The following is a 72,089-nucleotide window of genomic DNA, read 5'->3' on the forward strand; positions in this document are numbered from 1 at the left end:
GGTGGGCAGGGGAAGCTCATTCCTCAATGGCAGTTAATCCCACCTCTGATGTATTAGAGGTCCGTGTATGCTCTTCTCCTATTTTGTAATGTTTAATGGACTTTCGAGATTAAATACTGTTCGTTATCTCCACATATTTCATTTAGAAGTTATGAATGAATCCTTCTCAATATAAAAACATGTAGTCTGATAAAGGAAAATTTGTAACCAAGGAAATTCCAATAGGTTGTTGGAAGAATTGGTTTCCAAGGACTACAGAGACAATTAGTAACACTCCAGCACACTTTAGGTATCAACTGAAAAAGTATCTGTCTAAAGAATCGGAATGATTTTTACAAATTTGTACTGACTTGTCACAGGATATGGCAATTTCCCACATTTTTTTTTTTTACTGAAGAAGCAGTTGTTGTTCACATCAGAAAGTCTGGTGTTTATTTTTTTGCGAGGAAACATTGCATTAATGTTGAGATTCCATGCGTTTTGATGCTGTTGATATTAAAAACAAAACATGTTTTAAATCTAAGTACTTTGAGAACTGACGTATGATTTACACTACTTTTTTTTCATTTTGAAACAAGGGATGTCTAAAGTTTCTGCTACAATCCTTCATCTTTAGGTTATAGTCTGGCATACTTTCGAGAGAATGGTATATTGGGCGTCCTGAATTTGGAACATTTCGAAATACAAATGTAAGTGCTTTGAGAAAGTTATTTTTAGTTGTATGAACACCACAAGTAGTTGTAATTGAAAAATTTGGGTGCACTAGTTAGGGACTAGCTATAGGAGAATGCAGTGTGTTGACATCAACTTGAAATATGGTGGAATGCAGGAATTTATTAAAATGTTTCTTAAGCTTTTTTGCCTTTGTTGGCCAACATTAGATTGAGTTTAAGAAAACGACGGAGTGACACAGAATCATTATCTGTCGAAACACATTCTATGATCGCAACATTTATAATAACCGAAATTAACATGTATTTCCTCACTCCTTCATGACACCTGATCCCACTTCTGATGTTTCAGAGGTCTGTATTTGCTCTGCTCCTGAGTTGTATTGTTTTAATGGACTTATTAGCTTGAATACTGTTCGTTATTTCCTTATTTCATTCTTGTGTTCATTAGGTTCCAAAAAGGATTTTCTTTAGCTTCTACGAATAGTCATCTAAAAGCTTTAACGGAACAGGTAAAGAGTAATTTTTTTTTATCCAAGACAGCACTATTTTCGAGCTTGTTTATTATTAAGTAGATACTTGATATGCTACACACGTTTAAATGACGCCGTGAACCTTGTTAACATGATGAGTGTTTTTCTTTTCATTAATATTCATCCCTTTCTTGCCATATGAAATAAGAGTAAATTATGTTAATTAATCTGCCGTGTATAAATATCTCTGAGGTGCAAAGATGTAAGAAAAGTGTTGAGTTTGAATCTTTAATTTACCTTTTATTGCTGATCTTTTAATATGAACTACCGCATATCACAATTAGTTTGCACTTTTATGTTACAAGTAATTCAGAACTTGACTATGGTCCTGTTAGTTAGCAATATTCTCTCTCTCTCTCTCTCTCTCTCTCTCTCTCTCTCTCTCTCTCTCTCTCTCTCTCTGTTATCCGTAGAATCACCTGTTCCCTTGAATTATACCATGTACGACACTGAAAATACTTTTTACACCCTACAGTCCGATTGCGCTATTGCATACTAGTATCTGAGAGCTCTATTGCACCATGGTGTCTGAAAACTTTATTGCACCCTACTGTCAGTTAACTCTTTTCCATTCTACTGTCTGAGAGATTTTTTGCACCCTATTGTTAAATAACTGTATAGGGTTGTTATAATGACCATGTTAGCAAATATTACCTATCATTGGGCCATATTTGCCCGACATTTTTCATACCAAACTTTAAGCCTTTGCTTTTATACTTAATCTGGCTTCGGAATATGCCGTTTACCTTATGAGTACATAGGACTCGAGGCAGATGTGATCGGTCGACAAGGTATGCTTACTCCTCCTAGGCACCTGATCCCACCTCTGGAATTTCCGGGGATCCCTGTTTTATTCCCTAGAAACAGATTTGTATTATTTGTAGGTGTTTTGAGATCGATCATTGTCCATTATCTTCACCTTTCTCCTAACAAGGTTTGCATATTTTAAGTAGTATGAAGAAAGTATATCAATATGGGGAAACTAAAATCATTGAGTACACCTTTCCGTAGACGAAAAGAATACTGGATTAGGAAACTAGGCACAAAATTTCCATATGGAAGCAATGACAATGTCGATAGTATTTGGAATCTTTCAAGTCCCCAGTGTAACAATGTAAAAGTGATGGGACTTTTTAACAATACTCAGAGACGTAAGCGTAGTCATGGACATCGGCCATACAATAAACCTAGTATACACGATGTTTCTTTTGATTCACTACTACCTTATGTAAATAAACAGTTAGGTCTCCACCACATTCGCACCAAACTTTACTCTGTCCCTTTGAAAGTTCTATATGGTTTATTTGAAAAAGTCAAGGAAAGTCCATATTTGGATTTTTCGACACCAGAATACAGTCTTGGACCTGTGATTATGGATGTTGCAAATCATAGGCTTTTATACCGCCAAGTTTTACGAACACTGCTCAAACAACCCGTTTGTTCCTTAAACTTCAGTTTGCAAACAAAAGAATTGACGCAGTTAATATTAGTAATATTCTTAATCACAAAAGGGTCCAGTCTTGTATTCCACCATATTATCATCTGATACATAATCCTCCTACGTTTTCATGTTCGTCTTCACCCTACAACTATAGTCCTGCTGGACACGTCATTACTGTTGATGTAAAGATAGTTGATAATGAGGACCTTAAATCCCTTATTTTCAAAGGGCCAAAATTTAGGGAACCCCGTTCTTTCAACTGGCGTCAAAATTTTACAAATATTATGAATTCTGTGGAAGATTACGCCAGGCGATGGGCCAAACAAGAAAAAGAAGACCTTGACACTTTGTCAGAATGGATCAAGAGCATCAGATGGATGTTGGAATCTCGCATTAAGCGATTGAGGGGCTGTATGAAAACTATTTATCCTTCTGTCTTTAATAATTCAGAAGTGAAAAGGAAATTAGATAGATTACACAGTCAATCAGTATGTAGTGGTCCCAGCTGACAAAGCTGGTAACAACATAGTCTTTGTTTGTAAGGCTCATTATTTGAATTGTATTTTAGAAACTAGGATTTAATTCTACGGGTGGAAATCTAACTTACACCCATACCTCCCTTTCTAATGAGGAAGTTCTTCAAAATCATATGTCCGTTTTAGATAATTTTAATATTCCCAACAATCAAAATGAATTTGAATTACCATAACTTTACTGGATTCCTAAACTTCATAAAAATCCTTACAAACAAAGATACATAGCGGGTCCCAGTAAATATTCTACCAAGTCTCTTTCTTTACTCCTCACTACAATATTTACAGTGGTGAAGGAGAAACTTCAGAAGTACTGTTCAACAATATATTCGAGTGAATCAGATGTGGATACTTAAACACTCCAAAGAACTTTTGAAAAATTTGAAATCACAAAATTTTACTTAAATCAATAGTATCAAAACGTACGACTTTTCAACACTTTATACAACCATTCACGATAAATTGAAGTCCAGGCTTTTTGACATCAAAGACAGCTGCGTTTTCAATAACAATGGAACTCGTAAATATACATACCTTGTCAATGGTCATTTACAAAATTATTTTGTTAAAGCTGAACACGCTTCATAAAAAGAATGAGTCCGCCATATTCGATTGGACTCGAGCTATATCTGAATGCCCCTATATATAGAGCTGCTCACTTGGTCACTGTTCAGTGTAATCAATCGTCACCGGTGTAGACGGACGTATGCTATACAGCACTTGGTAGCGACAAAAAATAACTGTGTGCTTCTTCTAATGCAGGAGAGTAAGATACCAAAGACACTTACAACAGTTGCACAGGTCAGTGCAGTATACAAACAAACACAAATACACGTACATGTAACTGCAATAAAATGTAAACAAAGGGAATGCAAAATGACCAGCACGAAGACGGGTCGCCATTCCACGCCGATACCAGTGACAATAAAGCAGTCAGGTGTAACGAATGCAGACAGTATACCCTGGTGCTGATATCTTAGATAGTAATATCGAAAATGGCGTATGCCTATTTACGAGTCGTGTTCAGCTTTAAAAAGCACTCTGATTGTACACACAAGTACTCTGAAGTTGATATTAAAAAGATGCTTGAGTTTCTGATTGACAATATTTTTGTAGATTTTGGAGATCAAGTCTTCCAACAATCTGTTGGAATTTCCATGGGTACCAATTGCGCCCCCTTATTAGCAGACCTATTTTTGTATTCATATGAAGCAGAATTTATTCAAAAACTTCTACATGAGAGGAAGAAAACACTTGCTGTGGCCTTCATCTCGACATTTCGATATATTGACGACATATTATCAATTAACAATAGTTACTTTCATTCATATGTCGACTCAATGTATCCAAGTGAGCTTGAGATAAAAGATACCACAGATTCTGATACATTTGTTTCATATTTAGACAATTTACTAGAAAAAGACGTTAATGGTAACCTAACAACAAAGCTTTATGATAAACGTGATGACTTCAACTGTTCAATCGTCAACTTCCCTTACTTATGTAGCAATATACCCTCATCACCTGCATATGGGGTTTATGTCTCTCAGTTGATTCGATACGCAAGAGCATGCTGTATGTATGAACAATTTCTAAAACAAAGCAAGCTATTGACAAACAAATTGACGAAACAAGGATATCAACAGTCTCGTTCGAAGTCGTGTTTTTTCGGTCGATATAATGACTGTCAGCAAATACAACCTATCATTGAGTAAAATGCTGACTGACGTTATTCATACTAATTGTGAAGCCATTATTGCTACACTGAACTGTCTACGGATTTTTCCGTTTTTTTTCGAATATGAGAAGGAGCACACGGCGGGTGTGACCGGTCGGCAGGGGATGCTCACTCCTCCAAGGCACCTGATCCCACCTCCGTCCGTGTTTGCTGTGCTCCAAATTTGTATCGTTTCGTTGGACTTTCGAGATTGAATACTGTTTGTTATCTTCATATTTCATTAAATCCTACAGGAAGTTGTTATTGGTTTTTGAAGAAACATCACGGGGGTGGCTTCATTTACACAGATATATCCATCTGACATCTGGTCATGAACGATTTTATTTAACATGTAAGACTCAATTGACCTTTTTTTTGAAACAAATTAAAATACCTGATGGATTATTAAACCAAAAATAGGTCTATAGAATTAAAGGTTTTGATGTATAATGTACTATTAAGCAACAAAGTGCGTATTATGCTTATGAAGGTGAGAATTTTCAAAGGATAATGACTGAGCAATTCAATTGTGTTTACCCTGTAAATCTCTTTCTAAATTATTAATCTTTCAGTATCTTCATTCATTAAAAGTATACATCTGTTGTAATTCTTTTTCATGACAATCTTGCAAAAATCGATAAATTATTTTGTAGGAGTGTTCGATGATTTTATTGATCTATTATCTTAAAAAAGACTATAAGAAAGATGAATTCTGTTTCATAAATTTCATAATTTTTGAATTCTACAACACATTTAAACACAAAATACAAACACTGCACATAAATTTCACATAATAATTAGTTTTTTTTCTAGCTATTCCACCACAAATTTTACATAATAATCAGTAGATTATACCACATGACGTCTGACAATTTTTGGCACTACGATCCATCACACAGAACAAAGCACGGTTGTCGTAATCAGAAAACTTCAGTACAACCATCAATAATCACCGGAACAGATTCTAGTTTTTTGCAGTCAATAATCAAAGATGGCGGTACTTCCGTCTTTTTAAACATGCCATCGTCTTCAGTGATATTTTCGTAACTTCTGTTTAAAACATTATTGTTACTTTCGAGACTTCTCACGTCTGCACCTCTGTTATTTACGATAATCTCGTAAGGGTTTTCAGAGTTTATTGATGAGCGCCGACTGGCACTTATGACGGTTTCGTAGTGCATAAGTTGTGGTTCTGAAGCACTCTGATAATCCACACCTTCTTCAGAGGCTCCAGTATGGCTAGATTTACTTTCGATTTTTTCTATGCCAATCTCTTTTGTCCTGTGGAAATATAGGTAGAAGGTCGTTGCAATAAAAATACACAAAAGTAACGACTCTACTCCGATAATAATGTAAAGATTGATTTCATCTAGTTTCACTTTACACGGAATTATGGTGCTCCCCTCCTTCTCTGTTGGAATATATGGTTCCTCCCAGGATGAATTCTGCACACTGTCTCCAGGGATAGTTTGCGTAAAGTTCTGGTGCATTTTAAGTACTTTTGTTTTCCAGAATATTTAAGGTCCACCTTTTTCAAAAAGAATCTCATCACACGATTTAGAAAGTTGCAGTGTTTGATAAAACTACAATTAAGTCCATCATTTCACCTTCATTGTGCCGAGTTCTTTTCTCTAATCTGAAAGCACAATGGAGCAATTTTCTAATTAAAGCTAAAAAAAAATGGAAAGAAGTTATAGTACGTGGGCTACAGGCAGTGACACAACATTGAAATATATGGCTATTACACAATAAGCAGAGGTGAACAGGGACACAAACCACAGGCTGGCAGGAGCGCTTCATCAGTCACAGCGAAACACCTGAGGAAGACCATGTATCAAGCAACAAAATGATCATTGTTCTCTTACTTAATTAAAACTCCTGTATCAGGGTATTTAAAATCAAGTTGTGACCATCATGTAGATATAAATTAAATATACTGTTGGCTAGTCTTTCAGTGAACATTGCTTATACTGCATGTTCAAGATAGAATGGAATGTTTACTTGTTATATCTATCATCCGGGCACTAGTATGTGTATGAATATCATGCGTGGATGTGTAAGCCCCCCCCCCCCTTCTCTTGGTTGTCAGAAATATAAAAAATTAAAGGGTAAAGTAACCATAAAACATACAATGACCTTAAACCCTCCATTGAAAGAGGTTTTTATTTATGTTTATTTTTCATGGAATTTCTTTTTTGGTTTTGTTTTTCGCTTTTGGCATTTTTGTGCTTTCAACTAATTAATGGGTCTGAAATTCTTTTGAGTTGGTGGGACCCCCCCCCCCCATCCCCTCCCCCCCAACTTGGAAAAATACTTGGATCCGTGCATGCATATCAAAGATACATTCGATCAAAGCAGCTATACTTGTACATACTTTTCTCCATAATGAACAGAAAAAACATTTCAGCATAGAATAAATCCAGGGAATTTAGTACACGTTGTTGACATATTCAATTTACATCTTTTATTGAGAAAACTCTCTAAATCTTGTATCATGAATTTCCGAAAATGAGTGTCAAAAATAATGCTTGATCAGATTTCTAGATGAATTGAGATAAATGTTTACTTGTTTGATCAATGTACAAGCTGCCTGTGGTATTATGAATGATAATCATTTCCTGTTTATCACTTATTCATCATGCACGTGCACTGTATTTTGCTTTCAATATGATTCTCTCGTCCTTCCAGTAACAAACGGTACATTGGATGAAAAGAGAATCATAAGAACATTGCCCAGTTTCTGAACTAGATGATAGATTATCAAAAAAGAGTCTAAATTTGGATATGTATGGAACATATGATATTTTATGTCACCTTTATTGAAAATGTTTAACTAATCTTTGGAAAAAACTTATTAGTCAAGGTATGGCCTAAGGTATGGACGCACTTAAATTGATTTTTCCAAGCATATTGTGGTCAAGAGACACAGATTTTCCTTAAAGAAACATTGTGATAATATGCAGAAAAAAACAAACAAACAAACAAAATAAATAAATAAATGTACCAATACTGATTCAGCATTATTTTTGAGTTATTACAACTTTGATTTCAATCCTGGAAGAGATCTGGTGTTTAACAAAAATGATTATAATTCCACAGAACATTAAAAACAGTCGTGGTAAAACAAATTTCTTAATTGTCAGAAATGCAAGTCACAGTAAGAGGCTTTGTGAATGTAAAAGTATACCAAAAAAAGAAGCCATTGAAAATGTATCTTACTATAGTTAAATGTACTTCCGGTAGAGGATACTTCCGGTAACATTGTATTTATATATAAAATTTTTATATATACACTTGTATAAGAGTGGCCAAAATAGAACTCTGATTCCAGATTGTATTTTTACATTTATTTTCGCATAAATAATTAAAATAAAACGGTGTTTTTAAGTTAAATCTCTTACAACATTGAAACAGTTGGCAAGCTTTGGCTTTAATTCTTACAACAAACCAGAAAAAGAATATTATATATGTATGCATGTAATATCTTTATAGTGTTCTTAAAGCATAATTAAATACTCCGAACAACAGAATAAAAAACAATTTAGACAAGAAAAGATTCTGCATGGTTAAAATACTTTTGGCTGTCCTCTGACATAAAGAGTATGTCAATACCGTACACAGATATCCCTGACCTATAGATCTGTTACTGGAGACCTGACAGGTTTACAGCTGATCTTTATTAATAATAAACCTCTACAGTAAGTCAAAAGGATATATTACAACCAAGAGGACCTAGAAACTAGAATTTTATATAGAACTTTGAAGTTTTAATCTTATAAAAACAATTTAAGGAAAAAAATAATAAAACATACTTACGAACTGTGCAAGATGGGGCAATAAATTTGGTTTTGGGACAACTATACCTGTTTCGTTGAAGATTTCACGTGACAAAACCACCATAAATCACAGCAATTAATTCAAAAGCAATTCGTCTTCTTTTCCCAGTGCATATTGAATGATAATTTTATGCGCTAGTAGGTTAATTTTAATATTTAAAATCGCGCCTTTGTTTTTTCGTCTTTCCTTAACCAACTTATTATATGGCATAATTTAATTCAAGGTGGGTTTCAGATAAACTCTGAGTATTAATTAATTAATTAAGACTTTTATGTTTAATAAGTCTGGGCCCGTTAAATGTGTTAATAAGGTATATTGACAGATTCATAACTCGGTCACACCTGTTCGGCAGAGGATGACCTATCAAATTCATCAAATACAGAAAGGAGAGGTAGCACAATCAACACGTTATCTTTCAAACCTTTTCTAAAGCAACTTTCACACTCTGAGTTTGATGTGGAAAAGGGCGACTTTCCCGGTGGAGATAACGAATGGTATTCGAGCCCAAAAGTCCATTTAACATTACAAAATAGGAGCAGAGCAAACACGGACCTCTCAGACATCAGAGGTGGGATCAGATGCCATAGGGCAGTGAGCATCCCCTGTCGACCGGTCACACCCGCCATGTGCTCCTTGTCATGATCGGGAAATAATGGAAAAAACTGCCGACAATTCAGTGTGTAAATAATTGCCTAACAATTAATATGAAAAAAGTCAGTCAGCATTTGACCTAATGATAGATTTTATTGGCTGACAATGTCATTGTATCGACCATAGAACTTACGAAATGATGACTTTAAAAGAGACTACTGATATTCTTGTTTCATCACCTTGTTTGTCAATAATTTACCTCGTTTCAGAAAAAGTTCATACGTAGAGCATGCTCTGGCGTATCGAATCACCTGAGAGATATAAACCCCGTATGCAGGTAATCAGGGTATATTAATTGCTGCATAAGTATTGGAAATTGACGATTGAAAATTTAAAGTCATCACGTTTAATATAAAGCTCTTTTTGTTAGATTACCATTAACGTCTTTTTCTAATAAAATATCCAAATATGAAACAGATGTGTCAGACTCTGTGGTATCTTTTATCTCAAGCCTACCGGGATATATCGTGTCGACATTAGAATGGAAATAACCACTGTTAATTGACAATACGTCGTCGATATTATATAAATATTGCATGTAGTTGAGTGTAACATTGAAATTTTTCACCCCTAGAAAACTATTTTCAACCGAGGCGCAGCCGAGGTTGATAATGGTTTTCGAGGGCAGGGTGAAAATTTTAATGTTACCCTCAACTACATGCAATATTTATTATTTTATACTGAATGTTTTCTACAAATACATATAACAGTGAGTCTTGTGCGCATAAATTCTGCGCAGGCAATACTTTTTCGAATATCACCCGTTGTCAAGCAATGTTGACCAATACTATGCTGAAGGGCGTGGCTTCATCATTCAGCGGGTAATAGTGTTTTTTAACAAATGTTTCTCGACGAATCAGATTCAACTAATTTACATGAAAGTATAATATAACTAAATGTCGACTTGAAGGCCACAGCAGGTTTTTTCATCTTTTCACGAAAAAGATTTTGAACAAATTCTTTTCATATGAATACAAAATAGGTCTGCTAATTACGAGGCGCAATTGGTACTCATGGGAATTCCAATATATTGTTGGAAGACCTGGTATCCAAAAATCACATAGATATTGTCAATCAGAAACTCGAGCATCTTTTTAATGTCAACTTCAGAGTACTTGTGTGTACAATCAGATTGTTTTATAACAAAGTAATTTTACAAATGACCAATGACAAGGTAAGTAAATTTACGAATTCCATTTTTATTGAAAAAGCATCTGTCAACGATGTCAGAAAGTCTGGACTTTAATTTATCATGAGGAATAGTTGTACATAAAGTTGAAAAGTCATAACTTTTTATGTTGTTGACTTTGGTAAAATTTTGTGATTTCAAATGTTCCAAAAGTTCCTTGGAATTTTTAAGTATCCACATCTGATTTACACCACTTCTCGAATATATTGTTGCACAGTACTCTTGAAGTTCTCCTTCACTACTGTTAATATCTTACGGAGGAGTAAAGAATGAAGCTTGGTAGAACATTTACTGGAACCCGTTATGTATCTTTGTTTGTAAGGATTTTTATGAAGTTTCGGAATTCAAAATAGATATGGTAATTCAAATTCATTTTGGTTGTTGGGAATATTAAAAATATTCAAAACTGACATATGATTCTGAAGAATTTCTTCCTTAGAAAGGAAGCTATGGGTATAAGTTGGATTACCACCGGTAAAATTAAATCCTAGTTATACAATTTATATAATGAGCCTTACAAACAAAGACAATGTTGTTACCTGCTTTGTCAGCAGGGACCAGAACGTACTGATCGTGTTATCTACCTGATTCTTTCTTCACTTCTGAATTATTGAATACAGAAGGATAAATGGTTTTCATGCCGTCCTTCAGTCGTTTAATGCGAGATTTTAACATATATCTAATACATTTAATCCATTCTGACAAAGTGTCAAGGTCTTCTTTTTCATGTCTGACCCAACGCCTGGTGTAATCCTCTACAGAATCCATAATATGTATAACATTACGAGGCCAGTTAAAGGATCGGGTTCCCTATATTTAGGACCTTTTAAAATTAGTGATCTAAGGTCCTCATTATTAACTATATTTACGTCACCAGTAATAACGTGTCCAGCAGGACTATAGTTATAGGGTGAAGAAGAACATGAACATGAAGGAGGATTATTTCATATTATCCATATAAATATGAATAATCATGACACTGTTGTTCTTGAGAAGATTTTTAAATTTTTTCCTTAATATTCACATGTAAATTTTAATCTATTGTGGCCAAACATAGCCCCTAGAAGCATTATTTGAACAAAATTGAATCTACCCTACCTGAGGGTGCTTTAATATAGATATGACTTATCGTATTCACTCCATTACTTTTATACCAACATGAAAAACAACAACATGCTATGCATGACAGCCAGCCGAGCGTGCGCGCTGGACGCCGTATTTTATTGACAGTCTCCACAAAACAATAAATCAATATATACATACAGTACATTGTATGAGAAATAAAACCATCAAATTTGCAAAAATTGCTGCATATATTTTAATTATATAATTTGAAAATTTTGAAAAGCATCAGGGCCGGCCAGGAAAAACTAGAGATAAAATAATTTTAAAAACTCTAGAAACCTGTGTCCGTTGCCAAGTGCCGCTGGATGCAAAAATTATTGCGACGGACCTCACAACCTACATGTACACCTAATAAAAAAAAAAATTTCCTTATATCTACAAATTATGAAAACTTTGATGTTGCTCGCTTAAATCGGCGGCTAGAAGTGACCAACCTTTAAAACCAGTTCTCTATTGCACATCTAAATCAATTTCTATTGGTCACTCTCTGACCAATCCACACTACATGTGTATAAACATCTTGTCATTAATACAACATTTTCCCGCTATACTATCGAAACGCGGGAAAATATCAAAGTTTGATCTCCTTTTTGTGACTTTGGCCTACTCGCAAGGGGCATGTTTGAACAAATGAATTATGGACATAACGAACAGTATTCAAGCACTTAGTCATTTTAAACAATACAACTCAGGAGAAGAGCAATTAAACACGGACCACCAAAAACATCAGAGGCGGGATCAGGTGACATGGAGGAGTAACCATCCCCTGGCCACACCTCATTTGACCTAATGATGGATTGTATTTGCCGATAAGGTCATTGTATCGACCACAGAACTTACAAAATGATGAATTCAAACAAGAGACTGTTGATATCCTTGTTTCATCAACTTGTTGGTTAATAGCTTGCCTCGTTTTTAAAGTTGATCGTACGTAGAACATGCAAAACCTTAGTAGAGGTTCAAGAAAGACCCTCTGGTAGCAAGCAACCTTTGTTCCTAATATGATCTTTTTTATCTCTAAAATTCAACGCTAAATTAACAATTCTTAACCCTGTGACCTTGATCATGTCCAAATGTGCAGGGTTCAAGGTCATTACATATCCCTGATAACAAATAACTTTTATAACTAAGCATGAGCCTTTAAAAGTTTATTTCAAAGCAATGACCAGACATCTGATCTATTGATCTTTGCTACTTTAGTTACAAGGTTAAATGAACTTGTTGGCATAAGCAACTATTGTACTAAGAAATAGGTAATATTTCATAAATTAGATTTATTAATCTGAAAATGCTTAGTGCCTTATTTATATAGACTAGTTTTACATAAAATAAAATTCTGAAGAGTTCATAAAAATTACATATACATGCATTAATCAATGATTTTCTAGAAAAATAATGTACAATTTGATTAAAAAAAATGTTAACAGGGTGACAGACAAACATCTATACAGAAATATGGGCAAATAAACAGGTTGCTTTCAATTTACCCCAAAGTTAACTTATAGGGGGTATAACAGAATTATAAATAGCAGTAAATATGTACATGAATAAAGAAATAGATATATTCTAAAACAGAGGCGAGTTCTTCACAACTATGTCAGACTAGTAAGCTCCTTAAAAACAATTTTAACACATACTCAGTAATCTATGTGTATATTTTAAAGAAAACTAAATCAAAACATTCTTCACACATTCAAAATATAATAAACAAAAAAAAGAAAAACCCATTTCATCACAAATAAAATTAACAGTACAAATTTAAGACCAGAGTAGAGTTATGCATAATAAAGATGAATTCCTTCTTATCTACATTGCTCTCATAAGGTTTTCAATCTGAAATACAATATAAATTTCCTACTCTTAATCCGCCAATATAAAAGTAAATCATCATATTACAACTTTGTGATTAGCAGTAGGTTTATATTATGTCATCTTCTACAAAAAATTGTAAATATTAATCAAAATGAAATCCAATCTGAGATGAAGACGTTTTTGTTTAAATTTGACATATTGTTACATCTTTCATTGTTCACACTAAAAATCTCCTACCAATAAAAACTGTAAAGATTTGTGACCTGTCATTTAAAGTACCATTATATAAAGTCATACACAATTTACCTTACAATGTACTCTACCTGTTGATTATTTTTCATAAAACTCATACTGCAATAAGATGTTCTTAGAAAAAAATCAGTACACATTATCATGATTTTGAATAAATATCAAATGATGAAAATCCTTGTGTTATTTAAAGAAAATTATACAAAAAAGTAGGGATGTCAACGAATATTCGAACATTCGAATATTCATTCGATGAGTTGATATTCGAATATGAATTTAAGATTCGAATATTCGGTGTTTTTCAGATCTCATAAAAAGAAGTACTGTGATTAATAAATTTTTATTACAACAGTGCTGGGATTCTCCCTGTTTAATTTACTAGCGATCAATTTCCATCTATACTCTCTAATCTTATAGACCTACTAAAATGTTTTGATTAAGGTGTTAAAAATTTATACAATAAATAAATGCTTTATGTATAATACAAAACGTACATTCATAGTTTTTATTAGTTAAATACGATCGGATCTAGAATCGAGGACAACAAAATTAAAACCTTCTTTAAATGTCTTAAAGACGTGAAAAGTATACCTACTTATCAAAACAACTTTAAATGATCATTGAATGAATGTCCGATAGAATCAGTCTAATTCATATTGTAAAGGGCTCAGTTTCAGAATAAATGTGTAAATTACTTGATTATCTCGGGTTGTACGTTATCCTGAATTTTATATTCATTATAAAAGTAAAATTAAATATTTAAATGTAAAATTCTAGAGCATTATTTATGATAACAAAGTAACACTAAAAGTCATTATTCCTGTGAACAACACACACAAAAAAAAAAAAATAAAATACACATCTTCACATTACCCAGTTTGACTGATCCTCTCTCGTTAACAATAAATAAACAAACTCTGATACAGAATGAGCAGAACTTTCAAGTAGTCAAGTCACGTGGAAAATTTTCTAACACAAATAAGGCATGTATAAAATTATCAAATTGCCTAATGAAAATAGTGAATTGACATGAATTACAAAAGAAATAATTGAGATCAAGGAGTTAAATGCCCCCTCCAGTGAACAAATAAATAATTTTTGAGAGGCTTAAATTACAGTTGAACTTTGGTATCTCAAACACGGATTTCTTGAATACCATGGATATATGTCAAAGCTATTTGGTAGTCCCAAGCATTTTTTCTTTAAGTATTTTACCCCTAATATATCGAACCTCGGATATCTTGAAGTTTTTCCTTGGTCCGTTGAGTTCAAGATATCAAGGTTCCACTATATTATACCATTTCACTATTATACTTGTACTGATGAGTAAAACTTGATTGTGTAAACGTAGAGGCTCATTGACTTCAAGATATCAAGGTTCGACTATATTATACCATTCTCCATTATACCTATACTGATGAGTTATACTTTGATTGTTTAAATGTTCAGGTTCCACATTCCTCTGTTCACTCATTTACAATTTTTTTTAAACACTCATGATTTTCCAAAAGAAATCTTAAAATATAATGACACAAATTTTCAGCATTCATTGTGGCAAAACATTTGAAAGAAATGGCCTTTTAACAATCAAATATTTTCCAAAAGAAAACCTATAAAAATATGATTACAAAATTTACACACAAAATTTCAATTTACACACAAATTTCAAAATTAACCAGAAATCTTTAGAAAGGTATCTTATTGATTTATCCCAGGAAGAGTTATATCTCTTATCAAAGGGTTATTTTCAAACTAATCATGTATAATTATTTTTTTCTCATCTTTGTCTTGACCTATTTCACAAGTAGAGGGTATAAATATTCTTTCTCTGTTAACTTTTAAAATCCTTATAGAATTTATTCAACAAAATATGCTTTGACAATAAAAAAATTTCCTACAGGCTAGCTTCAGTGTTTATGGTAGCCGAACAACCTTTATAATCAAACACATAAAACTGATTTAACTACTTTAATATAAAAAATAATTGTAAACTCGAAAAACAAAAACAAAACAAAAAAAAAAAATTTAGCACCTTTTTCATTTTTTCTGACTCATTACGAAAGACTAATTCTTAACCAAATTGACATTGTTATTGAATTTGACAGAACTATATTGTATTTCAGCATAGATAAAATTAAAAATGTATTCAAGAGTGATGCCCCTTTTGTTGAACTCTTTTAGCACCCTCAGTCTTAGAGGCCCTTAATCTGAAGGATACTGATAATTGTTGTTGAGGGTAGTTTACTAGTCTGACCACTTTTGTCATAACAGCATCAGGCCTCTGTCTTTGTCTTCTCTGGGCCCCTTGTTTGGGACTCGAGGGAATGTAAGTCCATCACCACACGGTGTATGGGTAGAAGGGAAAAGAACATTCTTCAAAAATGTCCTACAACAAATACACATAACAATTACAGATTGCTAATGTCCTAATACATACATGTATCAACACAACTGGAGATCTTTAACTGAAGTAAAGACATTGTTACATCATTGATTAAAGTACATGTAACAATGTTACAATGTACAAGTACAGGTGTGAGCTGCATTGCTTCCTAAATTAGAAAATACTTTACCTCCCCTTTCCAAGTCCAAAAAATATCTGCCAGTTTTTGAAAAATCCATAATGGTAAGGGTTGGTATACACCTGTATAAAGGAAACAAAAATAAGAATTAAAACTGTATCCAAATACAGCTTAGATTTTTTTTATTGATCATTCCTACAGTTAAACTTTCAACTGGTATCTTGAACACTGATATCTCAAACACCATGGATATGTTGAAGTGATGTGGTTATTCTTTAAAGCGACAGTACGGCTGCAAAACGTGTGCTTTTTCATTCAAATTTACCCAATATATCATTAAGAAATCAAGTATAAAGTTGATGTAAGCAGTTTGAGAAACAAAAATATTCTCTTCCATACAAAATTAACGTAATTAGAATCTTTCGGAAAATCAAGGGTCGTACAAACTGGAGCAATCTTAGATCTGTTTATTTGTACCACGTGAATTCTAAAACAGCACGTGCCTACACTGTAGAGTTTGCAATTATAATGAATATGAGATAAAAGCAATTGTCAAAAGCAAATTATCATAAATTTCTGATGAAATAATCTAAAATAATAATCGTAAAGTTTTTAGTCTGTTTTCAGGCGAATTTAAAAGAATTAAAAGTACAAATGTTGACGTTTTGTGTATTGGGGTCCGAGAAAGGAAAAACCACCAAGTCATACGTTATCGCGGCATATGTCAAACAAAATATTTTTCTGCACAGTTAAAAAAATTAGCACTTCAAATGGCAACAATGTTTATAAGTCATACATGTAGGTGTATTCTTATGTTGAGTTTACACTATTTTTTTTTTCCTTTGAAAGCGATGGAAAAATGAGAAATGGTAACAAGTATCAACAAACCTGTCGAGTAGAACCTTTGAGAGCCCTGCGTGAGTGTCACCGAGTTACCGTTTCTTCCTTATCCAAGGATTATATTAATCCCCAAACTAAATTATAGTCAGGAAAGTTGCTTTTTCAAGCTCTATTTTCAGTTTCTTTTTCTTTTTGGTCGACTTTGTCAATGTAGCAGGCCTACCGGGCTTCCCCTCTCTTACCATGCTGTTTTGTTTATGAAAACTATGCATGCGTGCATGGCATGGAATGTGGAACCCCGAACACGTTGCGATGTATATATTTACGTCCCATAAATAGCTATTAATTCTAATGAAATAATCAAAATTATTTAATTGTGAAAGTTGTAATTTTCTGAAAGTTTATATATTTATGAGTAGTAAACAAATTCCAAATCTTGTAGGAAAATTTTATCAAGTTAGTTTTTTGATGAGATGCGCCATACTGTCACTTTAAATATTTTACTATTCAACTCTTTTACCACTGATATCTACAACACTTGGATATCTCCGGGTTTTTTTCTTGGTCCTATTGAGTTGGAGATAAGGCAGTTTGACTGTATTTTTACTATCTTATTCCTTTTTCTTTTATCTTACCAGTCTCATTAAATTTTATTCAGTGATTAGTGAGAAAGTGACTTAGGCATTAGTATGTATTATGCCAAAGTTACTTATATTGATCAGATTTGGCTATAACTACTTCCTGTGTAACATTCCTATCCTATATACTTCCTGTTTATCCTTACCAGTCCTAACTTTTTCAGTCTGCTAACTTCCTTCCTGTTGATGTACACTTCTATATTTGTCTCCCCCAGACTGATCATTCTGACATGCCAGCACACTAACAGTAACAAAGCGATCACCACCGCAGAGCAGAGAACAAACTCATACACCACGGCAGTGTGGTAATGCTGATTCCTCATGTCAACTTCTAGATCCACCCCTGGCTGGTGCTGCCCTTTGTGATTCTGGTTTAAAGAGGAGTTAACTGGTACCGCTGCTATACCTCCCAGGAATGGTTTCTGTGGAGGACAAAAAAAATACTCATTTTTAATCAAAAGTTGTTCAAAATGGTAAAATGAGGGATGATGCATAAAGTTGTAAGACATGCATCATGACACAGCAAAGCTGATTTTGAAATATTTATCTTATATGTTAAGCTGTGTGCATCTTTTTATTGTTATTGCATTCAACATACTGTACTTACATTACATGTATCTTGAAAATATTTTCTACAGCATGTGAATTAAAGGATCTTCTTTTCTTATTATTACTGGGGAGAGGGATGTTGTTTTCTACTCACATTATGGTCTCCATAAATAATGTCGTAAGCCATATTGAGTGGATACAGAACAGCAGGGAAGGGATAGTACTGAAACAAATAAAACAAAAAGACAATGTAATAGAATTGTACAAAATTGTAGGCATTAACAATCTATAGCTAATAATTTGCTGGTCTACATTTTTGCAGCAAATAATTGTAATGTAGTAATTTTCCAAAACCATTACCTTGTCACCATAAAAATGCTGTTTGAACAAGTCGACTCCTGTCACACAAACATAGATGGTCCCTGACAACATAAAAACACAGAACTGGAAGAAGTAGCGATGGTTGTAGAACCCGACACAATTGTTTATCCAAGCTTTCAGGTTGTTAGGGATAACATGGTGTATAGTTTAAGATTTGAGCTACTTTTGTAAAATCCCACACATGTACATGTAAATAGGTGTTTAGAAAAAAATTCCAGAATCAAAAGTATTCAGTATACCAACAACTTTCTGTAACAATTTTTATTAGTGATTTGTCAGTTTGATATCAATCTGAAACAGTAAGTAATAATATTTGTGACTGAGGAAATATTCTTCATAAATACAAAATAAATAATTTACAGTGAGAAAACACAGGCACTTGTTTTGTATACAGGGCATAACTACTAATTTTTCCCACGATGTACCTAACTCAATTTCAGGCACCCCCACTTCTAGCCAGTATTTTATCAATTTATCAATCATTAACCTACTTCAATAAGACATAGCTCACTTCTAGAGACATTTATTGTTCCAGACATCCTTGATCAAGTCTCTTTAACTCATTAACTTCATGACATTTTAAGACTATAGACGGGATACAAGAGCTTCCGGTTACTGGTACAGTGTAGGATAAAACCAGAGACTTCAGAATGAAATCGGAAGTAAATCTTGCAAAACTTTTATAATTCCAAAATTCATAAAAATTTTCACAACACAAACATGTCTACATTCACAGTATTTCATATGTCTTAACAGAGAATTCAAGCACTGATAGTGTCCTACAAGTTTGCTTTGACACGTATACCTTCATTCAATTAACTTTGTTCAGATCTAAATTAAACTATGAAATGTAGAATGTTTTATGTATCTGGCTTGTTACCATTCAAACTGACTGTGCACTTTAGATTAATGAATCAGATTATCTTTCTGCATATGAAAGGATACGGCAATGGTGGTCCATTTTTAGTACACACTTGTCACAAATACTGCAGTGATGGGCTCGTGGAGGCTTGGGGGATATACATTTCTTACATATAGAAACCGTTTCTGGAATCTCCTAAAAAAGAAAAGACTTAAATTATTTTTCATTTGGAAAAGTCTCTTTATATTAAATGGTTTCATGTTATAGATTATTTCTTGTAAAGATACAGTTGAACTTCAGTATCTCAAACACTGATATCTGGTATACCATGAATATGTGTTTTCTATACAAATTTCATTGCATACTGAATCATTTTTTTTCCAACACAGAAGTAAAATTTTTGGATTGGGAAGACATTCCCTGTGTCATTTAACTACTTAAAATAAGACATGCTAGAAATACCTACTCTTGGTGGATGTCCCGGGTCTGTGAAGACAGCCATTACATAATTAAACACAATATTCACAAGGAGCCAATGTCCAAAAATTAGATGGAATACGGTTTTACTGAGACTTTGTTGGTAGACGTGGGGCAGGAGGCAGATGTAGAAGATGACGACCACAGACGTAGTCAGACACACAACCAGTATCATAAAAATCTACAACAATTACAACACTTAATGAGTTACTGTACTTACTGTATTTGCTTAAATATAATAATTGTTGTTTTATGTACTTGATGCATTACTATTCTGCTGCTTTTCTTTATGTTATTATAAGCTATATATACTGTAAATGTACTTATTATGTTAGTGATATTGACATATCAGCATCTCCCACACAATCATTAAGGCATTAACTTGAGAACATCATCGAACATAATTAAATTAGAAACACAAAATTAATTACTGCAATAAATACTTCCTGTTTTCTGAATAGGTTCCAATAAGTAAATGCACAAAAATTTCCTACAAAATTCATAAATCTTACCCTCCCCAAGAAACATAGCTACTAAATAAAAATTTATTTAGAATCCTCTTACTGGTCCAAAGTATTTGGAAAATTTATCCACTGTCCAAAACATTGGCTCTGCTGCTGTTTCCAGCCCGACCATGTACGAGGTGAACTCATTATAGAACAGAGTCTGACGTAGAAGGATAAGCCAGGAAACCAGAGCTTTACATCTGGAAATCAGTCGCTGAGGAAACTCAGTCGCTCTCCAACGAACTCGTGCCATTTCCTGGAGAACACAGACTTAGCACACAAGACGGCTCTGGTTCCTCCTCTTTTTCATTCCGTCTACAAAATATGCAGATAAACAGTGTTTTCATGATCCAAAATCAGAACTAAATGTAGGCAGTTCCCCCCTTGGAAATGTGGTAATTTTTCTCTTATATATACAATATGCATATTTTCCCCATATTAAGCATATGCATATTTTCCCAACCATTTTAAAGATTTCAATGTAAAAATCTTCAGTCTGAAAATGGATAAATAGGCTGATTTTAAAATACAGGTGAAAAACAGGTGAACCCATGGAAAACAAAATTATTTTCATGTTGTGAATACAGTTTTAAGTTTTAATGATTTCAACTGTTTAAGGATATTCCCTTTTCTGTGAGCCTTTATTTTCCAAACTTAACCATTTTAAAAAATATGGGTAAAAAACACCAAATAAAGAAATCAATATCATTTTACTCTCATTCTGGTCATTTTGAAAACAATACAATACGAACTTCCCACTTTACATCCTATCTACATGTAGATTAATAACATTCCAAATTCTCTAAGACAAGAAGTGCTGCAATATGTCCTGGTATATGTAAAAGCTAATTATTTCCTGCATTAGGGTACTGAAAGATGCATTTCCATCAACCCTATGGCAATGCCAAGTATAGTTAAACAGGTTGGGAACAATCGCCCAAATGGGATATATTAACCCGTCTAGGATATAATATCCCAAATGGGATATAAATTTACAGTGCAAAAAAAAGAAAAATTTTTTTGGCTATAAATATCATAAATCTGCATCAAAATACATTAAAAGGAATAACTTTTGGCAAGCAAGTTTTTCTGCAACCCTACGGGTTGTTAGATTGATCCCCAAGAAGTTTACCAACTTCCGAGGGATCAATCTCTTAAACAGTGGTCATACAGAAAAACTTGTTAACCAAAAGTTATTTCTTTATAAGTATCTTAATGCGGATTTATGATAAATAAAGCCAAGATAAAAATTTTCATTTTTTGCATTGTAAATTTATATCCCATTTGAAAATTGAATCCTGAGCATTCTGCTTTACATTATGGATAAATACTTTGAATTCCTAGATACTTCTCTTTTTTTTTGTTTCTTTGTTTAACAGTGATGCAAAAGAATGACCTCTTCTTACACAGTCTTCTGTTGCTGGTTGTTGTTGTTTTAGGTAGCGCGATTTATTCGATAAATAAACAATGAAACAGCACCTTTAAACAACTATCCACAGCTTTTCCAGTTGTCCAAAATATATGTTTCCAGGCTTGCCCCTTTTTTTTTTGATATATGACGTTCCAGGAAAATAACCACGTGCATGTTATCAGTCTAGACGAACTCCAAAAACAGCGTTTCCGGAAGTAAGAAATTGAGACTGAAAAAGACTCCGAAAATAGAGTCCGCGCATGCGCGCACTCACAAAAAATGGCGATTTTTCGGCAAAAATGATGGGTCTACAAAAACTGTCCGTGCAAAGTTTTGGAAAGTATGGCAATTATACCAGTACTCAGAAACGCTAAATAAAAGACTTTGGAAGAGATCGTATTTGTCAGATTTTTGATTTTATTTGCAAAAAAGGAGATATTTACTTTCAAAGTTAACGTTTCATGTCAGATCAATTACAGAGAAAATGATACGTTTTGAGGAGTAAATATGCAAATAATAGGGATATATATGCAAAATGGGACAATATATGTTGTAACTGTTAAAAACCTGACTGAATTTTGCACATAAATTAGCATTCCGGTTTGTAATTTGTGTACGACATCTGAATTGAACGCTTAAGTTTTTACCATCGTTATTTACCGATTTTTTTTATCACATACGAACAGATATTATTATGAAAACATTTTTAAACCTATTATCTGTTAATATGAAGACTTTAAAAACCACTCTTCTAGATATTAAGGGCACAACATGTCTTCTAAAAATGAACTTGTTAATATCTCTGCTCCGTGGTGAAAAATGCGCATTTTCTGATTAAAATAAATACAAGTTGGGTGTCTTCAAAAACAAATAAAAGCACCCTTATTGTAGGATCGACATAGAATTTAAATCAAGGACACAATAAATTAAATAAGAAAATATTTCTTACCGGCAGTATTGAATTCGATGTCGTATATCCAATTCACTATTATGCAAGAGTTTGAAGCGATAAATAAGTCAATATTCACAAAATAATTTAATAAATGCGATTATCCATTCAACAAAAAATAAAATGAAGTAATAATGCACTAAATACACCATTATGCAGCCGTATATTTGGAGAAAGCGAACGACAATCCATCGTTTGTTTACATCGGACGCCATTTTGTCGCAATGCATGATGGAGCCAAAGACTTCATTTTCGGAGTTCACGCTGTTTTTGGAGTTCGTCTAGACTGGTTATGAAATGTAGGTTTTTCCTTGGCAAGGTTGATGTGCAACCGAGAAATCTTTTAACATGCACTTTATTTAAACATTTTTTTACGAAGACAAAAACAATAAGCATATTTAAATAGTAAATACACCACCTGTATCTAATTAATGTTGTCTAAACTTTTGAGCTTGAAGACCACGGTCTCCACCTCCTCCAGGCATTACCATTAGTAATGTTTTTGTTGCGACTACTCGATTCACCTTCTATACCGAAGAGCTCTAAATTGAAATTTTAAACAATTCGGGACAATAGTGTTTCGCATTAGAGATTCTTCTCCGCCAAAAGATTTTAGACATACACTGTATATTTATTACATTCAAAATATTGAAAATACTGTAATTTATCCATCGAATACATATTCTCACAGATGTGTTAATTTCACAATGAAAGTAACAAATTCGCGGCAAAAGTTTGCTTTTTTTTTCGAAAGCGTATATGTGTAGACTTGCAAGATGTTACAAAAATAATCAAAAATATTTACAAAAATATTATTCCTCAATTTAGACTGAGATATATGCTCAAAAGAGTAATTCGCCAGAAAGCTTAGTAGCTTTTGGGAACCTAACAAAGAGAAATAATTTACAAAAACTTTGGGACGGGGTAATAATCTAAGAATCTATTTGTCATGGCGTCAGACAGTACATGTACAAAGTTTCGCCAAGGCTTGTTGGTCAGGTAGTTCAATAGAATTCTTGAGATAATTTGATCTTGGAAACACGCTAAACATCCAAACAAGCCAGAGCATAGGAGCTGAAGTCATTATTATCACATTATACAATACAATAAAATAATACAATATTTTAACTTAACCTATGATTATGGTATTTTTGGCAGCTGAATAGGAAATGAAATTCATCTTCAATCGATCCCCTGTATTGCAAATATTACAAAATCTTTCATCTGTGGGTATAGACAAATGTCTTCCTTCTTCTATGACTAGATTATATGTGCACTCAGTCTCAACCTGCTAATAATTGATATCTCTGTTCTCTACTTTAATTTATCAGTGTATCTACAGCGTTTAAAATTATCAAAAACAATTTGGTAAAATTTTAGTTTTGGTGAATTTTGAATCTTTGCATATTCTTCATGTAAGCATTGATCTGATATTCTTTGCTTTATGCTTCCCAGTAGTGATTTTATTGAATTTTCTTTTTTAGTAATGAATGAAAATTTTTACAAAATTCTTACTTGTTGAAAATTGAAAAAAAAAAATTTAGTCCAAGAGTTTGTTTGGACTGTTGCTTTATAGATTTTAAATGCTTAAGTATTCTTGGAAGTAATAAGATGGTTCCAAAATTTTATACATGAAAAATGTATTCTTGTCCACAGCTAGGGTTGTCTACCTAAATCTGCTCTGCAAAGAGCATGTAGTAGTTTTACAATGTACTAAAATTTCCTGAATAAACTTTATGTGAAATTTTTCAATCATAAAATCATATAAATACCCCAGATCTCACAGCAATAAAGAAGAACTGGTGTTACAATCGATTCAAAAAGTTTTTCCAAAAGTTTACATGGATTATCCAAACCATTGGTTTTCTTAATTATAAGATAGGCTTTTCTGGGCTTTTCCATAAGTACTGATATAGCATTCAGATTTCCATTACATTTTAAAGTTAATCCAAGATAACAAAACTTTGATACTTTCTGAAGGACACTTCCATTATATGTAAACTCATTGATACAAAATTTACCATTTGAGTTAAAAATAAGGACTTTACACTTCTCAGCATTAACCTGTAGTTTCCAGTTAGAACAATATGTTTCGAGAATGTTCAAACAATTCTGTAACCCAACCTTACTTTCAGATAATAAAACAATATTATCAGCATATAATAAACAATTTACAGAGATTTCACCAATTTGAACAATTCACAATTGAACAGGATCACAATTGCTTGTTTTAAGTTCATCAACAATACCATTAATAAAAATGTTGAAGGGAGATGGGCTTAAGATATCGCCTTGCTTAACACCATATTCAGATGTGAATGCTTTATATTGAGTCCATTAGCAAACTTTATATTGGTTTTCGTACTCTCATACATAGAAAATATGATATTGAACATATTGGTGTGTATAATGGATTTCAGGAATTTATAATAAAGTCCAGCCCTCCATATAGTGTCAAATGCTTTACTTAGATCGATAAAAGTTTGCATAAACTTTTTGCTTTTTTGTTTTTATAATATTCCGATATAGTCTTGATTGTAAAAATATGATCTGATGTTCTGCTTTTTTCTTTGAAACCAATTTGATTTTCACTAATTAGTGATGCATCCTTGATCAAATCTAGGAATCTGAAATGAATAATCCTATTAAAAAGTTTTCCTAAATTTGATATGATGAAAAAAATATACCTCTGTAATTACAAGGATCAAGTTTATTACCAGATTTATGTAAGAGTACGAGAATACTTTCATTCCGTAGAGTAGGAAATTACCCTGAGTTTAAAATAAAGTTGAAAAGATTATAAATGTAGTGGCTTCAGTAATACACTACCTCCATTTTTTAACATTTCATCTGAAATAAGATCCATGGATGTACTTTTACCTTGTTTGAGATTTTTTATGGCATTCATTATTTCTTGAGTTGTGATTGGGGGACTAACATCATTCTCTAGTTTCTGTTTTAAAACATTAAACTTATATGTAATGAGTTTGTAGAAATCATCCTGATTGCTATTCGCAGTATTCAGTGTTTTGAAATACAATGTGCTGAAAAAATATTTCACAGGGAAGATCAGGAGAGGTGTCATGCATATTCTGCATTTTATCTAGTTTGTGCAACATTTTCCAAAATGATTTGGGATTGTATCATGGTTGTTGTTAATTTCACGACAATTTTTTCGTTTGTATGATTTTTCTTCATATTTGCACATTACATTCATATACATTATAGCATACACAACATTTGGCCATTCTTGAATTCATTATTCATGTCCAGCAAAACAGAGAGTCTGAAGCTGGTAAGATCAACATTTGTCGATTATCTTTATCAGATTAACCAGTGGATGTTTATCTTGAATGCATACTAAGTCTCTCTAACTTCATGAACAAAGGAACCGGGGGGGGGGGCACGGGAGCCGTGCCCCCAATAATTTTACCGATATATAGAATACTAGAGAATACCTATTATATATCTATTATATGCACGTGCCCCCTCAATAAATTTTTTGATTGTCAAGGAGTTTTTTGTTGTTAATAGTGCCCCCCCCCCCACAACTGAAAATATATGGCTGTACCCCCCAAACTGAAATTGCTTCCTACGGGCCTGACCTTTAGTAATTTTATAAATCAACACATATTCATAACTTGCAGACGTTTGATTTATTCATAGTTTAAAAAATATCTTAAATCGTGCCAACGTCCTAAATTCGAAAAGGAACTTCTCTTTTGCCGTATCTTTGTTCTCCTTATATACTTATAGATGTTATCATTCAGAATTCATTGAAATTCTTTCAGCCGTTCCGAAGCAAAAGCTAAAATTTTTTAAAACAAATTACGACCGACGACGGCGGACGAAAACTGATAGCAATAGCTAGGTCACGTGAGCGACACATGTGACTTAAAATAATCATTATATTCTTGTATAAACATCTGATTCCATTTATTCAAGTCCTGTAATAACAATTTGTTACGCCAACGAGATGCTTCAGTATATACAGAGTGTACTTAAAGTTGTATATATTTTTTTAATGTTGCCACAAATTTATGAAACTGTATTAGGCTCATACAAACAATTGAGCATTATATCACTTTCATAATCATCATTATAACCATCAACTTCATCCTATAAATTTTCTGAAATACGTATCCAATATATAGCGAGGAGTAGAAAAAATTCTATCAACACTGCAAGAGACTTGTATCATACCATTTTCATAATTTTTATTCTTGTTGCTTTGCAAAAGATCTATAAAAGTTTTTTTTTTCCTTTTATACTTTACATTTATTGCAAATTTAAAACCCATTCTGACCTCCAGGAAAAGCATAATATTATGAAAAGTATGTATATCTTTAAATGCACGTTTAATAAACAGGAGTATAGCATTTCAAAGGTTGCATTATAATAATTTTTTGTTATTCCTATTCAAAAATTTTGTTATTCTGTTTTTAAAACATATCATTCCTATTCGATACAATGTGATTCCTATTCGATAATTTATCATTCTTATTCGATAAATGTAATTTTTATTCGAAAACATGCATGTGATTCCTAGTCGATAATTTGTTATTCCTCTTTGAAATCATGTGATTCCTATTCGATAATTTTGTCAATCTTATTCGATAATTAAATGATTTATATTTGATAAACATGTTATTCCTATAAAAAACATATTATTATCATTCCCATAAGAAAACATAAAATTCCTATCCTTATTGAATATGATACTCAATTCCGCCCCAAAACTGGGATTGAACTCTCGAGCTGCGGAATCTGTCTCCTACCAGTTCAGGAACAGCACACTAGACCGCTCGGCTATGTAGGCAAGTCTAAAACTTGCTTTCGATGCCGATGTAATTCTCTCGGCGCCGTCCTACACTTCATGGTCATGAAGATTGGAATTGAGATACAGCTATGTGGACATAGTTTTATTAGAGGATCTTTATTGATATATACATTTAGTGTAATAAAATTAACATTATTTCATAGCACATTTAATTTACAAAAATTCTTAAACTAACACATCAGCCCCAAGTGAAGACATTTTAATATAGAAAGCACAGAGCAATTCACTTTATAAGGATACTTATTCCCACCCCAACTCTCTCTCTCTCTCTCTCTCTCTCTCTATGATAAATAACATATATACAATAATTCCTCCATTTAAATGTTTTTCCTCATATCTTCAGTTGTATATATATTCATGTTTTTTACATTTTACTGCACGTCAATTAATCATTAAATTCCAAGTGGCTCTTGACAATTCTTCCTGTATCTAAAATGCACAATAAAAAGGGGGCCATTACATTAGACACATCCGACAAACATGGCGGACAGTAAAGCGACAAAATATCCATTGGGCTCGCCGCAAGAGCATATTGAAATGTGTGAATTTCACGAATTGCCTATTGATATGATATGTGAGGACTGTGATAAATTTATTTGTGCTGAGTGTGCCAAAACAGATCATAGAAATCATGATTGGAAAACTCTTCCAACTGCAGCTAGCCTAAGGAGGAGGGGTCTGCTTAACTTTATGAAGAAAATCAAGGAAGAAGATTTTTCTGGGATTGACGAGAAGATAGTGAAGATGTCAAAACAAGTCATAGGAAATAAAAAACTTTGTGACTGTGAGATTAAAAAACTACAGAAGCATTATGATGAGATAATGGCCAGACTGACAGTTATAAAAAAACACCATGAACAAACATTGAGAGGTAATTTAGTTAAAATTAATGATCAACTGAACCATGTGAAATCTGAGTTAGAAAAGAAGAAACGAAGAATTATTGACACTGTGGAATTCTTGGAGGAGAGCAACAGCACCATGTCAGATTACAGCTTGATTGACAACCACAGAGAACTGACAAAAATGCTGTCTGAATTGGAGGTTCCTATAAAAAATTATGAATATTCAGTGACGTACACAAGAGGTGAGATAAACGAGGACTTAATTGAGTCTTTGGTTGGAAGAATTACTTTAGATTTAGATTGCATTGATGTGACTCAGATTAACTCATTTCAATATGGAGATAATATAATAGTTGTGTTAGAGACAGTCAGTGAAGAGGAATGTTACATAAGAGAATTTAAATCAAAATATATAGAAAAGGTCAACAATCAAGGTGCCAAAAGAGGAAAAATTAGTCTCACTCCTAATGACATGTGTGCGACTGATATCGGTGAAGTTTATTTCAGTGACTTAAGTAATAAGACCATCGGCCGTCTGTCACCATAAGGATCCATATCTAGAGTTGTCAGGACGGAACCAATGCTACCAGGAACAATCTGTCAGTCAGTGGACGGTGGACTGCTGGTCACCTTGAGAGACAACAAATCAGAGCATTACAATTTGGACTCGTACAGCAGACGTATCGTGAGACACATCACAGTGACAGAGGATGTCATCCGTGAGTATGAGTACCAGGAGGACGGTCAGACCAGACTGTTTACATTACCAGTCAGAGTCACACAGAACAGTAACAGTGATATCTGTGTTGTGAACTATACTAGTCCCTCTACAGGTGATCTAGTAATTATGTCTTCTTCTGGTCGTATGAAGTCTGTTTACTGTGGACAGAACCTAACAAAGAACTTTTATCCAACTGATGTAGTGTGTGACTCCCTCTGTAACATCCTTATTACAGACCTAGGTAACAAACAGATCCATCTGCTGAGTCCTGATGGGGAGTTCTTCAAGTTCTTGCTAAAAGAGAATGAAGTGAACCGTACTTGCAGACTAACAATGTACAAGTCTACACTGTGGGTGGGATACAATGAAGGCTTTGTCAAAGTGTTCAAATGTAAAATGTAATTATACATAAATTTTGATTGAATTCACTCATACGAAATAAATATATCAAATATTATAATAACAGTAACCTGATCCGAATAGCCTTTTCACATCGAGCTGACAGGGGCGGGTCATCAGATCAAAAGAGATTTAAAGCTTCCTTTGGGGGAGCACAGTTGTATCCTTTGTATACATGTTTAACTTAGATCTCTTCAAATCATTTGAGGCGTCACGGTGGTCTAGTGGAACGGCATTTGATTCGTGATCGGGAGGCCCGAGTTTGATTCTCGTTCGCCGCATCGCATCAAACCTAAGACGTTTACATAGGTTAGTGACTGTTCCTTCGCCAAGCACCCGCAATTAGAAGTGAAGTCATGGGTCTTTCGGATGAGACCTTAAAAACTGAGGTCCCTTGTCACGGTAGGCGTTGGCACGACAAAAAACTCTTACAGGTCAATGGCACTGAGTGCCGAGTGTAGGTCTGAATTTGAAGCCCCTCACCGGTATATGGTGACGTCTCTATATGAGTGAAGAATTCTCGAATAAAAACAATATACAATGAATTAATACATACAATCAAACTTTTGATACAAGGTGGGAGGTTAAAAGTCAGATGCACTCTGTCTTAACAGTGACATCACATTTTTCATAAATTCATAATAGAGTCTTAGACCACATTTTAATAATTTGTTTTTCACGACCTTTGACTTTTTTCTAAAGTGTGGGTGGATGGGTCGAAAAATCAATTGATTTTAAAGAACATATTTACGTAAGAATTTTTAATCCCCCCCTCCCCGAAAAAAGAAAATGGAAAAACATCTTTAAAAAAATCCTTGTGTTCAACAATGTTGAGATCTCATTGATATTTATCTTGGTTATCCTAAAAAATATTATGGTTTGGTCAGATTCATTGAACTTATTCCAATGAACTGCTTAATTGTTTGAACCCAAGACCCTCCGATCACGGTGCGATCGCTCCACAGATCGAGTTACCCTGAGGTTGACATATGAATGGAAGTAACTATTGATAATTGATAAAACACAGTCGATATATCAAGGCCATAACAAGTGTTATCTTCTCGTGTAGAAGTTTCTTAATTTCTGCTTCATGGAATAAAAAAGGAGGTCGGGTAATGAAGGAGCACCATTGCTTCCCATCGAAATTCCTACAGTATGTCGGAAAACCCGGTCTCCGAAGACTACAAAGATGTTGTCAATGAGGATACTTAACTCTTCACAATTACAAGTCTGACGTAAAAGTAGGTCATACAAAAATCTTAAGAGATTCTGCCAAATATTTTGCAGTTTATTTCATTTTTTTTTTTTTGTCAATAATTGTGGAAAAATAATACACATGCTTGAATATAATTTACAAATGCTAAGTCATGATAAAAGTTTTGTTTGATTATCAAAGTATTTAAGTAATAAATATTTGAAATTTTGACTTACTTCTGCTCTTCCTTTATTGTCTTGAGGCCTATTTAAGTGGAACTGTAGATCTGTGAGAAAAATGTATATAACTGATCTGTTGGAGCTGTGGGTCTCTTATTAGTTTATTGAGACCTCTTATCCAAACACATCAGAAGTGGGATCAGGTGCTATGGAGGAGTAAGCATCCCCTGTCGACGGATCACAGTCGCTTTGGGTAGGAACCAAGTTTCGACTCCATAAAATGGTTATGCCATTTATCGACGGATTGGCAACTGCAAGGTCACAGAAAAGGTATTGCCTTTAGTGACTTTTATAGGGGAGCTTTGGGTCTCTGGGTTAATATAACTGACCTATTGGGTGTGTGTGGGTTTGGAGCTGTGAGCTCAGGCTAAATTTAACAAACCTGTTTGGGGAGTACAGGTCTCTGAGTTAGCGGGCATGTTTAAAAGGCTATATCCAGATATTCCGACTGGACGAAATGTGAAATACAATATGACGTCACAGTAATATATTTGAACTGGGCTTACAAGCTTATGATTTCAATATATGAATAGACATTTAAATGCATTTCTCATAGGATGAGCATATATAAATCGTTTATATACATGCACAAATAGCTCCAAATATTCCCAAATAAAAGATTATATTTTTTATAATTATACTATACTAATATCCTAAAAAGGAGATTTTCGGTGAAATCTGGCTCATTGCCTTGCGAGCAGAATTTAGACATTAAACAAAAAAAAAAATTGAAAGTTCTTTTGCACATTAAAAGATCAATGCTACACCATGTCTAATTCAATATATTGGTAACGTAAAAAGAAAGAAAGTTCCTTCAATCCCCAGAAGCAATAGATGCATATTAATTTGAATAGTTGGCATAGACTGTATCGTTCTGTAGATATTCCGCTATAAGATCATGACAGAATTGGTATTCTTCCTGCACAAAAGAAAGAGAGATATTGAATTGAATCATAACACCTTAAAAAATAGAACATATTTAGAAAATGCAGCCATATGGTAAATATTTACTACAGCCTGATATTCTCTCATGAAAAAAATATAGTTTTTTTTTAATTTAAAGTCAATATTATCTCGTGATGATGACGAGAAAAATTATTTCGATTATTACGAGTCAGAAAAGATTTAATTAAGGCGAGAAAGAAGATATTGTTATGACGAGAAAAGATCTCGTAATTGCAAGTTAACATTTTTTGATTAAAGTACACCAAAATCACCATTTTACCACTACAATACACACATCCACTTATAGAAATTAAAGGCATTCATCTACATATACAACTGCAGGAAATTTGTAAGCCTTTGAGACAAAGAATCTTTGTAAATGTAATGTACAAATATCGTAATTATAGGTTTGTAATGATGTTTATTTCCTATAATATTACATGTATTTTAGTTTTTATATGCACCATCTAAATGCGGATCCAGGATTACTATATTGGGGACAGAGGAGGTTGGGGTCAGAAATATTATAAAAAAACAAAGAGAAAAATTATACATATAAATAAATACGTATATGCCTTTCTTATATCCGCGATTACACTTACAATAGTTGATATCATATCTGGCCTACGAATTTGTATCAATCGCGTTGTTGTGAAGATATCAACCTCTTTGTCAAGAATTAGTTGCTCAATTGCATTGTAAGCAACACAAAATGGACCACACCGTTTTGCACCGTCACTGCAATTAAAATAATTTGTACTTTAAAATAAAACTTATTTGAACATTCTGTTTTGAATGATCCATAAAAAGCTTTATTTGTTTCATGAAACAAGGATTTTTTTAAACGTTATTAAGCACTTACCTTGACAAAACTAGCGTTCTACTGTCAGGACGGGTAGACTCTATAAGTCGGGTTTCTGTAATCACATTAAGAACCTTTCGACAATCAGCAACCACGGTATCCTCCCTCCAAAAGTTACATTCCAGAACAGAAACAGCTACGTCTTTGAAGCCCTATCATAATATGTAACAAGAGGCCCATGGGCCACATCGCTTACCTGAGCACATTGGTTAAAAAGAAGCAAAAATCAGTTCAGCATTGAACCAGAGGGCATCAGGTGGGTGGAGGGGGGGGGGTTAAATTTTAATTTACACTACCTCATGATGCTCCAATGTCAATATTACTACTCATGGTTTTCCTGTTCTTAAACAAAAGAATTTTAAAGATTTTTTCCCTTATATATTCCTTTGCAAAACTCTGATCGCTCACTGTGGCTCCACCCTCCCCACCCTAAATTTGAACAAATTTGAATCTACACTACCTGAGGATGCTTCTATTATAATAAGACTAATCATGGCTTTGCTGATCTAGAGCAGAAAATTTTTTCAAGATGATTTCTTTATATTCTTATGTAAAAATTTGACCCTCTGTTGTGCCCCCCTCCCTACCCCGGGGGTCATAATATGAACAAACTTAATTCTACAATACCTGAGGTTGCTTCTGTATAAATAAGACTAATAATGAATAATAATGGCTTAGTTGTTCTAGAGAAGAAGATTGTAAAGATATTTCCTAGGTAACATGTATGATCAGATTCTTACAAGGGATATATCGGTTTTCCTTTTACACTGTCTGAGTTATTGATTGGAATAATTATTAAGACAGCTCAGTCTGAGATATAAGGTACTACTTACACCATGTTTTTCCCTTAGGTTCCCTTTGTTAGATAAGAACCAGATGTCTCAATCTTCTTCAGATTTACTACACAGAACTAAACAAATCCCTAGGATACTTGCCACTTGTGTTTACAACTTTTATACTTTTATTTTGCTTTAACCCTTAAGGTTTTCCATCCTCTATCCTTAAATGTCCATCACATAAATAATACTCTGATATTGATTTAAAACATTTTATAGTAGAAAAAGATTTACCAATAGAAAGTTTCAAAAATTAACTAAGATTGAAGTAATTAATTAAAGATTGCATTGAAGTCTAAAATAAAAATTCAAATAATAAGAATATCAATAAATACTGTGTTGGAAAGATGCATTTAAACACATTAGAAATAGAATGACGATTGAAAACGATTTTTTTTTTACCAGATAAGTTTTCTAAATTGATTTTTTTTATCAATTAAAAACAGAGGGAGACAACTCTTACCAAAATTCTAGGTCATATATTAGGACACATCCCACATCCCACCCTTACATGCTTATAGTAATAAATGGGAATTACGTCTAAATATACTGAGTATTCAACATGCACCTACATATCTGTTATGTATTCAAGTTCATTGAATCTGTTGCTTTTAGGAATAGAATACCTTAATCTCTAGTGTTGATTCAACATCCAACATCTTCATCTATATTCTGAATGCCTGACTTTCCAAAAGCTTTGCCTTATATACCCTTTCGCTAGTCCATTCCAAGGGTTGTCAGGTCATTCCACTATATAAAGTCTTGCGTTTTACTCAAATCGTTCTTAACCATTACACCTATACATTCCTATGTAAAACTTTGACCGACCATTGTTGCCCCGTCCTACCCCCAGGGGTCATGAATTGAACAATCGTGAATCTACACTACCTGAGGATACTTCTATATAAAGATAACTAATAAAGCGTGGCACATCCTGTGAACAAACCTAAATCCCCTTCACCCAAGGATGCTTTGTGGCAAGTTTGGTTGAAATTGGTCCAGTGGTTCTCCAGAAGAAGTCGAAAATGTGAAAAGTTTACAGATGCCGGACACTCTTTGATCAGAAAAGCTCACTTGAGCCTTCGGCTCAGGTGAGCTTAAAATCAATAAACGGTCGTCCTGGTATGAATTTAAAGAAATCAACAGACATCAATGTAGAGAGAGAGAGAGAGAGAGAGAGAGGCAGAGAAAGAGAGACAGAGAGATTTGATGCCAAGTACACTGTACCTTTTTCTGAATAATGATGTTTGTTTTCGTAACACAGTCGGAGGGAGTACAGATTCTCATTTTTACTGTGAAATCTCCCACAACCTTTGTATCATTTTTAGATGGAAACCAACATTTCGACTAAAATAAATAGAATGGGATATTAAGAACTGAATCTGACACATTTTTGTGTAGTTTTTTTTTTTTTTTTTTTTTTTAATTTTCAAATATCAACCAAGACTCATACCGATGATACGTCCGAAAGTTGCCCGAGAAAAACTACCGTTCCAGCTCCACTCTTTCGTACTAGGTAAAGGAAATCTTCACACTGATTCTCATTTGGATACTGGGCACTTATAATTCCGTCAGGTTTAGTAAAACTCTGTAAAGAAAAGAAAATCAAGAATCTTTGCATGATATAAGGTCAAAAATGTCAGCTCTTTTATTGGAAGAATATATTGATTTATAGTTGAAAGAGGTATTTTGTCTTACTAACCTGCAAGATAACAGCATTATTATAATGCACTTCTTTGTCATCGTCGGAGAGCACATAGCATTTATATTTCTGGTCTAAATTAAACGAATATTAAATTACTTTATAATGTATAGTTGGCTTCTATTCATGCACACAAATATAAATACTAAGTTAGAAATCTGACCTTTCAAAACAGAATTGAAACTCTTAAAAGCATATCTTTCACAATTACCCTTTACATGTAGTTTGATATTAGATAAAAACAAATAACCGTTACATGGCTAAAAGCATGATAATCCATTTTTTTACATAAACTTTGTAAACTTTTTACAGAATATTGCAGATCTTTTGGTCAGGTGCAACATCATAATCCATTTGAATTCATTTGTATCAAAAGTTTGGAATTCATTGAACGGACATGTTTTCCACATGCAAGAAATCATTTGTTTATCATTGACATTTGCCTTTTGCTGAAATTACCACACCTCCTTAAAAAGGATATTTATAATTTAGAGTCTTGCCATCTATTATTAAAATAAAGGTTTCATTAGGATATAATTCTACAATGCAAAGCCCAGTGACCACGACTTCAGATACTGTGCAATCATTAGATTTCTTGGTGACTCAATTTTCGTCGAATTCGTGGGTACCTCTCATCCACGAATTAACATCCTCCATGAATAAATATACTAGGGTTTCAATATCATATTTCCTTTTGTAGATATGAGTGAATAAACGAAATAAATTCCCCACGAACCTGTAAAATTTAAGAAAATAGTTCCCTCGCGAATGTTGGTGATTCCACTGTATGAGAAATTGAACACAAGGGATTAAAGAACTTTATTTTCTTCTTATTTCAGGGGTGGAGGAGAGAAAGATAGAACAAAGATTCAGAATAGCTTGAGTTTGGAAATCATTGAAGAAACATTCATTTTAGAAATTTAGAACTGCCTGACAAAAAAAGAGATACACCAAAAAGTAATGAAAAAAGAAAATAAAATACATTACAATCTATCAGATATTTCTCAATGTTTAAGAATCAATTTAATAATCAATCAATTTATAACAAGAATTGTGTATTAAATCTTTTATATTAATTTTGTTGAGGTACAACATAAAGCAAACTAACTGACTGCATCTAAATACATTATCATACTTGGTAAATCTTCCTCAGTAAAATTAGCACCAAAATTTGCATGTCCAGACACGCTGTTATTTACAGTGTGGTATGGATTCAGAGATTTAAGCTCCTGGTAAAGAAAGAAAATCACAAGAAAATCATATGATTCGACTTATCATATTTCAGTATATTCTTGAAGAACATATTTTTTCTATATTTACTAGTTGATATATCTATGCATTCATAGCTTGTTTCATATTGTGATACAAAGAGTAAGTGTTACATAATGCTGTTCTACAAATAATTAATTGAAAAAAGGCGCATCTAGATGCATGTTTTTCAAGACTCCTCCTGGGTTCCATTTGTCCAATCAGTAAAACTAAAATATTCACCTTGAACTGATCTTCTACTGGTGATTTCTTATTAGCTACCTCTCCTAGATTGACGTAACAAGAGGAGTTTTGATACTGTGAAAGGAAGGTTTCAGCATCAACAGGGTGTAGATCTCCTCTGAATGATTCATACAAAGCAGCATAGACCATTTTATATTGATCCTTCAAAAAAAGGAATAATAGCATTAGTACTTGTTTCATTATATACACAGCTAAATTTGCAAAAGATGGTTTCAAAAATATGTTTCAAACGCATGTTTACCATTAAAAGCGGGTAACATACATAATGTTCATTCCTCATATGTTTGAAACTTAAACCAGAAGTCTATTACGGTATTGTAGCTCTACTGGTTTGTTCTTTTATAAAGAAAGAAAAAAAACAAACAGTATCTAGACTGAAAACTTTGCAGCAATGGTAAAATCCATTAATAAGAATTATGATCCTTGGTTAGGTTTACTTATGTACCAACTTTAATTAAAATAAGAATAAAAAACATAGTAGGAGTAATGTTTTAAACGAACTGCAAAATTATCCTTTTTATTTAAAATATTGCAAAAGTTTTTATCTAAATTTAAAAAAAAAATCAACAGAACCATATATCTTAGATTAATCTACTTACATACTAAGTCATATATTGAAATCAGACCAAACTGTAGTAGGAGAAGTGTTTTGTAAGAATTTCACTCAATTTTCTATATTTAGTCATCCTTTCATAAAATCAAAAACCAACACAGAGAAGTATATACATTGTATATTAGTGTAGTCTACTTGTGTACTAAGTTTCAATGAAATCGGAAAAAATGTAAGAGGAGTGGGTTTTGAATAGATTTCACAGAATTTTTAATTTTCATTAGCCATGGCAACACCTTTTGTCAAAATGAAAAACAAAAACACAGAATAAAGTATTTTATTATAGTCTACTTGTGTATGAAGTTTTAATGAAATCAAACCAAAAACTGTTGGAGGAGTAGCGTTCTCAATGATTTTCGCAAAAAATCTATTTTAATTAACCATGGCAACGTCGTTCATCAAAATAAAACAAAAACGATTAAAAAAGAATTATATATCCTGAAAGGAAAAGGAAACGCAGGGTAATATAATATGCGAAATTTTTTTGATTGTATAACCGAAAATTATGAAAATTGGTCAGAGGGATATCTTGGTTACTGTGCATTAAAATCAGTGGTCAGAACTACTCAACCGTGAAATGTATGACGTCACATAAGGAAAGTGGTAGAAAGCCGAATACACGTGCATATCGATGACAACATGTTTTTCAATACATCTCGTAGTACCATTTGCTGCACTTAAGTTATACACATCGTTTTTCGATATTAACAGTCGATTTCCATTTCTCGAAATCAGGGATGGGCACGATTACTCAAAAATGTAATCGATTAATAATCGATTACTTAGAGGAATTTGTGTAATCGATTATTAATCGATTACACTCATTTTTGTCCTGTAATCGATTACTTTGGAAGATGTAATCGATTAATAATCGATTACTTCCAAGTTTTTATCCCTTCAAATATCAAAGCAATATTTAAATGGTAAATGTTGATGTTATCTACTGAAGTTTGAATGTGTTCCTGCAGTTTCAGTGCAGATTCTTATAAGGTTTTATTCTGGCTAACATTCTCACTAAATGCCCAAATGAGGGATTCTCTACCAGGGAAAGTGGAGACATGATTCCTACAATGAAATATGCCAAGGAATTAATTATTCCTTTCAACCTTGGATCTGAACCTCCATATTTATTGACTTGTTGCAAATATTATTTAATATTTTATTGTGAATTACTTCATTAGAAGTATTTGGGCTGCCCGTATGTTGACACTACACATTAAACATTCCTGTACGTGTATTTAAAAAAAAATAAGTAAATTAGAACTCTTAGTAATAAACATGTAAATTGAATTTGTCTTTAAGTAATTAAACTAATAGCACAATTTCATTCTGTATTGAAATAAGTGTTTTGAGAGCTATTAACTGTTTTAATAATATTGTTTGTCTTCAATGGAATGAAGGTTAAACACCAGGTAGTTCACAGTTCACACTTCATTATCTGCAAATCAGGGATGTCTCAGTCGATTAATTAGCCAAGATAAGCAAACCCAGTGACACTTACTCCCTCTCTTACGGACAGCTAAAAAAAAGCTAGGAAATCCAAACTTTACACTAGGTGGGATATTTATGTGTGACTGACTGGAAATAATTTTCCAAAATAACATCCATTTATGTATAAAATAATCGAAAGTAATCGAAAAAGTAATTATAATTACATTGAAAATTTTAGCTGTAATCGATTAAATTACGATTACAAGTAATCGAAAATCTCTTTGATTACAGATTACTGTCGATTACTTGAAAAAAAGTAATCATTACAATCGATTACGATTACTCGATTACGAATACCCCATCCCTGCTCGAAATCAAGGTACGGTTGACGGAAGTACCATGGGGTCTGGCTATTGCATTGCCTAAGTGAGGACAAAGGCAACGACAGGTTTCTGTGCAGTTTGTTGTGAATTTTTCCACAATAGAAAGTCTTACCCGTCCTCAGAGAGGGCGTAGAAAGATTTCCAACCAACCTTGACGATGACGTTGTTGCGTAACAGCGCCACGTCAAGATCGGACTATTCATCCTGCCACCTGTATAATCACCATCGCATTACCCTAAAACTGCTATTAATACAGCAGGCTATCATAATCGTTACATTCACCCCAAAACTGAAGGAAATCGATAGCACGATTTTGGTTTGAGAGCTCGTCAACTTTATGTAAGTGTTCCTCTAACTCGCACATGCGTGCGTATTTGCCTATATTTTTGGGCATGTTAAACCCCTCCCAATGCTGCCAGGGCTTGTCAAAATTTTCTCGCAAACAATGACATTTATCCACTTCACTGGTCTCTGTCAAGTCCATCCTTTTCGCATCAAACGTCTATGGGACAACGTGGACGGTAGGGTTTAAAATGTCCAGGCTGGTCTCAATCAACGAAGGGCTGCCTTTTCGGAAGGGTTGATTAATATAACTATTAGAAGGATAAACACACTGATAAACTCCATGCATAGGAGAATCAAGGCTGTGACAGATGCGCGAGGGAGACATGTGAGATAATGAGAATTTTCATTTTTCACTTTTGGGGGGTACCGTCATATGAGTTTCAATAACTCATGAATTATTGGGGAAAATCAAATGAGATTTTGGTTACATTTTGATTAAAGATGATTTTAAATGTTAGATAGGATAACTGGAAAAATATTTCCTTTCAGTATATCTTGGTATAATCTGCTTGTGTGCCAAGCCTTTTTGAAATCGGACCAAGGCTGTGGGAGAGGTAGCGTTTTGAATGAATTTCATACAATTTTTTTTAGTAACCATGTCAAAGCAATCAGTCGAAATCAATAGATAAATAGAAATATGTTTTTAGTATAGACTACTTGTGTACCGAGTCTTAAAATTATCGGACCAAAACTGTAGGAGCTTTTTGAAAAAATGTCTATGGACAAACAGACAGTTAGAATCGTATTTTATGGTAAAGATATGGTGTTATTTTTTCTTTAGAATACAGTTTATATAAAATGTTCTGAGATAAATGAGTACCTCCCCTTGTATCATGTTCATTCTGTCATGGCGCATTTGTGTTACGAATTCCTTCACATTTACAGACCCTGAACTCAAGCCGTCCCGGTAAAGGGCGTCCAGAGCTATGAAGGTACCCGTTCTCCCAATCCCAGCACTAAAATAAAAGAGAGAAACAGCTAAACGGAGGCAAGAAAAAGACGCAACTGAAATGCTTTGTAAAATAGAACAAGAAGGTTCATACTATTTTATTGCGTGAACTAAATGTAATATTACTTTGTAATTTTTCAAATGGAGATATGATACTTGATAGAGTGTATTCAAGTATTATTGCTAATAATATGATTTCAAAATATTTTATTGATACATAATTAATTGGATTGGACACAAGTTTTTTCCAGTTTATATTGACCTCTTTAATTGAAAGTAAAATGTCAATCTCAATTTTTCTGGTAAATATATACATGTATGCATCTCGACGATGCTTAATGTTTTCTGCAACTTGATTTGCCATTCTTTTGAGAATTTTTCTCTAACCTGCAGTGTACTACAATTTTGTGTTGGAGGGAATTTCCTGAAAGTGATCTCAGGAAATGTCGGTGGAACATGACAAGGTTCAAAGCTTCAGGGACACCATGATCTGTCCACTGGGTATAGTGAAACATCCGCACGTCTCGCTCTTCTTTTCTCTGTATGCAAACGAGAGATAGAGAAAAGAGAGATTCAGTGAGAGACAGAGAGTGCGAGATAAAGTAAAAAAAATAATGACAGGACAAAAATAAGGCTTAATAGGTAAGCTTGCTTCAGTTGCGTTTAGTTTAATAGATTTGTTAAAAGCTCCACTTTTAAGCTACATATATAACTGGAATTTCAAAATTTGTAAATGCACTTCATTAAGCGGGATCAATATATCAGTACTATCATTTGTGTACTCCTAAATTTTTTCAAAGACATGATTTCATATTAATAATTGTATCATAAATTTTAGAAAAATGGAAAGCGAATCAAGTTTTAATTACAGCCAACGTTTACGCTTAATTTCTTGATAGGTAAAAGAATGACACATCAGTATAATATCATACCTGGTGACTTACATCAATATTCTGCACATGAAAATTCCTCGTAACATAATTTGCATAGTTCTTTTCTTCATTGTTTCGAATTGCAAAGTGTCCGTGTTGGATTTTTGCACTGTTGTTTGGCCAGTATTGTCTACATTTTTCCTAAGATGAGAAAGGAAGTTCCGTCAATACACAACCATGGTCCAGTTAGTGATTTGATGAAAATAATTATTTTGAGTGTGTCAATACCTAACATGACGAAAATAATCCACGGGTAATTAAGCTTCGTTTATATTTCAGATAGGTTAAGGTCAAGATTATAAAAAATAAGATTATTAAAATTAAATCAATTTGCAAGTTTTATGGTCGATACAATGATTTGTCAGCAATTACAATCTAACTTTAAGTCGAATGCTGACTGAGGTCTTTCATTCTAATTTATACAGGGATCATTTCTTTTTTTTTCCGATCATGACAAAGAGCACAAAGTGGGTGTGACCGGTAGGCAGGGGATACTCACTCCTCCATGACACTTGATCCCACCTCTGATGTTTCTAGAGCTCCGTGTTTGCTCTGCTCCTGCTTTGTATTGTTCAGTGGACTTTTGAGCTTGATAACTGTTCGGTACCTCAATATTTATCAAAAAAATTTCCTTCTTTCATGTATAGTACAAGGTTCTCTCTGATTCACTGTCGTACCTTGAACTGATACGTAATGAATTAATATTTTCCAATACTTAGACGGATACCAGATGCTCACCGCAAAGGAACTTTTTATAAGGGTGAATAAAACAACAAAATGAATTGATATAACGGTTTGGCTTTAAGATATTTTTCAATGTCATTTAAAATCTTTCATCAATAATATTTTTCCTTCTTTCATATATAGTACAAGGTCCTCTCAGGTTCACTGTCGCACTTTGAACTGATACGTTATGAAGTGATATTTCCCATTACCTAGACTGGTTTTCAATCCTCCAGTACCAGAAGCTCACCGCAAAGGGCCCTTTTATTAAGGGCAATAAAACAACAAAAAGAACTGATATAACGATTTCACTTTAAGATATTCTTCAATGTTATTTAACATCTGATACACAGGACTTCAACATATTAAATAACTGAGAAATAGCACAACCAGGCCGATTTGAAAAACTTGATTCAAACGATTCCAGGTGTTCTATGTTGACACAGATCTATAAAGATGAAATATTTGATAAAGTTTATTGTACAACATTTTCTTAAATGCCCTAACGCGATAAAGTAGAATTGTTCTTTGAATATTTTTTTAAATAAAGAAGTTACACAAAGAAATGTTTTGATCTCGAAACTTAAAAAAAGCTAAATTAACCAATGAGAATACCCAGGGAAAATAAATACATGGAAGAAACTTATGCAATATTTTCCTTTTTTTCTAACTAACCTCTGCTGGTGGACTGTTAGTATTTGATTTACATTATGAGCCCTGGGTCGAGGCCTCTGCTTGTGGACTGTTAGTCCCCGAGGGTCTCTACAGCCCAGTAGCAAAGTACTTCCGAATCGGTACTAGATGGAAAATACTGATATATATATATATATATATATATATATATATATATATATATATATATATATATATATATATATATATATATATATATATATATATATATTGAAATATAAATATAAATCCACAGTGCTCGGTAAATTATAGGTACAATTTTAAAAAATGAAACACGAAAACGTTTAGCAAAGCTTTACTAAACGTTTTCGTGTTTCATTTTTTAAAATTGTATATATATATATATATATATATATAGTACCGACCAGACACAACCTAACACCAGAGCGAATCCAAAGCGCACCCCGGGTTCGCTTTCTAGGTTCTCTCGGTGTCCGCTACGGGTCCGCTTTCAGAAATTTTGGGTTCGCTCTGGGTTCGCCTTGGGTGCGCTTGGGTTCGCTCGGGGTCAGCTCCGGGTCCGCTAGAGCGAACCCGGCGTTCGCTTTCTGGGTTCGCTTTGCGCACTCATGCGTGAAGCAGACCCCGCTTTAATCTTGCCGCCAATAGGCCCCACCCCTTGTATATTCCAAATACAGTAGTGAAATCGATCATTGTTATTTTTGAGGCGATCGATACATGTGCATGTACAGTGGCTGCAACGTTATTGTTGACAACATATAGGAACTATCACGTTACATGAACGATTCCGCATGATTAACGCACGATTAAACCTGTTACACGAACGATCCTTCAGGCACACGATTCGTCAGGTTACAATGTACATGATCATTCACGATTGTTAACGCAAATGCACGATTTTTGTACGCAAAATAGTTAAAAATATTTAGGAGTGGATATTTTTAAAATGAAAATAGGCTAAATTTATTTAAGAGATACTTTAGATTAAAAATATAAATTATTGCTGCAATTCATCGACTTTGGAAAACTGAAAGAAAAAGAAAATATTTAGACATGGATATTTTGAAACTACTTGTAAATAAGGTAGACAGACATCTCGGCCCAACGACACCTCGGCCCGACACGTTTGACACCTCGGCCCTGACAGGTCGGCCCAAAATAATTGACACCTCGGCCCAAGCAAAATTCTGTGATAGATAGAATTAATCCAGTGTCTGAATTGATACCATTATAGATATAGTTACTAGTATTCTTTCTGACGATTAAACAATTTTCTTCATTAAAACTGGAAAGGGGGGAGGGGGTTTATGATAGATAATTCATCATAATTGATTAACTTGCATCTCTCTCTTGTGGAAAATGCGCAATATATATGCATAGTAATACTAGATTTCAACATACTAGGAATTCTTTCTTACGATTTTATATATTTCTATTATATAAGAATGGTATGTTATCGTATCATTTTGCATGGTTTCTCTGATGATTTGAAACATTTGAGATTCGCTTTCTGGGTTCGCTCTGGGTCCGCTGCGGGTTCGGTCGGGGTGCGCTCCGGGTTCGCTCGGGGTCAGCTATAGCGAACCCCAAGCGAACCCGGAACGAACCCAGAAAGCGAACCCGGGGTGCGCTTTGGGTCATTTCCCATTAAGGACTTGACTACTACCCAAAGGAATGAAATTAACATTAAAAAACCATATCCAAAATAAATCGATCACATGCATTACTAACCCTTGTCCCTTCTTTAAGATTTGTCAAGCAAACAATTGTTGTAACTGTCTCTTGCCACACCATTTCCCAAAATTCAGCAATTGTTTTCTTTTTTGGACCTGGTAAAGAGGATGGTATAAATATACGGAGAATTAAAGATATTATTCTTTAAATTGCAAAACAGAAATATTATATTGTAAGGAATGATTTTCAAACACATATACATGTACGTTAAATTTAGCTTACCTTGAGTTGCAATATATCTCTTTTCTCCAGAAAGATCCTATTTGTAAAGCATTGACAATAAACTATTAATATACTTGATATCAGAGTTTCACAAATTCTACTGAGATAAAAAGCAAAAAAAAGTTAGATATATTGGTATGTAAAAAAGTTCATATTTATGAAGCCTATTTGAATGAGTGAATCAAGGAATGAAGAAGTAAAGTATGAGAACTAATAGTACAGAGTTCATATATTAAAACAATAAAACCCGAATGTAAAATTATTTTTGGTATAGATCAGAAGGTATTGACTAAGGACAGTCATGATGCCAAAACGTTTTCTACCCAAAAGGCAAATACATGTAATGAAGGCAATTATGGAAAATATAAAAGTTTTAGAGACAAAATTAGCGTAAGCATCATGGATACACATCATAGGGAAAAGTATTAAAGACATTGCCTTTTGTCCAATCAATGGAATTTTTTTTCTGATTAAATAATATTCAAGGTTAAAATGCTTGATACAATTTATATTCGTTTCTTAGAAAATGAAAAAAGAGTTAGTGGCTATGAAGTAACAAAATTTCTTTTAAAATATTTACTCGTCATCTACATGTATTTAACCATAGTCCTGTCGAGAAAATATCTTATTAGCATTGGCAACATCACAAATTTTTGGTGTCTTTATTCATTTAGAAATTTTAAAATCAGTTATAAATCACAAGATAAAGATAATTCTGATTAATTTGTTGTATATTACGAAGAAATACAAAACAGATACTCAAGCAACGTGTGCTCAGACCTTAGACCCAGAAAAGTTTAATAGGAATTTTATTTGCAATTGTTTTTCTTCAAATCATCTTCAATGATGGCTATACATCATGTGTATAGTCAATTATCCCATCGACTTCTTTTTTGCTTGGCACTTAGAAGAGTATGCTCAAAAAATAATTAATATACCCTAATGTAGTTAGCGTTGATATAACCATCGTTCTTGTTCGATTCTTGTAGAGTAACACGAGTATGATCATCTAGAAATGAATGAAATATCAACAAGTAAGCAACATTTCTGTAATTCATGTTTTAATTTCCAGTTTTACCTACATTTTCGTGAAAAAAGGCTTGCATTTTAATTAAAAAATAACTAATTAATTTTTGCCATTTTGATATTGCAAATTATTTTTCAAATAAAGAAAACCCTGTGATTATAGGAGTACATAAATTAACAAATCATTCATAAAATGATAATTATCACTTCGGAAATCCTTTGAACTATCCCTTTGAAGTGTTATTACATGTAGCCGAAATATCATAACCAAATTTGTTGTGAACGATATGGTCTCCAAAATAATAAAAATGATAATGATATCAGTTTGTTGTATTGATAAATATCTTACAGGGAAATATTGTAGTGTATCTGTTGTAATAGTTAATGTCTTACAGGGAAGTGTTGTAGTGTATCTGTTGCAAAAGTTAATGTCTTACAGGGAAATGTTGTAGTGTATCTATTGTAATGATTAATATCTTACATGGAAATGTTGTAGTATATCTGTTTTTTACTTTGTTTTCTTCTCTTTTACCAACTTCACATGGATGTAACTCGCCATTAGGAATCTCCTTAATAAAAAGTTCAAAACAATTAAAAGTTGCTAATTGAATACATCACCTGATAAATAATAGTCAAAATAACCAATGCCAATGACATATTAAGAATGAAAGAAAACTTTTTAAACATATTGGATTCATTTTCAAAATATTCACGGTGAATTAATATACTTTCTGCTTAAGTAGAATCTATCTATTTAAACTTAAAATTAAATAAATATAATTAAATCTTCATTGGCTTCTATACCTTGTACTCTTCTTTAAATCCCGTATTTTCCTGATCTGACAAGATTTTTATTGTTGTGCAGAGGTCTTTTAGATGAATACGTCCTTGTTTTGCGTTGAGGCTATTGTTTTGGAGCATTTCATTTTTGTATGAATGAAAATCCTCACCATCTATTCAATATGAACAATCACATCTGATCAATAAAATAATTACACCATCCTCCTCCTCATTTCCATTTCATTAAATCGAATAATTTACACCTAAATATGCCGAAAAAAATGTGAGCCGGAAGTATCTTTCTAAAACAAAACATTCAGATTTACACACCATTTGTTAGTTTATCTTCTTTAGTGCTGTGTAAAACAAATTCAAAACTTTGTTGACTTCCGTCGGTTCCTTTTGATGCGGGACTCGTTCTTCGTCTCCTTTTTCAGTAACAGATAACAAAAACCATTTTAATGGATATTTCTTTTCAATTACTATGACGATTATTATGGAAGAAAACAATAAAACATTCATTCTCAAATCTTTATTTACAGGTATTATAAAATAATTCAATATAGTGTATATTAAATTACATTTTAAGAAATACTAACCATATGAATATCACGACGACTAAGACAATTACTAATACAACACCACTGACCACACCATATATAACATTTTCTTTATTTTTCTCAGATGTGTTTAATGCAGGTCCTATAACATATTTTTTCTTATGTACCAGGTATATAATGCATGACAAAAATATATAGTTGAACCAAGGTAAGTAAATTTAATTCCTAACTCAGGTTAGGACGGATTATAATTGATAGATATATTTTTCTTTATTTTCATTTTATGCATACGAATATATTTTGCGCAAAATTTATGTAAACCTTATGTAGTACAGTACTCGCATTGTAAATACCATGGGCTTAAACTTTCAATGCAGGTGTGAAGAAAATTTTCCGATATAACATTTAAAGTATTAATGAAATAATAAGAAAATATACCTTTTAATCGCTGACACGTATCACCCTCATAATCCTCTTGACAACCACTCGGACAACTTCCATTTTTTACGTTACACGATTCGTTCCTCAGACAGTTCACACTGCAGCGTTCTTCACAATTAACACCATAATATCCAGAGGAGCACACTATAAATGAACCACCGACTACATAACATGCATCTTAACAAATGAACAATTATAAATGAAGTTGCTATTTGATTAATACAGAAATGTTTATGCAATATACCTTCGGAACAATTTCTCCCCATCCATCCTCTTTTACATTTGCATTGTCCATTAATATTATCACACTTATCATAGCAATTTACAGAACAAATCTGCGAGCAATTTTTGCCGAAGTGTCCCAAGTCACAAGCTAGAAATTAAAAAAAAAAAAACAATAAATCCGCCAATCAATACACGTAGAGGCAATGATTAGAATATATCATGAAAGAAAGCCAAAATTTAAATATAAAATTAGTCATATCTAAGCAATGTGTCCTGATTGAACACAAAACTTACGGGCGTCACATTTCTCGCCTTGAAATCCCGATTTGCATCCCTTCATACAATGGCCATTCACATGATAACAAGTTTCATTGCTCAAACAATTTCCACTGCACTTGTTTTTACACATAATACCAAACGTACCATTACTACATTCTTGATAGGATAAAAATATAGTCCGGATTGTGTAAGAAACATAATTCAATTTACAACGCTGTGAAATAAATGTTACCATTATATTTTAGAGTAAATCAATGTTTTCTTTAATTAAAAGCAATTTATCAATTATTGGCAAAATATTAATAAGTAACACTAAGAACGGGGAAAATTACGTAAATTTGTTTTTATATGATCCTTAAGTTTAATGACTTCATTACTTTTGTTGCATCTATCATTCCTCCATCCCGGCAAGCAACCATTATCACAGAAGCCAGTTATGTGATTACATGATTTGTTCACACATTGATTGCTGCATTCATCAGAACAGTTTACTCCGAATGTACCATATCCACAAGCTTAATAAAAAATATAATTATGAAACTTTTAAAATACTACAATTATAAAATGACTTTTTATCATTTATTTCTTGTAAATGAAACACTATGTGTCCTGATTAAACAAAAAACTTACGAGCGTCACATTTCTCGCCTTGAAATCCTGACTGACATCCATGCAAACAATGACCATCGACATGATAACAAGTTTCATTGCTCAAACAATTTCCACTGCATTCCTCTTCACACATATTTCCAAACGTTCCATTACTACATTCTTGATAAATGAAAATAGTCTGGTTTGTATAATAAACTACAATTAATTTATAGCACTGTTCTTTCAAAATGTTAAATATCCAAAAGAAAATTAATATAAATCAATTAAGAAAATCATCAATATATATAACTAAAATATTAATGAGTAGCACATATAGGGGGGAAATTATATATGTAAAGAGGAAGGTATGGTTTTGGCCTTTGTATCCTAAACATTTAATGGTTTCAAAAGGTTTTGAAATTTGCTTAAACATGAGTAACGTAAATGAATGTGATAAATAATGAAAAAAAATATGGCATGAACGAAATAAGCCTCCACAGCCTTCGCCCACTTCAATTTTCTGATATATTGTGAGTACATTTCTTTGAAAAATCACATTTCTCATGCATGTGGTCTGTATTATCTGAAAGAAAGTTACACTAATAATTGATGTCGTCTGCAATTTTTTTAGGAAAATACTGGAAAATGCACCTAGTATTAAAGATACCATGAGAAAATCGGTATGATCTTACTGCATGAAATTTCAACGACTTAGAAAGCGTGAATGTAAATTATCATTTTCATGCTTTAGACAAATACAGGGCCTGATTTGTACTGAAACCATACCTTGTTCTTTATTCCTGTATGATCAGGAAATTTTATGAATTAAATTACTTTTGTTGCATTTGTCATTCCTCCATCCCGGCATGCAACCATTATTGCAGGAACCAGTTACGTAATTGCAAGATTTATTCACACAGTGCTTGCTGCATTCGTCAGAACAGTTAAGTCCGAATGTGCCATGTTCGCAAGCTTGATACGAAAATAAAGGATGTTAAAATATACTAAATATGAATGTGATAAAAAAAAGTATATATTTTTGCTTTTCTTTATTTCTAATACATGTAATACTAGGCTTTATTACCTGTTTATTAGGAATAAAATATCCTTATATGTAACAAAAAAAAGAACTCTTCTCAATTGAAATCAGTATACCAGACGACATATTAGAAAAAAATGCGTCTATCACATAACGTGTAAAATGGTCAGGATGTTTTAGGGAAAAAATAGCCTTTAGCATTCACGAGACGACAAAAGGGTTATAGTTCGAGGGCTGCTGTTAAGTGGTTTATACACGTATAGTACTTCCCAGAACATTTTTTAATGCAAAAATGATTGTATACATGTCTATCCAATCTCTGTGAACAAAATTCATTTGAATATTCTTGACATCAGTTTATGACAACGCAGCACAGTTAAGGTGCCAAATGGAAATATAGGCGAATTTTTTTTAGACAGAAAATACATTCTTTATAAGGATGGGCGATTCTTTTTAGGCCTTTACTATTATCGGACAAATGTAATGTGGCTGAAAACTGCATGTTCAGGACATTTATATTTCTTAGTTAGATTTGTCACGTAATGTGGCAAATATACCTGCAGTATTGAGGTCATATATAAATTCCAATATTGCAAGGGCATAACCATGTTAAAAATCTTAGTTTAATTTATAGTTATTTTCAACACTCTTTGTAGTTTGTGAAAATTGCTGCGAACCTACATAGATTCTACTATATAATTGCTAAAATCACATTTGTTAGACCGTATGTTGAATATTTTGCTGGTCAAGTACATTAAATGTAGATATAATTAATTCATTTGCAAGATTTCATCAGGTTCGCAGCACTTTTCAAATATCTTCATACCTCTTGAGTTTATGTGTAAAAGCTTGTCACAATTCATTGAGGGTATGCCCTTGCAATATATCGATTTATTACGACCCCTCTATTACCCTTCAATGAATCTGCATACAAATGTACGGCATTTTCACTTGTCTAGGGAATGTACGGGAAGTATATGAATAAAATCATAAAACAGACATCCCATCCAAGTTAATGGCCTCTTATATATCTGCAAATAATATTTTATTTAATTACAAAACACATTTTTCATTGTATAAAATATAACTTGATCCGCCACTCACTGCATACAAACTGCGTCAAATTTTACGATATGACGTCACATTGACAAGTGCATTTCGATCAGTGAACTGTTTATATATTGCTGCGTGGGATTTAACCAACGACAAAAATACATGCAATAGTAAGTATTGATGAGCTATCCAACAGTTTAAAACAGCGTATTATTTCATTTTGTGGTAATTTGAAGAACATGTATTTTTGTGTGATGTCATAGTAAGCACTTCCCGTAAAAATTAGGCCCCGCCTCTTTATTGCAGCCTTTACTGTGCTGCGAAAGTCGTAGAGGGTTACATACAGTATATGCTTTTCATAGGGGAATGTGTTAAGCAGCTATTTTTTACCTGCAATGGCAACAATGCACAGTATTTCAATACAAGAAGCAGAGAATGATAGAATTTTTTAATACTTACTTTCATTGCACAAAATTCCTTTAAAACCTATTTTACATCCATTCATACATTCTCCATGAACATTATTACAGATTTTATTGTCAAGGCAATTTCCACTGCACAGTTTTACACAATTTGCGCCATATGTACCAAAATCACATTCTGCAAAAACAAAAAGAAAAATTTGAAAAGAAAGTTTAAAAAGTAGATACAATTAACCCATATATATATAATAAAAGAGACTTTATCTGCAATTTGTAATTTTCTTAAAAATTATATATTTGCTTCAATTTTGAAATTGTAAATAGCTTTTCTATATACACCCTTTAAATATAGATGTTGATCGATTGATTGATAGACTGTTGTTTTACGTCCCATTCGAGAATTATATATATAGAGAGAGAGACGTCACCATATACCGGTGAAGGACTTCAAATTTTGACCTTTACTCGGCACTCAGGGCCATGGAGCAGTGAGGGGTCTTTATCGTGCCAACGCCTGCCATGTCACGGGGCCTCGGTTTTTAAGGTCTCATCCGAAGGACCCGCAACTTTCACTTCAAATTGCCGAGCGCATGGCGAAGGAACAGTTGCTACCCATTTTTTTTATCGACTTAGGTCTGTCGCCGCCGAGATTCGAACTCGCGACCTCCCGATCACGGAGCAAGCGCTCTACCGACTGAGCTACCGTGAACGGTTAGATGTTAAAAACAGAATATGATTTTTGTAATCTTGGTGATCTAGTTAGGCTCCCTCCGATGCTTTACGTGAAAGACAAAGATATCATTTATACACTAAACTTTTACAGAAAAATCGAACAAAACACAAAATTATCATAGCAAAAAATGCCATTAATCTTGTTAAATCTTGGTTAGCAGAAAACCGCTATCATTACAAGAACTGTTGATCTAACATTATTTTACCCAGCGTGCTATGGCAATACTAGGTGGCTATCTAAAATGGAGCATCAAAGAGATAAAATGAGGGTGAAAAACCAATTTTGAGTTGAGTCTTTGATTGGACGATATCTCTCTCCTGAAAGGATGTTTTAATCACTAACAGATCAATTAAAAAATAGCCCATTAAATATATATTAAAGAAATACACAAAGGCTATTATTTGCAAAAATGTTATATCAAGAAGTAATATTGGGACTGAAAGGTATGGCTGCTTATAATAAGAAAATAAAAAAAAAAACAGCTAGGCCTCGGGAAAGCCTTCATTCAAATCTATTTTTGTTTTTGTTATTGATAATAACACCTAAAATTTGATAAACATGATTACTTCAAATTCTCTATCGTCAGCTTACTTTACTTATTTATGTAGCACTATGCCAATTTCACCTGCATTGTGACCATGTTGATTAGATAAGCAAAAATGTTCTACGTACAAACAATTCCTAAAAGAAGGCAGATAACTGACAAATAAATTGATGATACAAATTGATGTCAACAGTTTTATCTAATGTCACAATTTTGCGAATTCTGAGGTCGATAAAATGGCCTTGTTTCTAAATAGAATCAATAATTTTGTTAAATGATAACTGACGTTTTTTCATGCAAATTGTTCAGTTCATTGCAGTGTATTTTCAAACTGAATTGTTTACGAATTTTTCTGTTCTCCCGATCATGACAAATCCTGTGTGAGCGGTCGACAGGGGATGCTCACTCCTTGCCACCTGATCTCTGTCTTAAGAGGTCCATGTTCACAATTTGTATTGTTTTATTGAATTTCTGAGCATTATTACTGTTTGTTATCCTCATAGCAAAAATAACACACAGTGATAAAATTAATAATCTTACATTTGAACCAACACAAAGTTATAATCGTAGAAGGTTTGCAATAGAAGGGGCTTTTGAAAGATAAAGGAACAAGTTCATTTGATATAATATTTGGCCCTGATAATTTCTAAAAATTAAAGTTTACGCTGAATCAAAACTTTACATTGAAAATAAAGGTTGGATATATGCTTGTTAAAAAAATAAACCCAAACTTTGAGAATGTGTCCCCTGTATATTGTTTATTCGTGGTCAAATCATGCACGGAACATTGCAAATATTCGATCCACCGCAACGAGAAATCAAGTTCTTGACATGAATTCTACATAAAAATATCTTAAAATATCACACCTATTGTAATAGAGGGTTTTAGCAGGATATACCATCTTTTCTGTGTTCTTTGCTCAAATAGAATAAATGAAGAGTTATTGACCCTGACACAGCGTTTTTGTTCATGCGACAGCTCTCAAATATGTATCTCTCAAATATGTAAAATAATTTTAAAACGATATCCTTTAGAAGCTAAAATATTATGCGATTTCAACAATTAAGAAACAAAATTTACAGTGTTAAAGTTTCTTCCAGAAAAGGCATAAATAATTAATTCTGTCTCGTCTTTCATAACTCAAATATTTCCATGAAAACTAACCGAATTATACACAGTGATAGATGGATATAAAAATAATGAAAAACTATTTTAGAGCTAAAAAAAAAAAAAAAAAAAAACTTCTTTCTTGTTTATTTTAAGAGCATTTTGACCAATACCCTTGATTTTTTTTCAGATTGACAGTCTGTTTATTCATTTAACAACTTATCAAATTGAATAAGCTTGTGAAAATATTCATAATAGATTTAGAGATTTTACAGCAAGAAAAAATAAGACAATTCTATTCCCGTTAATTAAATTGATACGAATATTATTTTTCGTCATTTGAATAATTTTTTTTTTCTAGATCAATTTTCATGAAACAAATTAGAAATTTGAATATCATTTTGAATTTTATGAGTCCACAGCTGAATTGTAATCTTTAATGTTTATAAAATTACATTTAGACCTAAATGTTATAGTTAATAATCACAATTTAACATTTTAGTAAACAATTTAAAGACGACTGAACATCTAACCATTACTAGTTCTACCTTATCTGAATTTAATATTCAATAAGAAAACACATTTAAAAATGTGAATAATTTTATTTTACAATTTTTTTGAGGAATAACTACTGATAAACTTATGAAAAGCCGATGAAAAGGTAGTTGAATTACGACTGAAAGGTCACTGAAAGACGACGGAAAGGTCACTGAAAGGCAACGGAAAGACGACGGAAAGGTCACTAAAAGATGACTGAAATGTGTCCGCTGAATGGTGACTGAAAGGTACCTGAATTGTGACTGAAAGATAACTGAAAGGTCACTGAAATGTACCTGCCATTCAGTGACTGAATGGGCACTGAAAAGTCACTGAAAGCCGCCTTTCAGTTTTAACTGAAAGGTCTTGTTTCTTCCTGTGTATGGGGTTTGTGTGCGTTGTTCTATCATAACGCATTAGAAAAAAAATTACCTGGGTTATATAAAGAATGTCTAACAACAATTATACGACAAAATGTGTACATTACGTTTTTCACATTTAGTGCCTTGATAACCAGGGGCACATCCGTCCTGGCAATATCCGCTGTCTTTGCTGCAATCTTTCTGCTTTGCACAGTTTCCACTACAATTTTGTCCACAATTTTCTCCGTATGTTCCATAACTACATGCTGTAAAACATAAGATTTCTCCCATTTTCACCAAAATTTGTCCAACAGTATTCCATAAGTTTAATTTTTTTTTTTCTAAATTTCATAATGATATTTTTTAATATATAATTTTAAAAGACGAAAGCAATATATTAATTTCGTGCTTATCTCTGACAATTCTATTCTTTGATGTGATTTATTTTGCGAACATGATAACCAAGAAATGACTTACAACTTCAAAACTTTAATTGAGTTGATGTTTTATAATTTTTGTCTAATGTGTGGCTATATCTGTGTAATATGCATTAAGGTTAACACTCAAATACATGTATATAGGTCAGTACAACCGATAAATGATAACGACTTCAGCATTTAAGAACATAATTGAGTTGAATAACAGATATCAAATCTAATCTGTTTTTTTAGTTTGATTTTGTTTCAATCGATTAGATGTAGAGAAAGACTTACTCAAGAAAAAAATATCATTATCAAAATAACGAACATTTATTGATTTGGTTATTCATAATTCAAAATGATTAGAGAAATTGATATAGATAATTTGAGTTAATTAATAACAATAGCTATATAGATTACCTTTACTCTGTTAAAATTTATTTAATTTTAAGTAGTATTGTATATATCTGAATTTCTAATATTGCATATAGGGTTAAGAAAGAAAGTCCTGAAAAATCACCCTGATTGTTTTAGATTATCATATGTTAATCTTACTTTCATTGCAATCATATCCCATCCATCCTGTTTGACATCCCTCACAATGACCGGTCACGTGATTACAAGAATTATTTCTGCATCGGTTTGGACATTTTCCCTTGCATTCAGCTCCATAATGTCCAGCTGGACAAACTAAAAATATTGAGCACATTAACTTTCTTTATATAATCTTTTTTAAATCTATCAGATTTAGAATTGGAATTTTATCTACATTTATTCTACATGGTATAACAATGTATATTTATTTTTCAGGCAAAATACATATTTTATATAGCGCTTGCTCCGTGATCGGAAAGTCGTGTGCTAGAATCATGGCAGCGACGGACCTAAGTGAATAAAAAATAGGTAGCAACTGTTCCTTCGCCAAGCGCTCGGAACTTTCGTAGGTATGTTAAGGCAGTACCCAGATCATTATTCGGCGAATTTACACTTTTTTGGTAAAATGTTACATTGATAAATCGGAAAAAACATAGATAAAACATTTATTATAATCATCTATTCTATAGACGTCAATTGAGTCTTAGGCTTAAAGACACAACCCACTACGACGTCTATAAATAGAAAAATTGCCTTAAGGTCAAGACCCAGTAAATGAAGAGTGCCTACAGATTTCTCAAATTTGAGAAACAAATTCCTTTAATAATCTATTACAATTATAGCTAAATATTTTTAGATAAACTCAACGTAAAAACATATTTTAAACTGCCCTTTTCAATGAAAAATGAAGAAAATCAGGTATAAAAATGGGAGATTTCTCCATCTCAGACAAACAAAATGTATCAATATTACCTACAGTCTCTCAATAAACGGTTTTTCATATCTTCTTGACCTCTTCTTTAAAATGATATCAAATTGAATATAGGTATCGGGGTTCCCTTTGAAATGATTTCAAATTGAATTCCATGAAAATGTGTCATTTTCTACTTAATTCTGTTATAGCCGTAAAATACGGGAAAAAATAAGATTAAATCAATTATGACGTCATGATGGATCTAGCACCAAAAGACAGACTGAACTCATTTACTAGATCTTGACCTTAATGAAAAAGTGAAAAGTTCAACACTACTCCGGGGATAATTCAATTCTCTTTGTAAAAATAATTATGTAAAACATCACTGGGTCATGAAAAGTGCTGCTAGAATCCCACTCTCCCGTCACAGAAAAAAAAATATTCCAAAGTTTTGCATGAAACCTCACCAAAGGTTTTTCATTTTGTACACACTATCGAGGATTGTTTATTAAATTGTGTTTACCACAAGATTCTAGCAGCACTTTTCAAGTACTGTTGAACACAAGCGTTCGATATAAACGAAAATTATGTTTCAAAGTATGCGGCGTAGAGTTGAACTTTTAAGGATGACAGTGGAAAAGCTGACCGGGATTTCAAAACACTGCCTATCTTCATTATAATAAATATTTGATCAGCAGTTATGACATCATGAGTTGGGTATTTAACCCCCTTGACAATTGCTTCGCTATTTATACCATCCAAAAATGACAGTATTTAGTTTATATTATGTTTTACATGATTTCATTTATTTCTTGGACCAGAAAATAAACTTTTTATACAGATATTAAGAAATCGTTATCTCTAAAGTTCACGTCATACAGCTTACTATGACGTCATGTTGTATAGGCAAGTAGAATATCTGGGTGTAACCTTAACGTAGGTCGCGGGTTTGCTGACGTCATTAAAACTGGGTACGCAATTTGTATGGTCTGGGCGTCTTTCTTGTGCACATTTGATTATGACGTCACAATGAAAAAGAAATTTTAGTACATCATAATCTAGCTATAAATTGGTATTTTATTGTTATATTATTTAAGGCACAACTTTTCACAAAAAATGAAGGCTTTTTACGATTTGAATATATAGTCGATACAATATTTAGATATAACTTTTGTTGGAAATGGTAGTTTAGTGTAATCCCAGATAGCAAGCTTACGTTTGGCTAACGCAAGCCCAACGGTGAAAATTACGTTGGTCCTCTGTCAGTTTTATGCGTTGGCCCAACATCATCTTGCTCATCGGCTCTACGTTCAACCAACAGGTTGGCTCGACGTTGGGCCAGCAATGGACGGTTGGTTATCTCGCATTGGCCCAACAGTGGCCCAACGTTCAACTTCCTGTTGGCCCAATGTTGCATTGGTTCAATGTTTTTTAAAACTAAGAATGAATGTTGGACCAACGTTGGCCCTACGTTCTATAAACATGTTGGCAAATGATCGGCGATTGAATTATTTTAGTTCAACAATATGATCGAATTCCTGTAACCTTTTTATTTCCATAATTACGAGTAAAACACAATTGATTGAATAAATCCTGCATGGTAAATCAGCTTGTTCCTCAAACAAATGTTTTATTTTTATGTCAATCCTGTGGAATGAAATCAACAGAGGGAAATAAAGGTAGTTCAATGTTTTCCTAAGTCTATCCCATATCACTTCAATCACTATATACATGTAACATTCCTCTAGAATAAGAGTCTCAGTGTTCAAATTTGTGAAACTTTGGAATGTCCTCCTGCCCATATTACTTATGAACCATTCATTCCTTTTTTTCCTGTTCATGTCATTGTTTCCTTGTCTGTAAAATCCATGTCTCTCACACTAATAATTGAGATAAGTCACTCACTGTCCACTAAATTCCAAACATCAATGGTCTTGTAACACAAACTGGTTTTCTCCCCACCAGATGCTATAAACGATATAAAAAATATATCAGTTTAATCCGTTCAAAATGATGTCACTTACTTTACTTATAAGTTATATCTTAACCAGTCTACTAGTAAATATACATGCATATTTTGAAAATTACAATTCTTGAATAACTTGTTCAATTATACAAACTATGCTCAATTAAAACTTTCACAGAGATAAAATTCTATCAATCACACCTAAAACGACCCTACTTACATTCCAAGGGCTAAAACAATCCATTTTCTCTTTCTTGCGATTCAAACGGACACGTACATGTTTATGCTTTGTTCAAGTGTTGCAGGTGATAAATTAAGATTTGACCACTCTGAGTTTATAAAACCGAGCTGATTAGGATGCCTGTTTCCTAGGAAACCGGTCATTCACCTGCTGAGCCAGTGGATTTCACATCTTCGCTAGCCAAGGGTTTCTGATACGCTACTCTCCTCATAAACTTATGAGGAGAGTAGCGTATCAGAAACCCTTAGCTAGCGAAGATGGTGGATTTCACCATTGACCTAATTATTTGGAGTTCTAAAATTCAGCACTTTAAGTTCCATGATGCTAAATATAGAATCTACAAAATTATATACCGTAAATCTGGAAATTTTTACTGTAGATTAATTTTTAGCAAATTTGTGCGAGCACTGCATTCGCAAAAATATTTTTCCTAAAAATAAATCAACAACAAAAAATGTAAACAAAAATTTTGATGACAGTGTCTTTTTTTTTAAACCGGTGAACAGGTGTTCGTAAGCATTTGTCATTTTAAGAAATATGTTTATACTACAAGCTAATTACCCGTGATAATCTGCCTTAACTACATTCAATATCGTCCGATAGTTTGAAAGGCAGTCGGTCTCTTTTAAATTATTTCTCCAAGAAAGAAAGGCCAGTTGTTTTATCTAACAATTAATTCTTAGCACGACAGATTGTTAATAAAGATCTTACTCTCGTGTATAATGAAACCCCGATGAAAGAAAGGAGATTGCATGTGTATGAGTAATTCACTGTATGCACATACGTAACTTATAAACTGTTATGAAACGTTTAAGTGCTTTTTATTTTTATTTTTGCTTAATGTGTTAGACATCAAACCTTAAAAGTATTTCATTTATTTTATCTGTCAACATCTCATCTAAAAGTTAAGACATATTAAGATATATCTGTCAATGATTTATACATTCCACGTATGCTTCTATAAATTCATAAATAGAATTTCAAAAATATTTAAATGAAGATGTGTTTATCTGAGAGAATTTTTTAATGGAAATATTGAATTAAAATTTATACATCATTTGTATATTGTATTTGAAACATGTGCATAATGGTGCATGCCAATTTTTAATGTAAAAAAACAAGTTGAAAAAGTTTGCATTTTCTGGGCAACCCTTGAATGGTTTTGACCATTCAGAAAAACCCTCCACCTCCAAGCTTTTAACACCTAGTTAGGTTCATTTTCATTTTGTCAAGTTGTTTTGCATCGTTTTTCAGTGCATTTTTTCTCCTTTCATTGTTTCTCACTATTCATCAATTTTACTACATTCCAAGCTTTGTATGTTTGCTCATAGTTATTTCTGAAAAAAAAATAATAAAACCAATACAAGAAAGCAAAAACCACACAAGCTTACTTTCTACGTCTTACCATCCAGGCACTTTTGTCCAGTCCAGCCGTCAGTACATCCAGCACAAGTACCGTTAGTTATGTAACACCTTCTCTCTTGGCAATTTGTAGGACAGGTTTCATTACAGAGATATCCATAAGCATCATCCCTTTTACAACCTTTGGAAAATGTGTAAATATTTCCTTTGAAAATTATATTTTCTTAAAGGTATATATTTAGCATTATCTTTTTAATAAATATGATGATGCTTATAGAACGATAAGTACTGTGAAGTGCATGAAAAAACTAGAAGAAAATTACCTTGTACAATAACTTCACACAGCTGTGTATATGTAAATTGTTGATTGCCAGGATACCACACACCAGGAACTCTTTCATTGTAAAATATAACATATCGACCAAACGATACACATATATGTGTAACGTTAAGATCGGGTAAATCTGGTCCTGTATGATTGTAACACAAGTAAGCTTCTTGTAACAGACTGAAATCTGTACTGTTAGAGATGTAGAGTGTGTATCCATACATACGCTCTCTCTGTCGTTGTTCTATATCACGGAAAAGAAAACCATTTAAGGATTATGTGATGTATATCATTTTTGGTTTTATCATGTATTCTCTTACAGCATTGATTCATTGATATGGTTTGAAACAGATTAAAAGCGTTGCTAAAATTTTTTCAAGAAAGAAACTTTTTTTTAAATTTCCTCGATTAATTCTACAAAAAAAAGATTGAGTGAATAGAATTCAAGACTCTTCTCACAACCAGAAAACATGGTGAAATCAATAATCAGTAGCGAGTTAAAAGAACAATAGGTGTGAAGACAGTATACTCTGGTCATCAATCAATAAGGAATTTTAAAACAGTCGTGACAAGTTTCGACGAACGATTTTTTACAGAAGTAAAAGTAGTACATATATATTGCAAAATGTTGGTAATGAATGCCTACCCATGTAACAAGACATTTATTTTGATACCCCTCATGAAATTTAGAAAAGAAATTTAAAGCGGTTGATCAGATTAAAAAAAAATTCAAAGAAAAAAATGTCAAGGACATAAAGCTTTTAATTAGTCCAGGTCTCCTTTTTCTTAATGCTATCATAAAAATGATATACATTAGTTAAAAGAAGTTTAACGATGCTTAAAGATTACTTAAGGACAATCTTTATCAAAGTTGAGGTTTATGATTTGATGACATCCGTAGGAAAGGGTTTGCATTGAAAATATTACACAGAACAAGGAACCTTAAGGCTGATTTTGTCCTTTTTAGGGGAGTGAAAATTAAAAAATACTAGATGCTGTCATGAGACAGTAATACCCGCACTAAGGTGTTTGCCTCTAAATACACACTCCTTCATATTGGGCTTACAAGGGAAAAAGTCAAAATAATTCAATCTATAATTTACACAGAACATGTATTCGTCAAATCGAGCATAAAATGCTCAGGTGACCATGAGACCTATGAGCCTCTTATAGGTATTTCCTTTACTTAATTCATTACCAGTCTGAAATAACAGAATTTAATTAATAAAATAGGCAAAAACCTTCTTGAAAAGCCACACCCAATCAATTTTGTCACCCCCCCCCCCCCCCAACACACACACACAATTTGCCTGTTTTTGGAAATAGGTCTAGATGGCAAAGTTATGTTAAAACATCATTTGTTATGATAATTTAAAATTTGTTCTTGCACTGTACATGTATGTGAACACCTTTTTGAAAATTTCTACATCATATTGGGCTTGCGTCACTTAAGTAGTAGTAGTACTAGTTTTACCACATTCTTAGATTGCACATGGTGCACATCATTACATGTATATCAGTAGGAATTAATTCATTTTGTGTTTTAATTGGATTATATTTCATGAAGTAGACAGGACCCATGACAGTCGGTAAGTAAAAGTTTAAGTATAGATTGGGGTAAAATAAACCAAAACGCAAATAGTTAGCTAAAAGTTTAGAAAGGATCAAAGATCATCGAATGCCACAATAGACGAATTTCACATTCTGAAGAGTTATCTCCCATTACATTACATTCAGTTACATGCACAGATCCAGGAATTTTTTACCGGGGGGTGGGGGGGGGGGGATTCACACCTCAGAAAAATTTCCAGCCCAGAATTTACTGAGAAGCAAAACAAAAAACAAAACGAAAACAAACAAAACAAAAAAAAACAAAACAAAACAAAAAAAAGAAAGAAAAGAAAAAAACAAAACAAAAAAAAAAAAAGAAGAAAAAAAAACAAAAACGAACAAACGAACAAAATAAAAACAATGATGGTGGGATCCGTTTTTTATAGGGGGAGGGCATCCAAAGTCATTTTTTATTTGCTTCTGTAAATCAGTATATAGTCCTATTTAAATAACTCTGCAAATTCCGGGAGGGGGGGGGGGCAATCTCCCTAGCCGCTCCCTGTCCCTGAAATGACAAATGATCATGTGACTCCAAAATAGTAGAAAACTTTTCCATTTGACTATCATAATTTTGTTTCTTGTGTTATTATGTTATGTACATTTAATGGTTTAAGGTTATGAACCCCTAGAGGTCATCCCCACTCTCTTAATGAACTGGAAATGTTAATAATATGACTACATCAAATTAAATAAAAGTGCATCAATGATAAGATTGCTTGACATTTCATTCATGAATTTGGGTCAACCCATGTACCCTCCTAGAATTAGGAATGAAAATCATTCAAAGAGATGGACCATTAAACTATTTGAATATATTCACATTTTTTTTATGTCAAAACAAAGTATATTAGTTTGCATACATGAACAAACAGGGGTCTGGGAAGGGGAAGGGGCAAGGGGAAGGAGTTATCTCTTTATGTCTTAATTGTTGAAAACTCCTAAACTGAATGTTAACCTGAAATCCGACTTATGAGTGAAAAATTCCCGAGAGGGACAACAAACAAATGACTTAAAAACACAATATACATGTACGTTTATAAGTCAAGAGATATACTTCTGGTCATATCTCTAGTTCTCCTTTGAATCAGAAATGATGATATAAATATTTAAAAAATGATTAAGAGTTGAAAAGGTTGTGCATTTTAAAATTGACTAAGCTCTATGGTTGAATTAGCTATACCAGTTTAGCTTATTTTGCTACTCAAAGCACCTTGATTAACTAATTTTAATCATACTGTTTTCTGAAATGTGCAGTTTTTTCAACATGGATACAAGTCATACATTTTCAGCTTCTGAAAACAATGCATGAAAAAAAAACTGCTTTTTCAAATACTGTAACTCTTTCCTAGTACTTGTGATCATCAGCTTTTAGCTCACTTGAGTTTTTCTGGTTTTCTGATCACAGTTTGTCTGTCATCCATCTGTCCGTCTGTAAACTTTGCAAATTTTTGTCTTCTTCACTAAAACCACTCGGCCATTTTCAACCAACCTTGCCACAAAACATCTTCGGGTAAAGGGGATTCAAAATTGTTCAAATGAAGGGTCACACCCTCTTTCAAGGGGAGATAATCAAGAATTAGTGAAAATTTGGTGATATCATTTTAAAAAGTCTTATCAAGAACAACTGACTGGGCCCAAAAAGTTGAAAAATTCTTTACATAGACTTAGTGTAGATTCAAATTTGTTAAAATAATGACCCACTGGGGTAGGGTGGGGCCACATATGGGGATCCAATGATTTACATAGAAAAATGCAGGGAATTTTTCCGGTCATAAATCTTCATCTCAAGAAAAGCAAGGGCATTATTGTCTCCCGTTTTCGCGAAAGGGACCTAGGGGGACATAAAAATCTCATTTGTCTGTCAGTCTGTCTGTTTGTAAGTCTGTCCGTCTGTCACAATAAATTTAACCTTGGTCATAACTTTTGAATAATAAGAGAAAGGGCTTTCATATTTCACATGTACCTTACCTACAAGAACTTTCTAAATATACTATGATTTTTGAACCCATGACCTTGACCTTGAAATATGACCTACTTTTCCAAAAATTTAACATTATTTTAAATTGATCATTTTGAAAGAGAAAAGATAGGGCATTCATATCAATACACATGTATAATACCTGTGACAAGACCTTTCTAAATATATCATGACTTTTGACTCTGTGACATTGACCTTGAAGTTTAACCTACTTTTCAGAAATGTTATATTTCCTTATAACTTTTGATTGAGAAGAGATAGGACTTTTATATTTGACATGCACATTACCTGTAACAAGATGTTTCCTAGCATACTATGATTTTTTACCCCTTGACCTTGATGTTTTACCTAATTTTCAAAAATTTTAACTTTGGTGATTACTTTTGAATGACATATGATAGGGCGTGCATATTTGAAACAATATGTCATAAATAATGGCATCCCATCCACTAAGACATGGAAAGCAGGGGACCACAATTCTTTGAATTTGCTTGTTAGTCATTTTGATATGGAAACATCCTCATATAGTGTAGATTTAAGTTTTTTATGCCCCGCCATGAATATGGCCGAGGCATATAGCGTTTGTCATATCCGTCTTCTGTCCTTCAATCCTTTTGTCTGTCCTTCCATCTGTCCTTCTGTCGCTCTTTGCTTTTAGCTCAGTTCAAAGCTCAGTTTCAAAGAAACTATACAAGATATTTTTATTAAACATAAAATGCTGATAGATACTGATAAGAGCTATGCAACTGCATCAACATTTTTGACCTTGACCTTTCCTTTGACCTGGACTTCACTTTTCTTTAAATTAGTGTTTAGCTTAGTTTTAATGAAATCATTCAAATTACTATAATCAAACTTCATATGCTGATACATACTGATGTAAGCTTTTCAACCGCATCAATCTTTTTGACCTTGACCTTTCCTTTGACTTTGATCTCACTTTTCTTAAATTAGTGTCTAGATAAGTTTTGAATAAACAATTCAAGATATATTTATCAAACTTCATATGCTGATACATACTGCTGAGAGCTATGAATATCATCTACTTTTTTGACCTTGACTTTTCCTTTGACCTTGACCTCACTTTTTTAAAATAGTGTTTATCTACGTTTTAAATAAACCATTTATAATATTTTTATCAATATTTTTATCGTATGCTAATAGTAAATACATACTGATGTAAGCTCTTCAACTGCATCAACATTTTGACCTCAACCTTTCCTTTGACCTTGACCTCTTTTTTCTTAAATAACTGTTTAGCTCAGTTTTAAACAAATCATTCAAGATATTCTTATCAAACCTAATATGCTGATATGTTTTAGTGAGAGCTATTCAACTGCATCAAAAACTTTTCACCTTGCTCTTTCCTGTGACCTTGTCCTCCCTTCTCTTTAATTTGTATTTTGCTTAGTTTTAAAGAAACAATTTAAGACAGTTTTATGTAAGCATGCACTTATACATAATTTGGTGAGAATTTATCATCTATATCCAATTTTTATACCCGCACTTTCTAAAGAAAGTTCGGGTATATTGTTGTTACTCATGTCTGTCCGTCCGTCCGTCCGTCTGTCACACTCTTCTTTCTCAAACTCCTCTTACATTTTACACAGTAGCCTAATCATCTTTTGGGAGATGGTTGGTGGTGTCCTGTAGATGTGTAGTAAGGTTTCGGAATTTTCATTTTCACCCTGGGGGTCAAATGGGGGTCGAAAAATAATGTTTTTTTATGCAAAAAGCCCCTGGTTCCCTGAACTCCTCTTACATTCTACTCAGTAGCCTAATCATCTTTTGGAAGATGGTTGGTGGTGTCCTGTAGATGTGGAGTAAGGTTTCGGAATGTTTATTTTCACCCTGGGGGTCAAATGGGGGTCGAAAAATGATGTTTTTTTTAATGCAGAAAGCCCCTAGTTCCCAGAAATCCTCTTAAATTTTACACAGTAGTCTAATCATCTTTTGGGAGATGGATGGTGGTGTCATGTAGATGTGCAGTAAGGTTTCAGAATTTCCATTTTCACCCTGGGGTCAAACAGGGGTCGAAAAATGACGTTTTTTATGCAAAAAGCCACTGGTTCCCAGAACTTTTCCTACATTTTACACAGTAGTCTAATCGTCTTTTGGGAGATGATTGGTTGTGTCCTGTAGATGTTCAGTAAGGTTTCGGAATTTTTATTTCCCCCCTGGGGGTCAAATGGGGGTCAAATTTAAAAAAAAATAATTTAACATGTTTAAACACCCTGGTTCCCAGAACTTCTTTTACATTTTATGCACTAGCCTTAAATCATGATCATTTGGGAGATGATTGATTTTGTCCTGTGGGTGTGTAAAATGGTGTTAAAACTTGCATTTCCATGTGGATGGCAAATGGGGGCAGGAAAAAAATGGCCCCTCCCAACCCATGGGGTCATGATTTGTACAAACTTGAATCTACACTTCTTGGGAATGTTTCCATATTAATCATGCTTTTGTTGTTCTTGAAAAGAAGAATTTTGAAGATTTTTTTCCCTTAAATTATTCCTATATAAAATTTTGATCCCTTATTGTGGTCTGACCCTGTCTTCGGAGGTCATGATTTGAAAACTAGAAATATGTCCATAGGACATAAATGCCCCAGCAAATGTATATTACTAATGCAACATGAAAATTTGTATGAGTGTATAAAGTTTGATGAAAAGATCTTGAACAGTTTCTTTAAAATTGATACTAAAATCCAAAAAAAAAAAAAAAAAATGGATATATATCATAAATTCTCACAAAATTATGTATAAGTGCATGCTTACATAAAAATATCTTAGATTGTTTCTTTAAAACCAAGCAAAATACAAATAAAGAGAAGGGAGGTCAAGGTCACAGGAAAGTGGAAGGTGAAAAGTTTTTGATGCAGTTGAATAGCTCTCACTAATACATATCAGCATATTAGGTTTGATAAAAATATCTTGTCAATGAATGATTTATTTAAAACTGAGCTTAACACTTATTTGAGAAAAGAGAGGTCAAGGTCAAAGGAAAGGTTGAGGTCAAAATGTTGATGCAGTTGAAGAGCTTACATCAGTATGTATTTACTATTAACATATGAAGATTGATAAAAAAAAAATATCATAAATGGTTTATTATACCCGCACTTTCTAAGAAAGTTTGGGTATATTGTTGTTACTCATGTCTGTCTGTCCGTCCGTCCGTCTGTCACACTCTTCTTTCTCAAACCCCTCTTACATTTTACACAGTAGCCTAATCATCTTTTGGGAGATGGTTGGTGGTGTCCTGTAGATGTGCAGTAAGGTTTCGGAATTTTCATTTTCTCGATGGGGTCAAACAGGGGTCGAAAAATAACGGTTTTTATGCAAAAAGCCCCTGGTTCCCAGAACTCCTCTTACATTTTATACAGCAGCCTAATCATCTTTTGGGAGATGGTTAGTGGTGTCCTATAGATGTGCAGTAAGGTTTCGGAATTTTTATTTCCCCCCTGGGGGACAAATGATGGTAATTTTTTTTTTTTTAAAAAATATTTCACATGTTTAAACACCCTGGTTTCCAGAACTTCCCTTATATTTTATGCACTAGCCTTAAATCATGATCATTTTGGAAGATGATTGATTTTGTCCTGTGGATGTGTAAAATGGTTTTAAAATTTACATTTCCATGTGGATAGCAAATGGGGGCAGGAAAAAATGGGCCCCCCTAACCCATGGGGTCATGATTTGTACAAACTTGAATCTACACTTCTTTGGAATGTTTCCATATTAATCATGCTTTTGTTGATCTTAAAAAGAAGAATTTTGAAGATTTTTTTTCCTTTTATTCCTATATAAAACTTTGATCCCTTATTGTGGCCTGACCCTATCGTCGGAGGTCATGATTTGAAAACTAGAAATATGTCCATAGGACATAAATGCCGCACCGAATGTATATTACTAATGCAACATGAAAATTTGTATGAGTGTATGAAGTTTGATGAGAATATCTTGAACAGATTCATTAAAATTGAAACTAAAATCTAACTAGATGCTGTCATAAGACAGTAATACCCGCACTGATGTGTTTGCCTCTAAACTCAGGCACGTAGCATCAGGGGGGCCAGAGGGGGCCTGCCCCTCCCCCACTTTTTTCGAAACATAACTTTTTACTATAGAAAATGTTCATGAAAGGGTGATTCCCCCCCCATCCACTTTTTGTTGCATTATAGTCAAAGAAAGGTAATGTAGTAGTGTATATATAAAATTGGGATACTGAAAGAAGTTGGAACCCTTCCCCCCCCCTCCCCCCCCCCACGAAATAGGATTTTTGAGCTTTGAAAAAAAATTTTTGGCTTGTCAAGTTTTTTTCAGGTAAGTTGAATTTTTTTTTCTGGCTGCCCCCCCCCCTTTCGAAAAACGTTGCTACGTCCCTGAAATGTGCATTGACTGAATTTTTGAAAGATTTGTGTAAAAAAAGGGGGGTGGTTAATTTTCTACCCATAATTGGAACTTCTTGAATTTATTGTCAAAACAACGAATATTATTATTTTAGTGCATAGCTTTTTTGATGAACTTAAAAAAAAAATTAGATTCCAAAATGACTTGCAAATTTTCATCAGTATTTGGGTAGGACTCGGAGAACCCCTTTTTAAATCTGACCCAATCAACTTTGTCAAAAATCAACCCCACCCACGATTCACCCGTTTTCCTGTCATATTTAGAATATATAACACAAACTTATGAAAAAAAAATTGTATGTTATTATAAATTTTACAAATGTACATCTTTTTGGAAAATTTGTAGACTCGTGCGTGGAATTACGTCACACTGCGAGCACTACTTTTACCGTTATCATTATTGTTTGCACATGGTGTATGTACATTATTATTACCACTGCGATTATTAATATTTAGTGTGTGTTTTAAATGGATTTATTATTCTATCAAGTTAACAGTACCTATAACAGGCGGTAAGTACTGTATTATGAATATATTATTTTAAACGTTTAGTATAGATGGGGCTTTGTTTAACGTCCTTCTCAAGAATTTTTCACTCATATGAAGACGCCACCACTTACCGGTGGAGGGCTGCAAATTTTAACCTATGGTCGACAATGGTCTCCACGTCCCGCAGTGGATTCGAACCCGCGGCTTAAGGATCAACTCCTTACTCCACGACTCTAGATCAGACTTTCTAACCACTGCGCCACACGGGCGACTAGAACGGGGTAAAATAATCAGAAATGAAAATGGTTAGGGGCCTATAGTTGGGGTCAAAGATCATTGGAATGCCACAATTACACAAATTATACAATGGGGCAAGTCCCTGGGGGTCATTCCACTCGATCTTTGGAACCGGAAACAATAAAATAGCTTTCATTAAAGCAAAAGCCCCTAAGTCATCTTTGTATTATAACACACTAAATAGGATATATGGGGTCATGACCCCCCAGAGGTCATTCCCAACCCCTAAAACTTGAAACAAATGATCATATACATTGTATCTTGAAAATGGTTGAAAACTCTCCCCTTAACCATATATAATATTGTCCCACGATCATTATGCATTAAATGGTATAAAGGTTATGACCCCTTGAAGACATCCTCATCCTGAAAGTGGAAATGATCACAATATGACCTGCGTCAAAAGTGTGTTAGTGACAATCTGCTTGAAATTTTATTCAGAACCCCCTAGGGTCAGTCCAACCTCCTAGAATTAGGAGAATTAGAAAATGAAAATCATTCAGAGACCCGCCATTATACTTTGTGTACATACATGTATACATTTTTGTATTATTCACAATTTATTTTATTCCAAAAGAAGTTATAAATAATTTGTATAAATAAATGAACCTGGGCTTGGAAGGGGGAAAGGGGAAGGAGTTATGTCTGCATGGTCTTAAATGTTGAAAATAAAATAAAATTTGTGAATATTAACCCGGTCGTTTCCCACTTGTCATCATTATTTACTGATCTTCTCACAACATACATGTGTCTTTATTAAATCAATAGATCATGGACTTTTTTGGTCATATGCCTAGCTCTCTCTTGAATCAGGAATGGTGATATAAATATTTTAAGAATGATTAAGAATTAAAACAGGTCTTACACAATATCTTAAAATTGATTAAGCTCTGTAGTTGAATTAGCTACATGTGTATACTGGTATAGCTTGGTTTTGCTATTCAAAACACTTTGATTTAGCTATTTAATCTTACTTTTCTTTAATGTACATTTTTATCAATATAGATAAAAGTTGCACTATGTTGACATGGATATAAATTTAAATTTTCAGCTTTGAGTTTTCTGAAAACAATGCATGGAGGAAAACTGCATTTCAAAAATTGTCTCCTGAGAATTTGCTATCACAGATATATATATTTTGCATTGGGCCATATACCTGGAGTAATCTCTCTCTCTCTCTCTCTCTCTCTCTCTCTCTCTCTCTCTCTCTCTCTCTCTCTAACATCTACTTGAGTCAAAATTAAAGTAGAATTATAAGACAATTTTTTTTAATTGATGACTTTTTAGGATTTTACACTATTCATACTGCAGCAAGAATGTTATACCTCCCAGAAAAAAAAATAAGTTTACTCACTATCTTGTCTTTGATCTGTATCTATAATTACAAAAGGACATAGCCAGAAGTCTTTTAACGTGGTTACAAATTTCACTTGGAACTCCTATTAATTTGCTCAAGATCAGTATTTTCAGTACTTTCTGCACTTGATCAATTATGCTTGAAAAGTACTCACTGTGAACAATCACCTGACTTGTTGAAGACAGGTAAACATACCACTCATGGTATAATTATCATACAAAGGCCTGAATAAAATTGAAGTCATAATTAAATCATCATTATCTTAGTTAAAATAAGAAGAAACACACTAGAGGTGTGATGAAATATTTAGAAACACAAAGAGTTTTATTTCTCATGCAAAATATTCTTTCTTGTGTAAAACAATTGTTCAAATGAAGGGTCAAACCTTCTTTTAAGGGGAGATAAGAATGAGTGAAAATTTAATGTTATTTCAAAAATCCACTGGGCCAGAGAAGTTTAAAATTATGTGAAACTTCATTACTTAGTGTAGATTCAACTTTGTCCAAATCATGACCTTCAGGGGTAGGGTGCAGATTAATAGGGGATCAAAGTTTTGTAAACATGGGAATGTACAGTAAAACACGCTTATAACAAAGTGCCTGGGACGGACGATTTTGCTTTGTTATAAGTGTAATTGCTTATATCCATTAAGTTTACAATATATTTTAAAGTCACGGGGAATGAAAATCACTTTGCTGTAAGTGTCAATTCGTTATAGGCTTGTTTCGCTATAAGTATGCTTTACTGTATAAGAAAAAAAATTCCTTCTCAAGAACCACTAGGCAAGAAAAGTTGAATCTTATGTGAAAGTTTCATTACATAATGTAGAAACAAATTTGTTCTTTCAAAACCACTCCTCCTACAGGTTTGATGCAACAAGTAGACTTTACTAGTCTACATATTGTTTTTGTCAGTTTTCTTCTTCAATCAAATTTTGTCCGAGCCTTAACTTGACAACCCTTTGACATTAAGACTTCAAACTTGAAACATGGAGAGGTGGTATGGAATTGGGGTTGAGGCCACCAAACTCTTTTTACCTTGACCTTTTGATAAGGTCAAGGTCAATCTTTACATAAAAATATAGTCCAGGCTATAACCTGAGAACACTTTGACATTAGAATTTCAAATTTGTAACATAGAAAAAAGAAATTTACAAAAGATGCACTGTACTAAAATGTTGACCTTGACTCCTTTCTTTATTCAAGGTCAAATTGAGAAAAACACCTCCAAACCAAAACTTAAGAACCTTTTGACATTAAAACTTCAATCTTGGAACATGGAGAGGTGGTATGGAGAAAGGGTGCATGCAAACAAAATTTTTTACCTTTTTTTTATGCCCCACCATGAATATGGGTGGTGCATATAGTGTTTGTCATGTCCGTCTTCTGTCGTTTCATCTTCCGTCCTTCTGTCTGTCTTTCCATCACGCTTTGCGTTTAGCTCTGTTCAAAGCTCAGTTTCAAAGAAACTATAGAAGATATTTTTATCAAACTTCATATGCTGATAGATATTGATGAGACCTATGTAACTGCATCAACATTTTTTGACCTTGACCTTTCCTTTGACCTTGACCTCACTTTTCTTAAATTAGTTTTTAGCTCAGTTTTAATGAAATCATTGAAGATATTTTTATCAAACTTCATATTTTGATACATACTGATGAGAGCTATTCA

At 33.2% G+C, this 72,089-nt stretch overlaps 5 protein-coding genes across 5 annotated transcripts; 2 read left to right on the top strand and 3 right to left on the bottom strand.

Moving 5' to 3' along the window:
- Nucleotides 1–15,783: 15,783 nt before the first annotated feature.
- LOC133174730 (palmitoyltransferase ZDHHC16-like) lies at nt 15,784–23,336 on the bottom strand. Its single transcript, XM_061309812.1, has 9 exons — nt 23,312–23,336; nt 20,592–20,848; nt 20,017–20,208; nt 19,634–19,745; nt 18,668–18,801; nt 18,462–18,530; nt 17,905–18,180; nt 16,332–16,402; nt 15,784–16,144 (listed from the first exon to the last, which is right to left on the bottom strand). The coding sequence occupies exons 2-9, from the start codon at nt 20,784–20,786 to the stop codon at nt 16,021–16,023; spliced, it is 1,173 nt and encodes a 390-aa protein (XP_061165796.1). The 5' UTR covers nt 20,787–20,848; nt 23,312–23,336; the 3' UTR covers nt 15,784–16,020.
- A 4,877-nt stretch (nt 23,337–28,213) lies between these two features.
- LOC133174775 (tripartite motif-containing protein 75-like) lies at nt 28,214–29,125 on the top strand. The gene has a single exon (XM_061309870.1). The coding sequence runs from the start codon at nt 28,214–28,216 to the stop codon at nt 29,123–29,125; it is 912 nt and encodes a 303-aa protein (XP_061165854.1).
- A 33-nt stretch (nt 29,126–29,158) lies between these two features.
- On the top strand, nt 29,159–29,701 carry LOC133174776 (uncharacterized). The gene has a single exon (XM_061309871.1). It carries the CDS (start codon nt 29,159–29,161, stop codon nt 29,699–29,701), a length of 543 nt encoding a protein of 180 aa, XP_061165855.1.
- A 2,179-nt stretch (nt 29,702–31,880) lies between these two features.
- Nucleotides 31,881–46,919, bottom strand: LOC133174777 (receptor-type tyrosine-protein phosphatase alpha-like). Its single transcript, XM_061309873.1, has 16 exons — nt 46,803–46,919; nt 46,480–46,567; nt 45,911–45,981; nt 44,973–45,009; nt 44,748–44,845; nt 41,652–41,780; nt 41,095–41,246; nt 40,579–40,714; nt 36,969–37,130; nt 36,613–36,706; nt 35,478–35,551; nt 35,265–35,363; nt 35,003–35,122; nt 32,940–33,091; nt 32,680–32,815; nt 31,881–32,051 (listed from the first exon to the last, which is right to left on the bottom strand). Exons 1-16 carry the CDS (start codon nt 46,917–46,919, stop codon nt 31,974–31,976), a joined length of 1,743 nt encoding a protein of 580 aa, XP_061165857.1. The 3' UTR covers nt 31,881–31,973.
- Nucleotides 46,920–47,100: 181 nt separating this feature from the next.
- On the bottom strand, nt 47,101–49,817 carry LOC133174778 (multiple epidermal growth factor-like domains protein 11). Its single transcript, XM_061309874.1, has 6 exons — nt 49,709–49,817; nt 48,914–49,054; nt 48,024–48,152; nt 47,777–47,923; nt 47,378–47,480; nt 47,101–47,206 (listed from the first exon to the last, which is right to left on the bottom strand). The coding sequence occupies exons 1-6, from the start codon at nt 49,740–49,742 to the stop codon at nt 47,101–47,103; spliced, it is 660 nt and encodes a 219-aa protein (XP_061165858.1). The 5' UTR covers nt 49,743–49,817.
- Between the last annotated feature and the right edge of the window lie 22,272 nt (nt 49,818–72,089).

This window comes from Saccostrea echinata, unplaced genomic scaffold (assembly GCF_033153115.1).
Source record: "Saccostrea echinata isolate AGI-Se365-2 ecotype Australia unplaced genomic scaffold, CSIRO_AGI_Sech_v1 ptg000059l, whole genome shotgun sequence".
NCBI lineage: Eukaryota > Metazoa > Mollusca > Bivalvia > Ostreida > Ostreidae > Saccostrea > Saccostrea echinata.

Excerpts from the sequence above, each read along its gene's own strand:
- LOC133174777 (XM_061309873.1), bottom strand. The coding sequence starts at position 46,919 with ATGCTCCAAAACAATAGCCTCAACGCAAAACAAGGACGTATTCATCTA. Across the intron at positions 46,568-46,802 it reads GATTTAAAGAAGAGTACAAG|GAGATTCCTAATGGCGAGTT; the intron begins GTATAGAAGCCA and ends CTTTTTATTAAG. Across the intron at positions 32,816-32,939 it reads AGAACGCTAGTTTTGTCAAG|TGACGGTGCAAAACGGTGTG; the intron begins GTAAGTGCTTAA and ends TTTTAATTGCAG.
- LOC133174778 (XM_061309874.1), bottom strand. The coding sequence starts at position 49,742 with ATGCCGGGATGGAGGAATGACAAATGCAACAAAA. Across the intron at positions 49,055-49,708 it reads GAATGACAAATGCAACAAAA|AATGTAGTAATGGAACGTTT; the intron begins GTAATTTAATTC and ends TCATTTATCAAG. Across the intron at positions 47,207-47,377 it reads GTCGTCGTGATATTCATATG|GAGACGAAGAACGAGTCCCG; the intron begins GTTAGTATTTCT and ends TTACTGAAAAAG.
- LOC133174776 (XM_061309871.1), top strand. The coding sequence starts at position 29,159 with ATGCTACCAGGAACAATCTGTCAGTCAGTGGACGGTGGACTGCTGGTC.
- LOC133174730 (XM_061309812.1), bottom strand. The coding sequence starts at position 20,786 with ATGGCACGAGTTCGTTGGAGAGCGACTGAGTTTCCTCAGCGACTGATT. Across the intron at positions 20,209-20,591 it reads TTTCCAAATACTTTGGACCA|ATTTTTATGATACTGGTTGT; the intron begins GTAAGAGGATTC and ends TAATTGTTGTAG. Across the intron at positions 18,181-18,461 it reads TTATTTATGGAGACCATAAT|AAACCATTCCTGGGAGGTAT; the intron begins GTGAGTAGAAAA and ends TGTCCTCCACAG.
- LOC133174775 (XM_061309870.1), top strand. The coding sequence starts at position 28,214 with ATGGCGGACAGTAAAGCGACAAAATATCCATTGGGCTCGCCGCAAGAG.